General features: G+C 53.9%; 1 protein-coding gene across 2 annotated transcripts; it reads left to right on the top strand.

Moving 5' to 3' along the window:
- Nucleotides 1–41,822: 41,822 nt before the first annotated feature.
- Bod1 (biorientation of chromosomes in cell division 1) lies at nt 41,823–51,692 on the top strand. 2 transcript variants are annotated; one of them, XM_058571838.1, is made up of 5 exons: nt 41,823–42,232; nt 45,614–45,738; nt 46,383–46,478; nt 49,943–50,139; nt 50,941–51,692. In XM_058571838.1, the coding sequence occupies exons 1-4, from the start codon at nt 42,008–42,010 to the stop codon at nt 50,136–50,138; spliced, it is 642 nt and encodes a 213-aa protein (XP_058427821.1). In that variant the 5' UTR covers nt 41,823–42,007; the 3' UTR covers nt 50,139; nt 50,941–51,692. The 2 variants fall into 2 exon arrangements, with proteins under 2 accessions (XP_058427821.1, XP_046277334.1); XM_046421378.2 differs by lacking the exon at nt 46,383–46,478 and having other exon boundaries at nt 41,831–42,232.
- Nucleotides 51,693–70,177: the final 18,485 nt, after the last annotated feature.

Below are 70,177 nucleotides of genomic sequence, written 5' to 3'. Positions count from 1 at the left end.
GAAGGAACAAATTCTTTGATGATTTTAAAAGTTCACCAGGCAAAACGGCACCTTCCCTTAACATCTAAGAGTTGAAAGGTCTACAGTGCGGACCAAATTAGAGAATGCGGCCAATTGGGCAGAATAAAATCTATCAGCCTTCATTCGGGAGGCTTAAAACAAAGAATGAGATCTTTTTTTTTTTTTTGCTTAAACTTTCTATCTTATTCTTTTTTTATTGGTTGTTCAAAACATTACAAAGCTCTTGACGTATCATATTTCATACATTTGATTCGAGTGGGTTATGAACTCCCACAAAGAATGAGATCTTAAAAGTAACAAAAATTAAAAATAAACCTCAGGATAAAAAACTAAACATGGAGAGTGTGGTTTCTCAAGTGTAATCGGAGGTGTGAAGAGTGACAGCAGCTGTCAGTTAAATAAACACCAGCGATTTCACAGACGTAAGATGTACCGTACAGTCTCAGGGGACCTCAGACCTGTCTGGGTCATTTTAATTCTCTTCTAGGTTCTGGCTACTAGCTTTGTCCCACCCAGAGAGGACAATCAGTCCAGATCCAGGCCCAGAGTGAGGATCAGCCCTGCCAGTGGGGGTAGGAGCAGAGGGGTTGGGAGCAGAGGGGGTGGGGGTGGTCAAAGACACAGGTGTCCAGCCTGCTGCACACCAGCTCTGCCAGCTCCTGCTGGGTGCCCGGGAGACGATGGTGACCTTAGTGGAACCACACTCCAGCCCTTTTGGAGTTATGGCAAAGAGGACCTTACACATATAAACACATCAGTCAATGCAGTGAGCGGGGGCCTGTGCACAGGAGTGACCAGGAGGCAAGCCCTGGGTGCTGGGTCAAGATGCACTCGCAGCACGGAGACACGGGCTACCGCTCCTGAGAGTGCCTCCATAGCCAGCCCTCTACAGTCCTCCAACCCGCCCAGGACAGGGCCAAGCAGCTCCCTGTAGTGGCCGCCTTGGCTCTGGAGAGCCGCCTTGCTCACCCAGGTCACAGGCGCTGTGTGGAAGAGCCCAGGCTCAGGCCTGACCACCACGGCACACCCGCCACCTGGGCCAGATCCATGCACACCCACCTGTGCACGTGCCTACACGCCTCCCGTCACGCTCACTCCCACTCACACGCACTCTCACAAGTGCTCTTCCACACCTGTGAGCCATCATACAGCCCTCACACACACTCAGTTCCCAGGGCACTCATACACCCTATCTCGCACACGCATGTGCACACACACACACACACACACACACAAACATGCACGCACACACACCCCGTGCTCCTGCTGTCCTTCTGTTCCCACAGGCCAAGGCCACCCTCAACCTGCTGTGAGCTTCATCACCCTCGTCCTCCCCATCAAAATGCTGCTTCGGGTCCCATGTAACCAGGCCATGTGAAAAATGAGGCACAGCCAAGTGACCCAGGAAGGGGACTTGACCTGGCCTGGCTCATGGATGGCGTTTGGCTATAAAGCAGAGCAGTTTAGCTTCCCCACAGAGGAGGAGGCTTGGAGAAGCGCTTGGGAGATGGGGGTGCTGGCCATGGCCTCCAGAGCCCGCCTCCCTCCAGGATTCCCCTGGCAGCAGAGGCCCTGCCAGTCACCCAGCCGCGCAAGCCGCAGAGGCAGGCGGTGCCCTGGCACCTGCCCACTCACTGGTCCAAACTGCCACCAGCTCCTCCTAAATATAGCCCAGAGCCACCCACGTCCCCACCCACCTTTGCTGCCACTACCTTCCCTCAGCACCTGCCGCCTCCTCCTGGACCCCTGTCACAGCCTCCAACCGTCCCTGCACCCACCAGGCTGAGCCCATCTCCACCCCCACCCATCTGTTCCCGCAGAGCAGCCGACGTGGCCTGCAGTTCTGCAATCAGATCAGATCTCGGGGCTCCCTGCTTAGAGCGCTCCCCGGGCCCAGCTCCAGCCCGCTTCCCTGGCAACCCCCGCTCCCGCCCCCCACCTCAGGGCGCCCATTCCCTTCCTCCCCATGCTCAGCTGAGTTTGCACCTTAGGTCTGGGATTCTTGGATTTGACTCTGGGAGCTGCAGAGGACAGGCACTGCCGCCACCCTCCCAGGGTTCCCTGCACAGAGAGGGCCTCATCTGCGTCTGTGGAGTGTGGGAGATGGATCTAAGGCACTGGGGTGCAGCGAGGAGGGCTGCAGGCATGGAGGGGGGAAGGACGGGCTCTGGGCCCACCGGGGCTGCACTGAGTGGTGAGAAGGGGCTTCTAGGGCAGGCAGCGCCCTGTCCAGGGTGGACGGTGGGTGTCTTGCTTCTTCACTGGAGAACAGCACTGGCTCTGGCCCCAGCCCCTCTCTCCAGTGGGGGCTGGGGATGGAGGTGAGGTGTTGGGGAATTGCTGACATCTGCCCAAACCCAGCCTCATGCTTGGCTGCCAAAAGGGTGCCCAGGGCCTCGTGGGGCCCCAGAAGCTGGCAAGGTGCCCACACCTTCCTTGGGTTCTAGAAGGGGGAAGGCAGCAGGGGGAAGACGGTCCAGCAGGGCAGGGAGCACGGCCAACAGCACCGGCAGCTTTTCTACAGCCGCCAGAGGCAAACTGTCAGCTTCCGACACCCCAAACCAGGCACCGTCACACCCCAGGTTCACGTCTGGCTTCTCTTCAGAAACGAGAAGGTCCCGTCCGGGGCAGCAGTTAATTGCCTGGGTGGGTCTTGCGGGGTCTCTCTCATTGGCTATTTTCAGTTAACATGGTCGTGCACGTGGACGGGGTCCCGGGGTGCATTGATTCGTGTGCACCACGCGTGCTGATCAGGCCGGGCACCTGGCCTATCTATCACCTCAGACATTGTCATTTGTTTGCTTTGGAAACATTCAGAACCCTCTCTACTGGCTACTGTGAAATATGCAGTTCACTATGGTCAACTGTAGGCTGCCTACCATGCTATGGGACAGATGTCATTCCTCCTATCCAGATGGTCCTCTGCACCAGGTGACTATCCCCTGTCCATTCCCCCCACCCCACTGCCCAGCCTCTGGTCCCCACTATCCCACTTCTCACTTCTACGAGATCTGCTTTTTTAGCTTCCACATGTAAGTGACAATGTGTGGCACCTGTCTCTGTTGCCTTCTCTCTGTTAACATAGTGTTCTCCGGACCTGTCAGTGTTGCTGCAAATCTTTTATGGCCAAAAATAAAAAAATAAAAATATTCCATTGTGTATAGAGAGCACCCTTTCTTTATCTATTCATCAGGTAGGTGGACACTGTGAGAGTCAACTTTCCATTGCTGCTACCAAATGCCTGAGACACTCAACCTAGAAAGAGAAAAGGTTTACCTTGGCTCACAGTTCGGGTGGTCTCAGTCCATCATTGGTGGGCCCGTTGTTTTAGGCCTGCAGCAGTCCATCATGATAAGAAGAACTCAGTGGAGCAAAAACGTTCACCTCATGATCAGAAAGCAAAAGACCCAGGGGGAAAGGGACCACAGCCCCACAATCCCCTAAAACCAAATCAGGGAAAATCCCCAAGGCCTGAAGACCCCTCACTAGGCCTCACCTCTTGATCGTGGATGTGGAACCTGCAGACACCAAGGGGCCGACTGGACGCTGACCTTGTTCTGCTGGGAACGACCCTGGCCAGGGCATGTTCCCAAGCATCTGTTCGTTTCTATTTCTAATAGAAGAAAGTTCCCTGAGGGCAGCGCGGGCTTCTCCTTGTTCGGGTCCTCTGCTGCCTACCCCAGCGCTCAGCCCCCGGCTGCTCCAGACACAGCTAGAGCAAGGACACAGGCTCATTGCTCCCACAGACTGGTTGTGAGTGGATGGTCCACCTTGGAGGAACTATGCCTTGGGCGAGGTACCACTGGGGTCCCACTGAAGAAGGGGCCCCTGGGGGATGTGGGCACAGAATGTGTTGATGGAATCCGATCTTGCGGGGTGTGGGAGGAGGAGGTCGGAACAGGACATGGGAGTGCACAGAGATACCTGCCATTTGACCTGGGAGACGGAGGGGATTTCAGAGGAAGAGTTAGTGGAGGGAAGTCGAGGGACCTTCTGCCTCCCAGGTCTGCCCAAGCACCCTGGGGAGAAGAGCTGAACACAAACTGGCAAGGGCCCATGGGCACCCCCGAGCTGCCACTGCCATTGTTGAAGACAGCCCCAGACTGGGTGGCTGCTGTTCACGTCCACCCCTGGCCTCTCCTGCATGTGCCTCTTTGGGCCAAGGCAGACCCCGAGCTGTGCAGAGAAGGGCATTCTGGACCACGCGGGTCCAATCAGGCCACATCAACTCCGGGCAAACCCCCACCACATCTGGACTCCCCAGAGTGGTGTCCTCATCTAGGGGATGGCTCTGTGACTGCTTAGCCCGGGAGTCCATCTCCAGCGGGCTACTCAACGGGTCCTCATTAACACTGGTAGAACCACGTGACCTACAGAAAGTGTGGGCCCTCCCTGCCCACCATGGCAGCACCTTTAAGAATTTCCGTCCCCGACGCCCATGGCAGTGGCCTCTGAGGGAACCATGACTAAATCTAAGCCTGGAGTCACATGAAGCAATGCCAGGGAGCGGCCTTTGATACTGTGGTATTTTTCTGGGGGCGGGGCCGGTTTGGAGAGGGCCCCATTTCCCACAGGGCCTGTTGCGGGTCAGGCTGGTATGGGAATGGACAGGTGGCAAGAATTCTAACCATTCAGGTGCAGGGCATTCAGGCTGCCACTCCCATCGTGAGGGGAGCCTCTCTTCCTGGGGGGACCTGCAACTCCCAGCCCTCCCTAGAGGATAAAACCAAGTGTCTTGCTAGGAGAGCAAATCCACCCTTGACTTCAGAATCCTCTTTCTGGGAACGGCAGAGCTGGCCCTTTAAGGCTGGTAGGCTCCACCTGGGCTGGGGCTGGAGGACAGGGAAGGGAAGGGACTTCTCTGCTGCCCAGATTCATCTGCTTTGAAGGTTAATATTGAAAAAAACACACAACGACTTTCTCTGAGTGGCTCTGACTGTAACTGAGCTGGTGGCTTGGGACAGGTGGAAGGGACCCATCTCCTTGGGGACAGGGAAACAGGCTGGGAGAGGAGAGCAGCCCGCAGCCACCCAGTCGGTCGGCAGCAGAGCAAACAGCTCAAGATTTCATTTTTTCAATCAGGCAGCAAGTGTTTACGGAGGGGCCAGTGTTTACGTCCCAGGCACGTCCTACGTTCTGGGCTAATATCAGAATAACTATGAGGTCAACCGGGTGATAGCAAACTCACCACCCAAACACTGATTTGAAACTAGAGTTGGTGCTCCATGATCAGGGGTTCTGTATCCAGGCGTTCAACGGTGGGCAAATATACTACAAGAGAATTCCAGAAGGTTCCACAAAGCAGAACTGGACTCTGAGTACCACACTGGCCACGTGAGGGGGTGTGCCAGCTCCACGTTAGCATCCCGGTGATCTGCGTGTTCAGGAGCAGGCTGACCGCAGACACGGCCGTGCCATTTATGAGAGTTGAGCATCTGTGGACCTGGGAAGCTGGTGGGCTGGAGCCAGGCCCTTGGAGACGGGCGTGTTTTTGCCACTCTTCTGGCGCCCTGTTCTGAGCCTGGCTGGTGCTGGCAGACGCAGCACCCTCCAGGGTCCTCCATAAACTAGGCAGTAGCTGTTCTCAGCACTGCTGTGCAGGGTAGAGGCCCGGCCCAGGGAGGCTCAGGCACTCTCCAAGGGCACAGGTCAAGTCCACTGAACTTGGAGGCCCCGAGGGGCCTTCGCTATTCTGCCGCATCTCTGCCCTTGCCTTGACTGGGGTGACTAAGCTAGCGGCCAAGGTGGTCCAACACTTGGCCACCTCAGCTGTATCCCAGGGCCTCGGAGAGGGGCACCGTCAGAGAGTGCAGGGAACACAGGATCCCCACATCACTGGAGTCCCCTTGGGTCATGAGGGCATAGTGAGAGGCAGGACCCACTCTGTAGTCAGAAAGGTCTGTGTCCAAAGACTAGTCACTTGACCCCTCTGGGCCTCAGTGTTCCTTCTGTACAATGGGGACCCCAGGGAGGCATGCGCCCAGGGCTGTGTCTGGCCCACGCTGGCTCAGTCGCTGCACAGAAGCTTAGCGATGTCACCTGTAGGTGGGGAGCACTGGGCACGCCTCCTCCACGGGCACTCCTGCCCTGGCTCACTCGCATGTCCCTTAATCCTCCCCTTTTCCTTTCCTGAAGAACCCTGGAGGAAGGGCAGCCCTTGCCTCATGTCCCCTGGTCAGCAGCTGGGACCGAAGTGCTTAGTCCTACCCAAAGAGCAGATCCCAGGGGACGACGGGAACGTCTCCCTCAGGAGCCACTTTACAGCTCAGATGCCACTTCCGTGTGTTTGCCTACCAACCAAGGGCCTGAGTTTCAGGCCAGCAAGGTCCCTGGCAGGAGGCAGGGGAGTCACCTAAGCTAGTGGGTACCAAGGCTGGGTGCTCACCAGACTCCCCTGGGACCTGCGGACACCAGCGTGATACTAGCACGCACACTAGAACTTTCCAGCTAGGCCCAGGGGTATTCAGCAGAATCCAGGGTCTCCTCCCAGAAGCCCCCACTCCTTCCCACATTCCTCCCAGAGGACAGTCCATGTCTGTGCTGGTGAGTCATCCCAAGGTGGGCGCCCATTGCACGTGCCGCCTGTTGTCTATTCTCATGCTCAGGGTGTCCGCGTATTCCCAGGGGAAGGTTCCAGGACCCCTCCCACCGGGCGTGAACTCTGCGGATGCTCAAGTCCCTTGCGTGAAATGGCATGGTACCTGCACAGAAATCCTCTTGCATCCTTTAAATTACCTCTGCAAAACCTAACGTGACCTAAATGCTGTGTAAACAGCTGTTGCACTGCACTGTTTAGGGACCCATGATGAGAAAAGGATCTGTGTTCAGTACAGACACAGTGTTTTCCAAATATTTCTGATGTGAGGCTGGTTGAATTAGCAGATGGGGAACCTGTGGATCTGGAGGGTGACATCAGGATGGGAGACCCACCCCTCCACGCGGCACAGTGTTCCTTTGCGGTGCTGCGTCTTTGTGGATGGACGCGTGGAGATATCCGAACTTTGCACCCAGTCCAACGTGGCGGCCACCATACAGACAGTCCCCACTCACAGTCCTGGAGCGACACACAGGAAGGTGAATTGAGCCCAGCACCCACATGACTCCAAAAGGGACACACACTTAGAATCTTGTGGCTTGTCCTGGAGGAGTGTGCTGTCCTGTACTGCAAAGCCGAGTGGCCAGTGCAGGACTCAGTCCTGAGCCTGTCCGCCCTTCGGCTTCAGCATCCTTGTCTTGGACATGTGCCCGAAGGCTCTGAGTTGTACAAGTCAGAAACCTGGGTGGTCTCGAGACCCAGAATTCCCAAGTTCCCCCAGGACAAAGGGTCGCTGGCTTACAAGGGCCAGGCAGGGGGCTAGCCAGGGGAGGGGGCTCCTGTTGGAGAGGGAGGGGGCAGGCCAGGGGTGGAAATTCTCCTATGCTCAGGTACTCCCTGGAGCACATGCGGGGTCTGCAGGGGTGGAGCGTGGAGCACCAGGCAGGTGAGGCTCTGAGCTAGGCTGGGCCCCCTCCATTATCCAGGTCCAGCTGGGACCAAGATATGGTCAGCACACATTTTAGTATCCACTGAGCCTGTTTGTTGGATTAAGCAAACTAAGCCCACCCAGGAGGTTAGTAAAGCCAAACAAGAGCACAGAAATAGGTGTGATGATTTTAGACCCTGGGTGCCCTCCACACCCCCAGGCCCTGGCTGGTCCATTGCGGCTCGCAAGAGGAGGGTTTTGTGTGGCCATGACCATCCCTGCGTGCCTGCCTGGCCTTCTTCAAGAGGCCATGGCCATTAGGCAAGTGGAGCCTGGCTAATCCCCCTTCATGTGATTTTACCCTTCTTAATGCCTGAAGGACACACACAAGGCCCTGACAGTGGCTGCCTCTGGGGAGAAGAACCGGACACGTGGGAATCAGGTTAGGGAAAGAGGCCGTCATGATGTATGTGGGTAATATTAACTTTAAAAACTCTGTAACTGGAAAATATAAATAATAATGGATTCCTAGGTCTAGCACATTCTCCAGCTGAGTGATCTTGAAAATGTTGCTCACCCTCTCTGAGCCTCAACCAGGCCCTACAACCACACAAGAGGGTCCCAGTAAATGGTAGGTGAGTTGAGAGCTGCGAGGTGCTTGATGGAGCTCAAAGAAACCACTGCAGCAGGCATCACGAGGCAGAGAGCTGCAGATGTGGCTTTTAAAGAAGAGCAGGAGACCAGAAACCCAGGCTGGCCACAGGGCAAGGCAGGGAGCCTCAGGCATAGCTGGGTCTCCCTAGGTCCAGCCCGGGGCCTGGGCGGGGAAGGAGTCCTTCAGGGACTCCTTCTGTCCTTGCAAAGCCTGGGAGGGGACCACCTGTGGGCAGAGAGGGTGACACCGGAACACTGCACAGGGTGCACCTGTCCCCACAGATGGACTGGCTGGCCTCCCCTGGGAAGCGGCGGCATTTCACAAGATGACAAGGGCTGGGGAAGGACGAGCCAGATGGGAAGCAGAAGACGGTGCGTCACCTTAACGGGGGGGGGGGGGGGGGGGGCGACCACCCTGATACGTTCCTGGAGCTTGCAGGGGACATCGCTGCTTTCCTGTCAGAAGCAAGACAGTGGCTGTGTTTCCCCTCGAGGTCCCTCGGCTGGGGGTTCTCTTGAAACCAAAGCTGGGATTCCGGGACTCGTATCTGGCAAGCAAATGTCTTCACCCCCTTTGTCCCGACTAAGGTAAATCATGGACTTTGAACACTTAGCGCCTTAGAAATGTTAAGGGACCCGAGGACCTTGGGCCACACCACACACCCGGCGGTCAGTATGGCCTTCACAGCGGCCGCCGCCTCTCGGTGGTGAGCTCTCTCCTGCTTGTCGCTGTCCCCACGTCCCCCGCGGCACCACACATGGCCACACCTCTGTCTGGGGCCACTGCCCCGGGTCCTCCTTGGGCCCTCTGCCGCAGCCATCATGCTCAGGTCCTCAGGAAGGGTCACTTCACACGCAGTCCTGGCTCTGACGGACATTTCTGTGATTTTCCCTGTCACTGCTGTCTGTCGTCAGCTGCTGCAGGATTAGCTTCCCTGGAAGCTGGATGCTGGAGCTCCGCCATCGCGGGATGTGGGAGGGAACAGGTACTTACGGTGTCTGAGCCCTGTTTGCACAGGTCTCGTGAGGGTGACCTTTGTGACGACCACTATGGACATCATTGTCGTGCTCTGAGATTTCCTGGGCTCACTGCAGGGCGGTGGCTGGTTCTGGCTGCTCCGGGAGCTCGCAGAGGTGGTCAGTGGGGCCTGGGGGCCTGGCCGCTCCTCCTGGTACCTCTCCACAGGCCGCGCTGCTTCCCACCGCACACCAGGAGGGGAGGGCAGAGGCTACGGCTCTCCTGGGCCCAGCCTCAGAACTCACCCACTGTCACCCCATCAAGTCCCATCTGTCACAGCCAGTGTCAGCCCCAGGAGTCAAGAGGAGCAGGAATGGTAGAAAATGAACATGGTGTGGTTTGAATGGTTTGAGTGTGTGACACTCAAACCGTGTCCCGGTGTGACAGTGCTGAGGAGGTGGCCCCTGGCCAGGGTGATTACGCCTTGGTGGCTCCACGCTTATGAAGAGGCTCAGTGGGTCTAAGGAGTGAGTTCTCATGAGAGGCGGTTGTTACAAAGCTTGGTCACCTCTCACACTTGCCCTTCGGTACATAGTCAGCTCCCTTTCCACTTCCATGCTATGTTGGAAAACAGCCAGGATGCCAGTCCATGCTGTTTGGACCAGAATCCAGCCAAATAAACCTCTGTACTTTATCAAGAACCCAGACTTAGGTATTTTGTTATAGCAACACAAAATGGCCATCCATAGTGCCTCACACCCCGGGGCCCTCACCTGTGAGTGTGCGATCCATTCATCTCACATGCAGTGACTAAAAACGAGCTGTGTTTGGTCCTAAAACTAAGTACTAAGGAGTTGGAGAGGATCACAACCATCATGGAGCTCACAATCGGTGCCAACATGGCAGGAGAGCATGGGGGACTCCCTTGTGAGGAGGGCATGGGCTTGGGACTGGCCTCCAGCTGGGCCAGCAGGAATCCACCGGAGATGAGCAGGGAAATAGAAGCTCTTCTCCATGGGATGGCGAGGCTGGCAGCAAGCTGAGCCAACACAGAGGACAAGGCCCGACGTGGAGGGGAGTCCCCTGGTGCCCACGGGTCTCCTGAGTCCTCTGGTGCCAGGACTTTGCCTTTGCACTCTTGGGGCCAAGTGTCAAGTGAATTTACCTTTTGGCTAAATAACGGGTTTCCCTCACTTCTTACCAAAAAACGGTCCTAACACTGTTCCCTGGGGCTCGAGGTCTAGCGGAGGAGACCCACCAGCACGTGATCGGGTCTCAGTTGTGAGGCATGTGGGCAGACGTGTGAGGAGCACCAGGGAGGTAGGAGACGTAAGGTTCCAGAATGTTCCCCGCATGCAGATCACAGAGCTGTCATGGTAACGCGTGATGTGTGGACCAGGAGAAGAAACGGTGTAGTCAAACCACAGATCTGGCAGAGACCGGTCGACCCCATTGTAAATCCTACCTTCTTCCTGACCTCCCAAACGCCAGGGTTTCGAAATTGGCCGCCCTGCACCCCCAAGACAGCCGGAAGCTCCTCGGCAAGGACGCGGTCTTTTAATGGACCTCCAGAGGCTTACCGGCCTGAGCATCCTTGACATTTACTGGATTTTAGGAGCTAGTGGATCTGAGGGTGAAAGCTGATCAGATGTTCCAAACCCGTGGCTGCGGCAGTCTGGCTGGGCACAATTCAGGAGCCACTTATCAAGCAGAAACGAACTTTGTTTTTAGAACACACACGGCGCACCACACAAACTCTTCGGGAATTCCCTCAGAGCCCAACTGCCCCCACTGGCTTCCCACAAGCCTCTCAACCCCCCACCCCACTCCTGCTCTTCAGGCCCATTGGCTGGGTCACGTGGGCGGAGCCAAAAGAGTCCCCCAATGAGCAGCTCCGTGGTCTGAAAAGGCCGGGAAACAGCCCAATGAGCATCATCGCAGAGGAGCCAATCAGCTGGCAGCTGGAAGTTTGCTGGGGCCGCTGTGAGCCAATCAGCTGGAAGTTTGCTGGGGCCCCTTCTGGCTGTGGCTCTCAACAGGTGGCCCCTTGAGGGTGCTGTCTTCAAACAGAGCCATAATGAGGTGACCTTGGATGCTGGAGTCCCCAGAGAACAGTGGGAGGATGTCACAGCCACAGAGACATAGAAAGCACAGAGCTGGTGGGGGCCCGGCCTGTTCTCAGGGCCCCACCCAGAGGCTCTGCCCCAGATTCTGGGATCCCGACCCTCCACCCCAGCCTGTCGGGACGGTTGCAAGTATGAGTTTCTTTAAAAAAAAAATCTTTTCACTCCTTCAACAAACATTTGTGCAAACTGTGGTTATTAATGGAACTGAACAGATGCACATTTCTTGGCACAGGGAACACAGAGATTGGGACATGTCCCTTGTCCTCCCCTAGCTTAGGGCCCCACCGAATCCTGTGACGAGGCTGGCAGGGGGATGAGGGCAAGCCGACTCCGGGAACTAGGGGCCTCCCCACGTAGAGGCCGCTTCCATTAGTTCTGAAAGTCAAGAGCGAGCTGACAGAGGGACAGGGCGTGGGGCGGGGCTTCCTGTGCACCATGCCTATGCCCAGACACGGATGCTGTAACGGAGCTGGCGGTCAGCAAAGTAAGCCCAGCAGGGAGAAGAGGCTAAGGCTGAGGCGACACTCGCAAAAACACCCTCGCACACGGCGCAGCAGGGTGAGGTCACTGTGGAGGTTTTGGAAAGCACTTTGGCAACACTTGTTCAAATGTGAGCCGCACGTGACCTCTGACCAAAGGCTCCACCGGTGGGACTCGGGCAGATGGACGTTAAAACCAGACGCACCACACTTACCTGACATTTATTACAGCATCATTCGTTGCAGGGGGATTAAACAAAGGAACCGCCAGAATAACTTGATAAAGCACCGCTTTGGAAACATGCAGAATTCTGCAGAGCTTTAGAAAGACCGGGAGAGCTCTCCGGCCACTGGCCTGTCAGAATAAGGATGCTGTGAAATGCCCTTCTGGTCTTCATTCCTTTAGGAGCCATCCACATTTCCTAGTGTAGAACTAAAATCCTTGAATCGTCAAAGTTATAAATGTTTGCATGCTGATGAGATGGCTGGGGCCTGGCAGCCCAGGTGGCTTCCAGAGGGGACTGGTCACTGGAAAGGCCACAGCAGGATCTCCCCCCAGAGAGGTGAAAGGCTCATCACCAGAGGGCCATCATGTAATCAAGCTGGCTACATGACCAAGCTTCTGGGAGAATCCAGGAGGACAGCATTCAGAGACCTTCTGAGTGGCCGACACACGGAGGCCCCTGAGTCTGGGTGTCTGCAGAGGGCACGGGAGCTCCTCGCCCTTCCCGCATCTCTTGCTGGACAGTCTTTTCATCTGCTGTCCATCTTTGCAATATCCTTCATGGTAAACTAGTCTTGGTCAGTAAGCATTTCACCCAGGCCTCTGGGCCCCAGTAGCAACTTCATGGATCTGGGGAGGGGTTTCTAGGAGCCCCAATTTCTATCTGGTCATTAGTTGCAGAGGTCAAACAGCCTGGGGCTGACAGTTGGCATCTGAAGGAGGATGGAGCCTTCAACCTGTGGCACCTGACACCGTCTACTTATCTTCCAGGTTGACAGTGTCAGAACTGCTGGCTCGCTTGCTGGTGGGGAGAAATCCCCATAACTTTGGAGGTCACAGAAACCTTCTGGGTGACAGCTGCTGCGTGACAGTAGAGGAGAAACAGTGGTCTTCTCCCCCATTCTCACAGATCCTGTGCACCACGGAAGCCAGCTTCCAGCCTTCTAGCAATTAGTCCATTCAAGGTCACTTTGAAAGGACACGTTGCCTTAGTATTTTTAAATTTAACCTATGGATACACCGTTCTTTGCCTCTATTTGAATATGACGTCCAGGTCTTTCTCCAGGGCCTTCTCTGCTGAGTGGAATTCCATGCTACCTTTCTTGCACAATCCATATCTACAATGTCACCCACAGTTTGCAATTTGCCTTCTTTACATAGGAGTGAGAACGTAGAGGTGGCAAAGCTGCCTCTGTCTCCATCGCCAGCTACCAGGCAGACGAGCGAGGAGGCCCTGCACTTCCGAGCCCCACAGAGTCCAGCTACACACGGCCCTGCTAGAGAGCCCAGAGAGAGCCAGAAACCCAGAAATCAGGGGGACCGCACATTGCCACTGCTCCAAGCCTCAAGGTAGAGGGGTGTTCCCTCCACAGCAAGAGATAAACCGAATCACGGCAGATCTACACTCCTGTCTTGATTGAAAGTGTCTTTAGAAAGCTACACATAGCAGACCTTTCCTAAGCAGTTAACTTAGTTTTCATGGGAAGCAAGGTGTTCCTAATGCTATACTCACTTAATTGCATCTGGTCTGTAATATAGTTGATGGAATTACAGAATTTACAGTTGAACCTGCAGTAGTAGGAACAGGTAGAAGCACCAACACCACTGGACTCTGGTAAGCCCCGAGGTGACCTGGGAGGGAACAGAAGGGAGAAGCCTGTAGCCGGAGTGCACCCGCCCCCTGGGCCTCCTGAGCATTTGCTGGAGGAACTGAAGGCAGGGGTGAAGGCAGCGGCTCTCTGTGGCAGAGGTTGAGAAAGAGAGTTTATCTTGTAGCATTAGATAAGGAAACAACTACAGAGAAAGTTATATGGCGTGGCCCAGTTTGAGAAGAAGAAGAAGAAGAAGAAAAAATCTCCATACATATTGGTGTGAACATGGAGAAGGTTCTGGAAGGATACCTACCAGGCTGCTATCATTACCTCAGGGGACAACAGTGGGAAAAAGAGGGAGAGGGAAGACCGGAAGATGCTGTAGCCAAGTGGAAAACATACCTGGAGTTAAGTACAAATGAGTATAGACGCGCCATAAATACAAAGATGCATCTATGGTGGGGCTGCCGGGACGTAGCATTTGAATCTGAACGTTGGATAGACAAAGGGAAGATGATGGGATAGTGATCAGTTTTTCAGCTGGAATTTCCCTTATTGGTAGAGTCTTGACTGTAAAGCCAAGAGAAAAATAAAGCTAAAACCTCCGCTCGGCACCAGAGGGCCTGCTGATTTTTACGTCCATTGTGACAACCCACTGGAAACAAGTTGTCTCTGCTCTGTATTGGCACATCCGTGGGCTTGCGTGTGCCCTATAATAGTGTGCCCTACTTTCCAGCTGGCTTTATTTGCGGAGAGTTTTATATTCTGGGATTTGACGGTGAGGTGCTTGAGGGACGAGGTGTCTCATAACCAGGAATCTTCAAAGGGTCGGGTTGGTAAGAGCTGGTGGGAAACAGCAGCGGAAGGGGGAGAGCCTCCGTCTGCTGTCAAGTGACTAGAGCAGAGGGCTGGGGAGGCAGGTGACGTCCACCTTCCTCCTGGCCCCATGGTGTGTGGGTCGGGGACAGCCAAGGACAGCAGAGCCAGCCCCAGACCTGTCAAGAGTGAGGAGACAGATTCTTGAAATAAGTGAGCATCCAAAGGAAGGTTTCTGAACACCTGCTTTTGACTTACGTCTTCTGTGCCAGGAAAAGGTAAGTTGAAAACAGTTGGCAGAACAGCCCTGCTGGGTGGCTTCATTTTGAGTGACTCCTAGACCTAGGAGGGGTCCCTGTGGAGCGGGGTGGAGACCTCAAAACCTCAGGCATGTCATGTCCAGACCCAAGGCTCAAAGGAGGCTGGCAGGCCACCATAGTGCTCGCTACCCTGCCTCTGACAGTTGCTGCTGAGTGTGACCAGCCCAGAGCAGGTCACAGTCCCTACGCAACTTTGGGCACCACTCCACACACCGGGATGGTGCCTCGCTGCACACAGGCTGCCTTGTCCTGCTCCCAGGAAGAATGAGTGGAGACTCCCATTCCCAAAGGGCATTCAGGTCTAGAAGCAAAGGGTCACGGAGGGAGAAGACTGAGGTCTCTGGCCTACATCTGTTAGAACAGGCTGGATTAGGCCATTTCTCATCCATGCTAGTGTCCACGGTGAGTCAGCTGCACCCGACTCCATGTCTGCTCTGCTCAGGGACCCAGGCTGAGGGACGGGCCTTATCTGCCACCGGGTAGGTTTGTGGTAAAGACTGTGGGGAAACAAACACAGTTAGTAAGGCTTTTCTCAGAAGTAACACTCCAGTGCACGCATATTTCTTTTTTTTTTTTTTTAATTTATATAGACAACGGAATGCATTACAATTCTTATTACACATGTAGAGTGTGATTTTTATTTTTATCTCTGGTTGTATACACAGTATATGCATGCACATTTCCTTAGCCATAACCCGTCACATGGCCGACCTGAAATTCTCAGTTAGTTAGGAGTAGGAGGGAACATTCTGGAACAATAACACAGTCTCTCATGGCCTCGCGTTCCCGAGCCTGAGCACCCCTTTTGTGAAGAATGGCTGTCCCCACGTCATCTGCTAAGGAAAGTGTCCCCTGGCTCTGGACCCCATCAATGTTTTGAGGTGACTCTCGTGAGAATACCTTGAGGTGACTTTTCCCAGCCAAACGGGGCAGGAGAGGGGCTGTGACCTTCTGTATTCTAGATACTTGGCAAGGCTCCCCGACACGATCCTAGAACCTTCTGCCAATGACCATTCTCTCCTCCTGTGAGGGTGGGCATGACTGCCGCAGTCTGGCTGGGCACAATTCAGGAGCCACTTGTCAAAAGAAACGAACTTTATTTTTAGAACCACACACGCCAAACAAAACAGCTCCTCAGGAAAAACCCTCAGAGCCCAACTGCCACCATCGGCTTCCCACAAGCCTCTCTCTCACCCACAAGCCTCTCCACCTCCCACAATCCTCCTGCTCTTGAGGCCGATTGGCTGGGTCATGTGGGCGGAGCCAAAAAAGTCCCCCAATGAGCAGCTCTGTGGTCTGAAAGGGCAGGGAAACAGCCCAATGAGCATCACCGCAGAGGAGCCAATCAGCTAGATGTTGCTGGGGCGCTGTGAGCCAATCATCAGCTGGCAGTCTGAAAGTTTGCGGGGGGGCGGGGGGGGGGCCCTTCGGCTGTGGCTCTCAACACATGACCACGGCAGAGGGAGCCAGGCTGGGAACAGGGTCACGTGCTGGGACCGCAGCGAGGGAGATGATGATGATGACTGTTTGCAGTGTTATCAGCGTTGTGAAAATGGCCATTTTTGTCTAGGGTTACTTTACTCTCTGCCCTGTCTTATCACAGACAGCTGGAGCCTCCCTGGTTCACAAATCAGAACCCTGAAATGTGTCAGACTCTGAGACTTTTAGAGCACCCACAGGACGCCACAAGTGGAAATTTTTGTATCTTAAATTTTTTTTTTCTTAACAAAATTATTTAAAATATTGTATGAATTTACCTTTGGGCCGTGTGGACAAGGTGTCTATGACACATGAATGGATTTTATGTTTGGGCTTGGTTCCCATCCCAAGACATCTCATTGTGTATATAAGAATATTCCGAAATCCAGAAAAAAATCTTAAATCTGAACCATTTCTGGTCCATGCCTTTTGGATAAGGACTGCTGAGCCCCTGGAGTATGCTGACCTTCTTTAAATCCCACAGCAATCCTCTGAGAGGAGTTCTGTTATTTTGCTTGTTCTGGCTTGGAAAGGGGAAGGGCATTGCCCAGCTTCAAAAAAGGACCAGTGTCCAAAGTAGGACCCAGATGTCTCCAAGTCCACACTGGTCCCTCCCCGCAGAGCTCCAAAGCTTTCCCAGACCATAAGGGGAAGGGCCCTCCTGCAGGCCAGGGGAGGACAGGGAGGACAGGGAGTGCCTGGGGACAGGGACCGGACAGGCAGAGGTCATGTTCTCTGGCTTATTCCAGAGATGTCCCTCTGGGTGTTCCAAAGTGTGTTACTCGCGTTTCTTGACCCCTTGGCCACAGGATGTCCACTTATTGCTGCCACCCACTGTTTGTCTTCTAGAGCTCCTGCTTTTGGAAACAGTGCCCCCACTTTCCTCTGGGGACCAGCCCCTCCCCTTGGTCCCTAGGGGTCGTAGGTCATCTTGGGGTGGCCACCTTCATGCCGTACAGCGTCTCTCATGCTCATCTTAGTTACAGAAAGCCACACAGGTGGACCCCACGGCACTGGGATGGAGGGAATAGCATTCATTTGAAGGCCATGCTGTCCCACTTCACCCTATTTTGATGGTTCAGGTAAGTGTCCCCACAGGCAGGCCTTGAAGGCTCCATTCACAGCCTATGGTGCTCCCGGGAGGTGGTGGGGCCCAGGGGAAGGTGGATGGGCTATGCCCTTGAAGAGGTTATGGGGCCTGGTCCACCCTCCTAATATCTTTTGCGCTCTGTCCATGGAGGACAGCGTGCTCCACCCCAGGCTTGCCACCAGCACCTCCCAGGGCTGAGTGCAGAGGTCTGCCTGGTCATGGGCTGGAGCCTCTAAAAGCCTGAGCCAGAATAAAAACCTCTGTGTAAACTGATCATCTCAGGTACCCATCAGAGTCACAGAAATGCAACTAACACCTATGTACCCAAAGGTCAAAGGGCACCAGGAAGCTGGTGGAAGTTTGCCTAAAAGCCGCGGTGTCTCTGATCATTGGTTTGGGCTGCTGGTTTTGGGGGTCTCTCCACTTCCTGTGTCTGCGTGGTAGGCAGAGACCACCTTCCCCCCGCAAGGTAGAAGCAGTTCCCAGCCTCTCTGGTGGCGAGAGAGCTGACCCTGACGAGGCTCCCCAGCCAGCAGCATCCCTCTCAGGATTGAGGGCGCTGAAGGCCCAGAGGCAGGGCCTGCATGGGGTCCATCCTGGCAAGGACGGTGGCTGTGAACCAAGCCAGGTTTCCAGAGGCAGCACCAGTCCTGGATCCAGGATCCAGCCTGGTGCAGGCCGTGGTGTCTCTGCCCAGCAGAGGACAGCTGTGTGTTCACACATCGGCTCTGAGGTGTGGTTTGGGAAGTTGTTCCTCAGTGGCCTCCAAACTTGGGTCTCCGTTTCACTCAAATAAGCCAAAAGTTACCCAATAAGCCACCTCCAAGAGGTTCTTTTCTGCGTCAGCTGGCCAGGCTTGCATCCCATGCCCTCTCTGCCTGCCCTGTCCGCAGGTTCCGCACCTGCAGATTCAGCTGTGAATCAAGACTATTTAAGACTATTTGAAAAAAAAAAAAAAATCATACCTGTACTGAACATGGGCAGACTTTTTTCTTGTAACCATTTCCTAAATAATACAATCTAACTACTATTTACATAGCATTCACATTGTATCAGGTATTGCAAGTAATCTGGAGATGGTTTAAAATGCACAGGATTACGCAGTTTACACGTGAATACTAGGCCGTTGTACATAGCAACTTGAGCACCCAGGGAATTTGGTGTCTGCTGGGGGGGTCTCCTGCAGAGACCAGGGATGACTGTGCATGCGAATCTTAAGTGAGGACAGAGTGATGCAGAGCTGACCACCAGCGAGAGGAGCCAGGGTGGTGAGGCTCTCCGGAGCGCATGCCACCTGTCTCTGGCTGCAGCCTGACCACCCCCACACCCCCAAGACTGATAAAGAACTTGAGTTTCTGGCACAGTTCCAAGGGAAGGAGGGCGGGGACCAGGAGAGAGGTACTGGATGTTCTAATAAATTGGGCTTCTGGGGGCTTCCGTGTGCACGTTCACAGTGACTGCTCTTGGGCAGGAAGCTGGGGGACAGGTTCTCCCACTTACCTTTCAACACTGTGGGTAGTTGAAGGAAGGGGAGGATGTGAAAGTTGTGAACAATAGAGCGTCCCTGACATAAGAAAAAGATCAATGTGGTCTGGGGACCAGGGACTATTTCAGCAATGAACTGGACGTCTGGGTTAAACTGGACCCAGGCCCCCCCTGGAGAGGACAGAGTGCTCCTGCGGTTCCCAGAGTCCCAGGAGTCCCCAGGCTGCAGCCAGCAGATGCCACAAAGTTAGACTTCCAAGAAGCCTCTGGCCTTGAGAGCACAGGGCCAGGTGAGTTCCAGACATTCTGAGCGACCACATGGTCTGTATGCGCTGTAGTCCGGCTGGGAGAGCCCTGAGGAGCCCCTGGAATTTGGATTATTTGTCCGTAGGTTGTTTTGAGCTATTTCAGTGGAGAATTGGGGTCTTAATTCAGAGGAGCCAAGCATGTATGTGGAAAGTGCCAATAAGCAAGCGCGGCGTTATGTGCCAGGCGAGAGGCGGGCCTCCCACGCGGAAATCTTCTGCTCCAAGTTGACGACCGTTGCCAACTTTTGGGGCCCCCGCTAGAGGAAGGGGGTTGTTTTTCTGTTTTATGATGAAAGTGTTCTAAAATGGATCTCCCTATGCTTTTGCACAACTCTGTGAATAGACTGAAAGCCACTCACGAATGCGTTTTAAAAGGAGAATTGCGTGGTACTTCAGTCACTCTGCAACCTTCTGGTGGGAGGGGCACGGGGAGCGCCATGAGCACAGCTCTTCCGTGAAGTAGCTGTGGAACTTGGAGTGGGTCACTTAACCTGGTTGAGTCTCTGTTCCTCAGTCTCCAAAGTGACAAAACATGACAGATCATCGTGACATCCAGAAGCCCCTCTACAGGAGAGTGAGAGCCCACGTGTGACCGTTCTGACCCATGGAACTCGGTCAGTGCTTGTGCCTTATCAAGTCCCTGATGCGAGCCAAACACTGAGGACATGGAGACGTGTCAGACTTCATTCCTGCCTCCACGGAGGAAGCAGTTTAGGGAGGAAGACAGGCGGTGACATTGCACTGTCACCAGAGCTATGACTCAGGGAATGGAATGTAGCACGAGACCAGAACCCAAAGGGGAGGAGGGACACAGGCCCAGGGAAGACAACCCTGCTCCCCTGCTCCGTGAACAGCTCCCTGACCAACCCGTCCCCGAGTCCCGCCCCTGTGTGTCCACGCCCTCTTCTGTTCTCCCCTGGCGCTGCCTGTATTCCTGTTCATTGACTTAAGTACTGAACTCTGTTGCTCCAACCTAGATCGGCAGCTCCATGAGAGCTAGGACCGTGTCTGACCTGGTCACTGCCGTGTCCCTGGTGGCCAGAGCAGTGTTCTGTACCTGCTAGACACTCAGGGTTTGCTGAATGAAGAAAGTCATAGGGAAGAGGCTTGGAGGTAAGCAGGAATGAGCCACATGTGTAAACCAGGGAGGGGATCACAGGTAGAGCCCAGTGGCCACGCACCAAAGGTCAACGCTGCCAGCTGCACAGGAGAAGGGGCCAGAGGGGAAGGGGCGGGGCGGGGGGGGGGGGGAGATGGAGGAGCAGGTAGGCACAGCCCAGGCCGAGACTTGGTTCTCGCTCCAGATCTAAATACTACAGAGTTCCCTCTCTGTTGGCTCTGCTCTATGACAAACCCCTCCAGATCCTGGTAGGCATGCTGACTGCAGCTGGTGAGTTTCCATAGTAACTGTCACCATGACACCAGCGGCCTGGCTCCAGCTCCTGGCTCTGCTGTCCTCCAACCCTCCCTCCCCAGCATCCTTCATCCCACAAGGTAGAAAGAAGACAAGACGTGGCTGGGCACCATCAGGGGTGTGTCTGAGGCCCTGCAGGGAGGGCGGCGAGAGTACCAGGCAGCAGGATTAAACATCACGAGCCACACCAAGGTGGCTGCCAAGGGTGACACAGACAGACATCCACCGGTGGTTCCAATCTGCGTGGCTTTGCTCAGGTGGGGGCTGGGGTTTGCATGCACAGCAGGCGCGGGAACAGACAGGCACCCGCATGGGCTCCCAGTGGCATGGAGCGCTCGGCAGGAGGCCAGGCCCAGGGCCTCCACGGGCCTCATTCTCCCATTCTGTGGAGTGGGAAGGGTGAACAATGATGTCACAGAAAGAAGCACAGTGTCCTGCACGTGGTCAGTGCAAGATAAATATCTAGAGAATGAGGGCTGGGCTGTAGCTCAGAGGCAGCCCTGGCCTAGATAAATAAGCAAGGCCCTGGGTTCCTTCCCCAGCACTATGTGAAAAGAATTTAGAGACTGAATCAACAAAACACATTAAAAAGAAAAAAAAAAACAATGTCCTCGCTCAGTGGCAAGGCTGCAAGCTCCCTCGGCCCCCTGGCTACTCCACACCCCATGCAGACTCACTTCCTCTGTCAGGCCCAGGTCCCCCGTTGGAGGCCAGCTAGCAGGGATCACGAGGTCTTGAGTCACACACCTGAGCTCATCCCATCCACTGTGACTTGCTGGTCTGTGACCCTGGACAAGCCAACCCTCTCTGAGCCCCACCTGTACAACTGCCTGCCTCCATTGACATCTGTTGGTGGCCAGACTTGGAAACCCAGCCAGGCTGACTGAGCCCAGAGAGGGCCGGGTTGACAGTGGCAGATTGAGCAAATAAAAAACACAAGATGCTCAGGTAGATTCAAATTTTGGATAAAAGACCTGATAATTTTTTTGCTATAGATATGTCCTCATAATTGCAAGGGTACTTCTTGTACACACACACACACATAATAATAATAATAATAATAATAATAATAATAATAACAATTCACTGTTTACTAAGAATTTAAGCAGGCTGCCTCTCTTTCTCTGGCCACCCAGGTGGGAGGATACTTAAACTCCTAAAACAAGCTGGGTGCAGGGGCTCAAGCAACCCTCTCTCCCCTGGGTCCACCCATCCCGTCTCTGAGCCTGGGTCTGCACAGCTTCCTGCTGCTCATGTGGGGGCAGAAATAGCCATCAGCTGCTCCCTGTCCCTCAGGACTGCTCATCCCGCCTCCCTCCTGTTCTGTGTCACACCAAGCCCTGTCCCTGCCTCAGGGACCGCGCTGGTCTGCATGCAGCTGGTGGCTGCTCCAGGGCCTGCTCTGGACTCTGACACCCGCTCACGGGCCACTATCTCCCTGCTTCTGCTCAGCCACTCTCACGCCTCAGCTTACGCAGGCTGCTCCCGGGGCCGCCTCTGACCTGGGCACCACACCCGGCCCTCCAGCCTGAGCCCCCCCCCAACTCTGAACCTCAGCGTCCTACTCTGTGGGGTGAGGTGACTGGACCAGTGAAGGTCACAAACTCGAATGTGTCTAGAGTTTGGGCTGAGACCCAGAGACGGCAGCCCTGTCCTAGGGAACAGGTGTAACAAAGCCCCTTTGCTCTTAAGGAGAAAAGCAGACCAGGCTGGCCGAGCTCCAGGCTCCCCCAGAGAACCAGAAACAGGGTCTCCATGGGGAAATCTCTCCATCTGGAGCGGTCCCCAGCCGTGACCTCTGGACAAGGTCGCCCCACCCTGCCATTTAGAGTAGACATCCTCAGGGGTGTTGCTGGCACCCCCGCAGCAGAACGCCTGGGAGCTGCTGAATGCAGGGTCCCTGGCCCCACCAGAATCTCTAGGGCTGGGCACCCGGCACTCTGCATTTGAGCAGGATCCTCAGGTCATGTTTGTGTCCACTAAAAATGTGGGAACGAGCCATCCTGGACTTTCCGTGTTAGCGTCTTGCTCTCCATTTCCCCCCTCCCCTTGGCCTGTCCTCCCCCTGCGGGCCACCTCACCCCACTGTGCCAAGGTGGCAACAGGAGCTCGTGGGCAGGAGCACCAGCCACCTGCCCATCACTGAGCCAGTGTGTCTACCCAGCCTGGAGCAGAGAGGTTGCACCCGAGGCTCCGAGAAAGGAGCTGCCCAAGTCACAGGCCACTGGTGGAGGACTGAAATTCAAACCCCACCTAGTGTGACATCAGAAGCCACCAGGAGCCCTCCTCTGAGACAAACTCTCTCCCTAGATGGACTCGAGAAAAGTAATCACGGTGGTGAGAGGTGACCATGGGGCTCAGAGCTACTGCTTCTTCCCGAAACCAGCAGCTAACCAACCTGCACAGAGCTGACCAGCCTCAGTTGGGGTGCTGAGAAATCCACTTGAGGGGACAGTGGCAGATGGCCCTGGTAGGAGTCGATGGCTCCCAGGGACAGGTATGAGCGGCCAGAGACCTCTGCTCTGACACTTCCACCTCCATTAGGAGCCTGTGACCCTCAGACAGGCTGCCCAGGCTACCCAGGCTGCCCACCGCTAACAGCTCTGGTGCCTGCCACCCCTGGAGCTTAGCTCAAAGTATCACCATGGCAAAGTCACGATAGAAAGCCCACGTCCTCAGCCGCCAGGGCCTCAGAGTCCTCTGCTGTGGCTTCCATCTCCCCAGCTACATTCACTTCCTCTGGGCACATGCGTAATCTAGCCATGGTCTAGTGAGCCTATATTGAGCACTGACTGTATGCTATGTACAATGTTAGGCACAAACGCAGTGTGCACTGTCCTGATAGAACAGACCTACTGTCCCCAAGTGTTATGGGGATAGAGTTGTGCTATGGCTTCGATCTGGAATGTTCCCTAAAGGCCGTGTATTAAGGCTTGGGCCTACAGGAAGTGGTGGAACCTGTAGGCAGGGCCTAGTGGGAGGTGTTATGTCACCAGGAGTACACCCTCGGGCATGTTAGGGCCCCTGCCCTTCCCTCTCTCTCCCTCTGCTTCTGGCCACCATGAGGAGACCAGGCCTCCTTCACCCGATACTTTCACCCCAGACCCAAGCGACAGGGCCAACTGACCACAGGCTGAAACCCCTGAAACCGTGAGCCAACATAAACTTTTCCTCCTTTGAGGTCGATTACCTCAGGTATCTTGGCACAGTGACAGAAAGCTGACGGATGTGGGGAGAGAGGTGGCCTTCATCTAGGGAGAACTCTGGGCAAACTCTGTGAAGGAGGCGGCCCAACAGCTGGGATAAGAAAGGGGGGTCAGACCTGAGCCACATGGAAATGAGAGGTCAAGGGCTCTCTCTCCAGCATCGACTGGACAGGTCCTGAAGGAAGCAGGTCCCCGCCCCACCAAGTCTGCCTCCTGGGGCTTCTTGTCTGACCCTGAAGGCTGGGGCTTCCCAACCTCAGTCCTCCACCTACTGTGTGCCGTGTGTGCTTCCCCAACCTCAGAACCCCACTGTGTGCCGTGTTCACGTACAACCCGTGCTATTTATTTCACACTTTTCTTTAATTCTACTCACCATTTTTTTTAATGTATGTGCAGAAGAATCTCTTACATGGAAAATGGGCTGCGCGGGCACCACAGTGGGCACCACAGAAACCCCAGCACTGAACACCAGGATCACGAGGCCCAGGCCGCAGCCGACTCTCTCGGCTGAAAGAATGGCCCATGTTGGACATTAGAGACCCCGTCGCCATCCGATCCGTTCTCCCCTGGTAATCAGGACGGAGAGAAATATTCTATTTAATATTTAACTTACAGCATCTCTCTCACTTGGGGACCCCAAGTCCAAGCCGATCTCCTGGGACAGCCGCGCTCCCCGGTTCCCTGTGCACAACCAGTTTACAACTGCACCCTCTGGAGACCCTCGATGGTGGCTGTGTCTGAGGACTGCCCCAGTGACCAGGCTCTTGGCACAAGGCCAATATCATAACCACGAGGCCACCACCCACCAGCTCACACCCACCAGCTCACACCCGCCAGCTCACAGCTCACACTCAGAGCCGCTGCTCTGTACTATGGAATTCTAATCCTCACTGTGGTGCCTTTGACGTCCCCTTGTACGTGAGGAAACTGAGGCACCCGGCAGTCACAGACCCCTCAAGACGAGAGGGTGCCCCGTGGAGCCTCCCCAGCACGACCCTGCTTCACTCAGTCACTCAGCAGATGCGCGCTGAGCGCCTTCCACATTCTCTCTGGTTCCTTTTCAGTGGAGCCTGAGGTGTCTGCGGGTCCCAGCCTCCTGCGTGGTTGGCGTCACTCACTGCCCGCATCCTCAGACGGACTCCAGGGGCTTCTGGGGACTTTGTCATGGTGCACCATCTGAATCCCCCTGGGGGACCAGGTGCCCACGCCCCTGGCTTCCAGGGGTGCTGGCTGCTGGTGGCTGTCACCAAGTCCCTCCCGGGACACGCACTAGGCCGCAGGGAACTGTGTGGCCGTGGGTACTGGTCCTTCCCTCGGAGGTAGCTGACTCAGGGCCTGAGAGAGGTGTGGGAGCAAACTGGAGTCCTGGTGTCGATCAAGGCGATGGCATGGGGCTGCCCACGCTCCCGAGCTCCCAGGTCAGCTGAGCCTCTGTGCCAGCTGCCTCGCAGCCCGGCTTCCCTCTGCCCACCCCTGCCCCGCTCGCTCCCCCACAGTCCATCTTCCTGAACCTGCTCCCCAAACACCTTCTGCCTCAGGTCCCTCCCGGGAAGTTCAGCCTAGGACACCTCACAAAGGTGTCTGTGACACTCCGAGCCACACCCAGCTCTGGCTCCCAGAAGTCCCTTTCAACAGAGACCCCAGCAAAAGCAGCTCAGGTGCATAGGCCTCCCCGGGGGCCTTGGTGACACTGATGCCCCGGAGTCACGCCCTGAAAGGGGGGGGGGGGGGCTGAGGGTTCTCATCTGTTTGTTTTACCACATTAGCTGATGAGCTGCTTCCCAGGCCCCGTCCCCACTCTCCCGAGTGTGTGTGGCCTCGGCTCTAATGACAGGCAGCCACTCAGCCGACCAGGACGACATTCTCTTCCAGGCCACAGGGATCTGGGGGACCGAGAAAGGAAGGAGGGGGGAGATTAGATTGGCTCTGCTCCCTCACCTCTGTCTGCCTTTGAGCAAGAAGAGCAAGATCAGCATTTCCCTTGCCGCCCCCCGGCAGGTGGCCCTCCTGGGCCCGGCCGAAAAAGGCCAGAGGGGTGAGAGGGCCACCTTTGCTCCCTTCTGAAAGGGCCCATCTTTAAAAATAGCCCACATCTGCCCCAGACATGACCCCTAACATTTCTGAAATTTAATTGCAAATTACTGTCTCAGCAATTCCACAGGCTTCCCAGTGTGGCCTGGACCCAGCCACCAGGCAGAAAGCGCATGGGATCCCAGCCACAGTCTGCAGAGGTGACCTGGGGTGGGGGAGAGGGCTCACGGGCAACCCTCGGGCAATCCCGCTTAGCATAACCGCTACAGAGAATTCAGCTCCAAGGACAGCCAAGGTCACCAGGTCAGCCCCACGCAGACACCCAGGAGCAGGTGACCAGGCACCCAGACATGGTCCTTCCAGGAGCACGGGAGCAGGCGGCTGTGATCTGGACATCTGTCTACCCAAAGAAGTGCCAATGGACGACTGGTCCTGGGTGTGCAGTGGAAGTGGTGGGGCTCTGAAGAGGCGTGGCCAGGTGGGAGGTCTGTAGGTCGCTGGGTGTCCTCAAGGGCATAGAGGGTGCAGTCTCTCGGGCTTCCTCTTTTTGAGATTTGATCTCCTCAGGTGCTCTTGCCATCCCCCTTGGGACCTTGGGCTTTGGGATTTTTAGCTTCCAAAACTATGAGCTCAATAAATTTTTTTTCCTTATAAATGTATTTCATTAGCATAATCATAAGTGGGCATAATGATAAGTGGGCCCACCAGAACCAGGCCGCAGGGCCAGTCATCACCCCCCAAAGGCCTGGACACCACATCTACTTAGTGAGCACCTACTATGTGCCAGGCCATGAGCTGGGCCAGAGACAACCAAGTTCTTTGTTCTCAGGCCCCCTATACACTCTTAAACATTATTGAAGACCCCAAAGAGCTTCTTTTAATTTCATATAAGAAATTAAAAACCGGGCTGGGCACAAGGGCACACTCCTGTAATCCCAGAGGCTCAGGAGGCTGAGGCAGGAGGATCACAAATTGAACGCCAGCCTCAGCACTAAGCAACTCAGTGAGACCCTGTCTCTAAATTCAATAGAAAATAGGGCTGGGGATGTGGCTCAGTGGTCCAGTGCCCCTGAGTTCAGTCCCCAGGACCAAAAGGAAATTAAAACTGAAGATTACACAAATACGTATTCATTCATTCAAAACTCACAATTATAAATCCATTATATGTTAATACACAACACATTTTCACGAAAATAAACCACTTTACAGGATGGAGACCTCCTGTGAGCAGTGTGGCCTGCGGTGCGTGTTCCCAAGTCCTTTGAATGTGGAGCTCCATCAAAGCCAGGAGCTCCATCAAAGCCAGCTGCAGTCCCACGTCCGCCGCCTTCAGACGGGTTCGACACCTTATTTCGTTGCTGGCAGGATGAAGAAGAGCTGGTCTCACACACACAGGGAGCTGGAAAAGGTAGAAGCATTTTAACATCCTCTCGAGAATCATGGACATTCTTCTTGGGTAAACACTAAAACTTGACAAGTGACTTCTGGTCATTGCCATGTGGAGTCTGAACCTGTCACGTTGGAATCCGTCATCTGGGTTGCTCTGTGAGCCGCTCCTTCACCCAGACCTCTCCCGCCCCTAACAGTGTGAGATGACTCCCCGGTGGCGGTGGCATCCAGAGCCCTCAGGAAGCAGCCCGAAGTCCTGCAGGGCCTCCTCCGGCCCCCCGCCAGCCCCATCCTGCTGTCCATCAGCAGTGACCTCCCAGTCTGGCCAGGTTATTCCCTCTGCCTGGGGCTGTCCCAGCCTCCCTGGGTGCCTCTCCTGTGTCTGGGCGTGGCTGGCACCTTCCTGTCACCTCCTGGGTCCCCAGCCAGGCCTGCCCCGACCACCTGCTTATCACTACCTGACGGGGCTTTGAGCCTGATTGTTTGTTCACAGATTGGCTTGTCACTGCCTTGAAAGCACCACAAACTGACAGTGTCACCTTGGGCTTGCTGTCACGGCCCCAGCACGTGGAAGGCACCCGGCCGACCTTTGCATGAGTGAAGAAGGCGTGTGCTCAGTTCATAGCAGGTCCCCACAGCAGCCCAGTCCCCTCACTGCCCGGCCTGTCCAGCCATTGCTGGACACTGTCCCAAGACTCACGGGGACCTAGCGCTGACGTCGACCGGCACTTCGCGCACACCGCCTTGTTAAAGCCACCAGCGACCTCTGAGCGGCCACCGTGGCGACTCTTGCTTTCAAGACAAGGAGGCAGATGCAGAGGGGAAGCAGGGGGGGGCAGTGCCCCGGCCAAGCCCTCACGGAGCTGCGGCTGCAACTTCTCCCTGCTGGTCCCGAGACTGAGCGCCCAGGCCTCTCCTGCCACCTGCCTCATGATGTCAGCAAAAGCTGGAGCCAAGCCCTCTCCTGGGGCTTTGCCCTCAAGCACCTGCTGACCTCGCTTGGGGTGTGTCCCAGAGTCCAGGGCTGGACCCCAGGGCAAGGAGACCAAGACTTCTCCTGGGGCTCAGGGACACCTGTGTCACCGTGAGCCCCACCACAGTGGTCTTCTAGGAAGCTTCTTAATTAAGGATGACTAAAATCCCTCTGGGTTAGAGGATTCCTTAAAATTCCTGGGGAAGGGGCATTGTGTGACCTGAGTGCTGGTGTCCGCATCTGGGGGCTCAGGAGGGCCAGGGCAGAGGGCAGCTGGCCTCCCAGGGATGGCCCCAGTTTGGAGCCCTTCCTCCCTCCAGTGCCAGCTCTCAGCCATCCCCCTGCACCAGGGGCTGGTGTGGGCAGGCGCCCGGCAGCAATGGGAGCTGGTATTGGCCTGAAGCTCCCGGGAACTCTTCGGGGGGAAGCCCACAGTCCACTCTTCGTTCCCCTGTCTTCTTTCAGTGGTTCCTTCCTGGCTAATGTCCCCCTCCCTGGCTCCCATTGTCATTCCGGAGGCATCCCAGCCCACTGCAGGCCAAGCCCAGGCTCCCTCTCCCCATCTCCGTCGCAGGGCTGGCAGGGACCAGGCCATGGGGAGCAAGATGCGGTGACTAGCTTTTTAATTTCATGGCCGAGGGTTGTCAGGACAGTGCGGAGGAGACTGCCAACCATTCGGAAAGCAGCCCATGAATCTGGGGCAGAGCCGCGGGAACAAGGGAGCACTTCATCCGGGGTGGGGGTGGGCAGCCACGGGGGTGAAAAAGTTCTCCTCTTCCAAATGCCTCTGGTTCAGATCCGGGTTAATTTAAAAAGATCGATTTAGTAATTTTTCACCCTTCCTCAAGAAAGTGGTTCAGATGGCTGAGAAAGAAAAGGAGGAGGGGCGCCGGCTGGATCTTCCTCTAGAAGGGCCTGAGGACCCCTGGCCATGGGTTGTCATCAGATGGGAGTCATCAATCTGAGGGGCAATGATCCTGTTTCCAGTTCATTTTTACAAATTGGGATGACAGCACAACTCTACCTCCAGTTAGGAAATAGCCCACTGTCAGAATGAAAAGAACACCATCCCAAACCCAGCTTAGCCACAGACTGCTGTGTGACTATGGGTTAGTGGTTCACCCTCTCTGAACTCTGCAAATTGAGAGCATTGAATAAAACAGTCCCTAATATCCTTTCCCAGCTTGGTGCATTTACCAAGTCCACTGGGAATCTCTTCATAACCTCAAGGATGGGTTCTCTGGTCTTTTGAGCAGATCAGAGGGTTTGAACTGAGAGAACTAGTCTGTGACCTCCACCAAGGGTAAGCGATAGATGTTAGGTTCCAATTTTCCCCATCATGCCAACCAAGATTTTCCAGTTGGATATATCCATGCACTTCAGCTCTTATATTGCAGGTCCCCCTGCACAGTTTTATTTTCTATAATGTCAGTTGCCCACAGTTATCTGCAGTCCAAAAACATAAAGTGGAAATTTTTAGAAATAAACAATTCATAAGTTTTAAATTGTTCACTATTCCAAGTGGTGTGATGAAATCTTGTACTGCCCTGTTCTGTCCCATCTGAAATACAAATCATCGCCCTGTGCAGCGTATCCACACTGTATACACCACCCACCTGTTAATCACCCAGTAGCCCTCTCCATTATCAAAGCAACCGTCATGGTCTCCCAAGGCTCGTGGGTAAGTACCCTTATTTTATTTCATAATGGCCCTAAAGGGCAAGAGTGGTGATGTTGGTGATTAGGCTAGGCCAACAAGAAGCTGTGAAGTGTTGCCTTCTAGTGAAAAGGTGAAAGTTCTCAGCCTAATAAGGAAAGATAACTCTCTATGCTGAGGTTGCTAAGATCTACGTTAACAATGAAATACAGCAGGTGCAGCTTTCGAGGTTATCTGCAATTTCAGGCCTCCCCTGGGGGTCCTGGAAAGTGTGTCCCACAGAGGAGGGAGCTGTTATAGTAATTGTATGGGAGCTTGGGCTGGGCTTTCTTTTATGGCCTCCAGAAATCTCTTATTTTTATTTTCTATTGTTTTGACTGGGGATGGAACCCAGGCCAGGGCCTCGTGTGCCAGGTGAGCTCTCTCCCACTGAGCTACTGCCCCAGCCCTCAGGCACCCACCAGAAGGGAGGTCCTATTATTTTACGGATAAGGAAAGTGCGGTCTGCAGGTCCAGAGGCTGGCTGACCAGTCTGAGCCGAGCCCCTCTGCCCCTCTCTGCAGCCTGCCCCGTCCTGTCGGCAGCCCTGTGCTCCTTCCCCCCACACCAGCCTCCCTGCAGCCCTGGGGACCCCTGACCGGCTGTACCAGCCCCACATTCTCAGTCGTCAGCCAACATCAGTGGGCTGGGTGGTTGAGGCTGAGGGGAACTTACTGGAAGGCACTGGCTAGCTCACAGAAGGCTGGAGAAGCAGCGTTAGGAACAAGGCAAGGAGAGAGGAGGCCACCCATCCAGAGCTCTTCGTGCGGACCCGCCCAGCCATGTCAGAGCCACAGCTGGCCTGGGCACGGCAGCCACGCCCCAAGACGAGGCTAGGGAAGTGGGGAGCTGGCGTTTGTGCCATCTACAAGAAGGCTTTGCTGACCAACAAGCCTCAAAGGCCAAGGAATGTCCCCCAAAGGGCACTGAGATGCCAGGCAACCAAGTTGCTGGCGAACGCGCATGCACCATCAGGCCAGGCTGGACAACCCTGAGCCAGCCAAACGCCCTGGGTCTCAGTGGTTGAAAACCAATTAAGGGTTATTTCCTGTCCAGCAGGGGTCAGCTGAGAACCTGCTCAGGGTCATCCTTAACCCAGAAACTCAGGCTATGGGCACCCCCATGTTAGACGTCACCCACCATCACCACAGGGAGCTGGTGCAGCAATTGAAGTCTCTTGCCCAGATGTCACATGTCACTTGTCCAGAACTAGTCCCATGGCCCTGAGTGGGACTGAGGTGTGCACTCCTGCCCTGGGTGCAGCAGGCAGGTTGCTGGGACTCTCTGCCCGGCAAGGAATATCCGTGAAGCCTGTGGTCCCGACATGGACCTTGCCAACCCAAGCCCCCCAGCAAGGGCACTGAGCCACTGGGACATGCTCACACCTCTAGCAGCACCCAGGGGCTGGAGGAAACCCCTGCTTTGGGGTGTGGCACAGAAGACCCTCCTCTTAAATTGGAGGTGGTCGTAGCACATGTCCAAAGCCCAGCCTGACGGGCTCTGGTGGGCTAGGAGTGATGGCAGCCGGGAGCCCACCCAGCCTCTGGGAGCTTGCCAGGCAGCCTACTCATGCCCACGGGCTCCTTCACCGTGCACTGTCTCCCCAGAGAGATGGGCACTTTTCAGCAGCCCAGGCTTCCTCTGGAAAGAAACCCTCAGCATGCCATGGCCTGAAGGATGGGCAGCGGTGGCTAGGATATCTGGAGAGTCCATGGGCCTCTTGGCCCCCTCTGTCTCAGCTCCAGAGAGACGGCCAGCTGGAGCGAGTCCGGCTGCTGTGATTGAGTGTTTCTCCCCAAGTGCCTGTGTTGGAAATTCACATTCTTAGTTTGGAGGGGGGGCCTCCGGGAGGTCATTAGGGTTAGATGAGGTCATGAGGGTGGGGCCCCCATCCGGGCATCAGTGACTTTGCCAGAAGAGGAAGCTCCAGCACGTGCTCTGTCTCCCCGTGCTGCCTTCCACCATGTCATGAGTCAGCACCAGGCCCTCAGCAGATACGGGCCCTTGCTGTTGGACTTCCCAGCCTGTGGAGCTGTGAGCTATGTCAACTTCTAATCTCTGTAAATTTCATGGCCTCAGGTATTTTTTTTAATATCAACAGGCGGTGGACTCAGACACTGGGGAAGCTGCAGGGCACCAGGCACATGAGCTTGGGTCTTTCTGCCCTCTGGGGGCCTCACACTCCCAGGGTTTGTCTGCCCCATAGCCCTTCTGAAAGCTTTAGCACTGGCACTTTTAAATGGAACATGTGCAACAGTTGATCCCATCTCACCCAGTGACCAGGGACCAAATGCCAGAATTTCCATTAAACACCCAATCCAGAGAAGGGTCCCGTGGTAACTTCTGAGATAAGTGGATTCCAAAGCTACACTGCAGAACGCTCATTTCCTCCAATGCACTTTTGCCTCTTCATCACAGGAATGTGAACCTCAAGCTTTAACAGGAGACTGTGTCAAGAGCTCAAAGACTACATTTCCCAGCCTGCCTTGCAGCCCTCTGTGGCCAGGAGACTCGGGCAGCCATCTTGGATCAGGAGGCAGCAAGTTAAGGAGGAAAAAGAGCAGAGAGGGGGCTGGAGGGTCCCTGCACTGCCCCATCAGCCAGGAACCACCTTCCTCCAGACTTGCACACAGACAGACAAACGTCTGTCATGCATCGGCCACTACTAGTTTGCAGTTATTAACTGCAAAATGCAACCAACAATTCTAATAGAGGCAGGGAAATAATTGTTACCCATCCTGGGAGGATGGATTCCTGCCTTCATTGTGAAAGGGTGGCTTTTGTGTCTGGATGGGCCCTTTGATGGGTCTGGAGATGCAAAAAATGGGCCTGGAGCTGAGTTGGAGGAAGGAGCTCAGGGAGATGACTGGCTGGGCCTCCACCCCACTATGACAGCCTGGCATTCCACCCTGGCAAACCACCAGGGTGGGTGTGGACAGCAGAGAGTTGGACGGGGCAGGCACACTCCAGAGGGGAAGCAGCTGACAGGGGGGCCCTCTGGAAGAGATTCCAGGAACAAGGAAGTTGAAAGTGCGATTGGCAGCTTGCTTGTTTCTAAGCGTCAGTTCCTGAACTGACACCTGCCCAACTTCAGTCAGTACCCAGACATCAGGGTGCCGAGTTTTTTCACCTGAAAATCCACCCATCACAAGGAACAGCAGGGCAGGCTTTCCAAAGCACACGTGACCACTGACCACAGGGAATTTGCAGAAAGTGAGGAGAGTCAGGCTGGGCCTTCTGCAGGGCCTAGGATGGCCACAGGGAGGAGGTGAGCCATCTTAGCTAGATCTCAAGGGGCAGAGCATCCTAGCCAACACCTGCCCCATGAATGGGTTTGTTTGGTGATCCTGGGAATTGAACCAGGGCCTTGTGCATACAAGGCAAGCACTCTACCAGCTGAGCTACATCCCCAGCCCTGCCCCATGAGATGATTCCTGCCATCCCCTCACTGATTTTCCTGCCTCCATGTCACCCAGTCCAATCACACTTCACAACTGTCCCAGAGAAATCCTTGTGAGTTTCTCATCAGCTGCAACTCCTGCGCTATTTAAAATCCATTGATTCCACTCCCAGGTCAAACTCGACCTCTGAAATGGTAGCATTAGTAGTCCCCGCCCTGTCCAATTCTCTCCTCTCCACCCTGGTGGTTTGCCAGGGTGGAATGCCTTAACTTAATCAAGTTCACTACCTGGGGTCCCCACCACCCCAAATGCAGGCCCTGTGACCCCACACAGCTCACGTGACTTGCCATGACCTTCAGAATGCATCCAAGTTCTGCAAGCCTCAGAGCTTCTGCTCAAACTGCACCCTCTGACTGGGCCAGTTCCTCCTCTGCTTCCCACACACACACAGTCTTAGGCTCCTCAAAAATTAATTCTCGCAACTTTAAGAGTAAATATCTATAGATAGGGTGGACTGCAGCTCTCAGAATCTCTGGGAGGATCAGAAGTCCAGGTTTGGAGACTACAAAGACAGGTGCCATATCCAAAGTCATGCCACTGGACACCCAGGGGAAATGTCACTGCCCCGGTGCGGAGGCAGACATGGCATTAGTGCCTCCACAGCTGCCCACCAGGTCTCACTTGCCCCTGAAGGCTGACAGCTGTCCCGACACAGGCTTGCTTCCTCACATGCCCCCTGCCCCATCAGAGTGTCAGAGTGGCCCAGATGGCCAGAGTCAGGAGCACAGGTTCAGGAAACTGGGAAATCTGATTTCTGGGCTCTATGGCAGAAGTGTCCACCTCCTACTGATTGTGGTGTCCACCTCCTACTATGACGCTAAGTGCAGAAAGCATGTCCAAAGGCACTTCTAAAAAGGTACCTGCTGCATGCATTAGCACTCCACTCAAGAGCCACTTTCTTTGTGATGGTCCAAGGCCATCTGAGGCTGCACCCTCTTGGCCTCTGTGCTACCTCCATCCCGGGCGGCCCGTCATGGGCATCTCTGTCTAAGCTGTGCTCTCCTCCAGGTTGAAGTGCAAGGTGGAGGCCATATCCAGGTCTCCCATGCACTCGACATCCCTCTGAACCCAGGACAGAGACACAGGGGGGTTAGATCCGCTCCAAGGACGAGGACTGCAAGAAGGTGACATGTGCACATGTTGGGGGGTCGAGGTTGTCACTGAAAGAATTCCCCACACAAAGACACTTCACCGGGAGAATTCCAATTTTGTTGCAAAAAGCTGTGTGCTTATATAGAACTAAGGGGGAGATGGTAGGGCTTAGATAAATGGCAGGCAACCCGTTTATTGGCAAGTTCTTCCAGATATCAGCTCCGGAGCCCAGGAATTAGTTCTCATTGGAGCTAAGTTTCCCTGCCAGCGAGATTTGAAATTGGCGCTGGTGGGAGAGTTCACACGGGCAGGAAATTTTCGCGCCACTGCAGAAAAGAAGAAGGTAGGAAGAAGAGGTCCTTAGGCGCCATGTTGGGGTTTTTTCTCTGGGGTATGGCTGCCGTTTATACTTTTCCCAACAGTCACCAGTGGGCAACAGAAGTGACTTAGGAGCATCTACCAGGTGCTGACTTTCCACCAGGTGCCGTAAGTACAATGTTTTGTCCATGTAAAGAAATTCCAGGAAGTTCTGTTTTTATCTTCTCCGATTTTCAAGTGGGGAAAGTGAGACCTATTAGAGCTGATAAATAACTTGCCCAAGGCTTTATCCAGCACTGCTGGGGATCAAGCCCAGGCAGCCCGCCTCTGGAGCCAGGATCCAAACCAAAAGTCTGTATCACAGGTTTGGTCAGAGAGGGCAGCGGAAGGAGCCAGGCAGGCCCCAAACCTACCTCCTGTGTGAGCCCAGGACACCGTCCTGAGTCCTCCTGCCTCTGCTGTCGAGGGTGAGGAGCTCCCATCACTCCTCACACTCCCTGTCCTCGTCCCAGCCCAGGGAGTGTCCAGCAGAGCAGGCACCAGGTGGGGCGGAGGTGAGTGCAACAGGCCACCATGGAGCTGGACAAGCAGCCAGACCAGCTAAAGACCAGGTCAAACCACAGCAGTGTCCTGAGAAAGCTTCCCAAGTCCAGAGCCATGAATCCCTGGGCAGTGCCCCGGCCTGCTCGGCCTCTTTCCTGCCCAGCAACCCACAGCCAAGCTCTTGCTCTCTTACCTGTAACAGTGGGCACAGACTGGGACTCAGCAGTTGCCAGGCGCCTGTGACTCTCCCAGGTCACCCTCACCATGCACGAGGACACAGAGGCCTGAGGAGAGAGCCAGCCCACTGATTCACAGCTGTGTGGAGCGGGGCCCAGAGTCCACACAGGCCCCAAAGGCCGACTCCTCCCACCATAGTCCAGAAGAGGATTCCAGGCTTTGGGCATCGGGCAGGCGGGTGACCTCCCCTCTCTGAACGTTACTCTTCTCTTCTGTGTGATGGTCCTGACGGGTGGTGTGGCAGGTAAGGAGCTGCCACAGGTGGGGCACTCAATAGGCAAGGACCCCTGCTACTCTGCTCTTCTCCTCTGAACCCCAGGGAGTCCATCTCTGTTCTCATAGAGCTGCAGGCCCTGCTGGGCCTGCTCTGTCCTGACGCATCTTCCTTTCCCGCACAGGGCTTGGCTAGAGAGATGGCACCTGAGTCCCCCTGGACACTCAGTGCCTCTCCTGGCCCCATGAGGAAGTGGGAGGTGGGTGGAGAGGGGCAAGGTGGGACCGAAGGAGGGCCACTCACCTGGACCTCGTCGTCCACAGCCCCGAAATCAAAGCATTCTCTCCAAACAGAGAGTTGCAGAGAAACACTGGCAGGAACCAAGACGCCGTCTGCCCACTGCGTCATCACCCGCAGGCGGCAGCGCCTGCGCGAGGTACAAGCGCCCTGGGGTTGGCCCAGGAGCAGCAGCTGTGCTCTGGGCGGGGAGTGGGGCTGCAGACGTCTCTGGCCACCTTCACCACTCCTCCTTTGTCACAGACAAGAGGTCCAAGGGCAGCGAGCAGCCCCCCCCCCCCCCCCCCCCCCCCCGCCAGATGACGCCCTCGTGTAGGAAGGACTGGCCAGCTGGAAAGAGCCCAGGAGGGAGGAGGAGTGGGGTGAGGAGACTGAGAGGAGCCACGGAACCTGCAGCTTCTCGTGATCCGGCTTCCCGGCCTGGCGATGGCATCTGGGGCCCCACCCAGAGGAGCATCGTCAAGCCCCCCTGGAACACTTGTTTAAAACGGAGATGGCCGTGACCCGGCTCTGACGATTGGCCCTGGGAGTTGGGAGAGGACGGCGTGTCGGTCGGCTTTATGTTGTTTGGATAAAATAACGTGGGATAATCAGGAAGAAGGAGGAAAGGTTCACCTGGGCTCAGCTCCGAGGGCTCCAGGTCGCTTGGCCCTGTCGCTCTGGGCCTTTGAAGAGGAGGAGGCTGGGAAGGAAAGAGGGAAGGAAAGAACCAGCCTCCTTCCAGGGCAGCCCCCAGGGACCCAGCTTCCTCCCGGAAGGGCCACCACCGCCAAAGGCTCCTCCACCTCCTAGCAGCACCGAGCTTCCTCTCGTGGGTCTTGGGGACACTCCAGATCCACCCTGGAGCAACTGGGCATCTGCATTGTCAGTGAGGCCCTCGGGGACTCTGGACACCAGCAAAGATGAACAAGGATGGAGCCGAGCCGTCTGAGACCCACGAGAAACCAGGTGGATTTATGGTCATTCCTACAAATGACGCCAGAAGAGGGCTCTCAGGAGAAGGGATTTTTAAATTTAAAATTTTCATGTGAAAATTATACATATCATGGGGGCAGTATGTTCTGTTTTGATCCATGTATACATTGAGGAATATTTAAACCAGGGTGAACACATCCATCTCCTCAAGCATTTGCCATTTTTTTAATCGCAAAGACATTCAAAATCCTTTCTTCTAGCTTTCTGAAATATATAATGTGTTATTGTTATCTATAGGGGCCCTCTTATCTAAATGTAACCCAAGAGAAAGATCTGATAATTCATGCTTTCAATCATTCACTCTGGCTTTTAGGTTTGGTCATCCCATAAATGACAGATTTAGTGGAGATAAGCAGTCAGGGCTTATCAGTCAGGATAGGCTAGCTTATGCTGCAGTAACAAAGAACTCCAAAATCTCAGTAACTTCCAATGTTACATCATGAGAATGACCAATGGCATATTTATAATTCCTAATACATGCCCCTGCTGGGACTTCTGATGCATGTCTCTTCATTTTGAGGCCCCAGACAATATATCAACCATTATCTCAAATTTTCCTAGTTGCCATGGTAGATGGAAAAGAGAGCTCTGGAGAGAGGGGTATTTCACATTGGTATGAAAATACCCCAGCCTACATGTGACACAAGTCACTCTGCTCTCGATTCATTAGCCAGACACGGTCTGTGGCCCCAGCTAACCTAGGGTGCTGGCTCGGGGCTGTGGACCTCCAGGCAGGAGGAAAGAGGCTGCTGCAGCAGAACTAGGGGTGCTTATATCAGCAAGGCGGAGCTTCCCAGACACCCCCAGCAGTACCCCTCCCCAGAACTGGGGCCGACAGTCGTTCCCTGCAGCCGCGGAGGAAGGTACTTTAACAGGACAGCCTGCGGGCCCCAGCAAAACTGAGTGCTGGATGCTGGGTAGGCAACTAGAAGTAACTGGGGCCTCGGGAGATGTGGGGCAGTGTGAAGGCAAGACAGGGGACAGGCCACAGCTTCCCAGCAAGCCGAGCTTGATATGCACATGCCACCACAGGTCCACCCACTAGGGACTGTGTGACGGCTCCTTGCACCAGCAGGAGATTAAACATATCCAAGTAATATTATTAGTCTTAACTCTAGATTCATGTTAAAAGACTCCTGTCCAATAACAGACTACAACTGAATACGTTAGGAGGGTGTATCAAGGACATCTTTTTAGTTATTAGTTACTGAAGGGCTACAGTGTGCCAGGTTTTGCATATATATTATCTCCAATTTTCTTGACAATCCTGCAAAGAGGCATTATTAGCCCCACGTTAGAGATAAGTAAGCCAAGGCCCAGAACACTGTGGGCTGCTCCTTACCCAGCTGATAAGCCGAGCACTAGACCCCATTCAAACAGATTCCCAACTTCTCCCTCCTTGCTCTGGGTTACATCAGGTTGCCTCTTCCCCTAGACATCCTTTAGTAATAATCTGAAATGACAATGTGTTTAAAACGCCGCAGCCTGAAGTCTTATCTGACACAGAGATTTGGTGGCAGAGGTGATGGCAGTGCTGATGGGTGCGAAGGACTTCCGCTTGATAAGGCTCTCTCCTTACTATGTACGTGGACCCAACCTGTCATTAGAGATGAAGGAAAACGTCAGAAAGGAACAAACACAAGAGAGAAGCCAAGATGAGAAGGTGCAGAGGGGCCAATTCGCTACAGACAGGCATCTCAAGCTCTCCGGGATGCTGTGGGTCAAGAGATGAACAGCTGTCCAGTCTAAGAACTGGCCCAGTGATTGGCATGATCCTTGGATAAATACATGGAGGCAAAAACAAAAAGAGCCACACCATGAACAAAAAAGTCCAATAACTAGTCTGCACCAGGTGGGTGTGGTATCTAGACTTAGGTATCTAGACTTGGGATCAGACTTAGGGCTCTGGGATGCACTTGATAAGGACCAGGATTGTACAGGAGAAGGTGGGAAGGTTACCAAGGCAACTCACAGACTGACTTCTCACCTTTGGGCTTGCTCCCAGCCTCAGCCTCCTCGTCCGGTTTAACCACATATCACAAACAGATCACTGACCCCTCTGAACATTGACTGTATTCTGACATTAGGTCCTAGGCAATGTCAAAGTCTTAAAAGGCCTCACCTTAGAGATGCGCACAGTGCGCCATCCCTCCCTCAGTGAGCTTCGAGGCTGGCGGGGGAGATGGAGGCTAATCCATTATTCCTCATCCAATGTGATTCACAACAGCAACATGCAAAGATCCAGGAATCATACCAGCAGGGTTGCCCAGACTCACCTCCTCTCACCACCATCCCGGGACTCCGGGGTTCTGAGGGGTGATGCAACTTATCCAGACACACAGCACCACACAGAGACAGAGCCCAACAAATCAGCACCGCTGAGGCGAAAATCCTGTGAGTTGCTCTGCTCGGCAAACCTCAGAGCTCCTTTCCTGTCTGGTTTCTGCCAGGTCTGGGTTTATGAAGGTCCCAACCTTTTCACAAATTATTTTACAGAAAACACTCCAACACCTAAAATGTGTAATTTGCTGGGCTCCCGCAGCTTGTTACAGGCAAGTTTTAACTTTAAGAATCAACATCTTGGTACCTTACGGGTGTCAGAAGATGAGATGACTCCCTAGGCTAAAGTTAGAAGGACATTCTGTACCAGGCCACGTTCTGGGCTATTAACAAAGCAATGGCTCCCCCTGCTGACCACTGCTGTGTGTTACATGCCTCCTGACTGGAGAGCACAATTTGAACATAACCGAGCCTCCTCCCTTAGTCTTAATCACCTTCCTCCTCATTCCCACCCCACCCCCATTTATTTCAGTTCTACAGGCAAGGTCATGGGTGTCATATCTTCTCCTGGTTCAGAGTTCCAGCAGACTCAAGGGCCCCAGGCAGTGAGATTGCCACTATGTGAACTATATGCTGCCCGTCACCAGAATCACTTACCCATTAAGTTGCGACAGATTAATCCATCATCTCCTGCTGTATGTAACACTCCTTTCTTTCTGAAGATGGACTATAAGTGACCCCATCCACACACTCTGACACTGCTCCACGGTGACAGGAAACAGGAATTTGTGTGTTCCCTTGGGGCTAGGGATTATGCTGAGGGCTGGAGACACAGCCGGGAACAAGTTGTGGTTCCTGTTCTAAAGCATACACTCCAAAGAGGAAACAGGCCAACTCTCCTAAAAATTATTCACTTTTAATTACAATAATTACTACAATAATGAGAGTGTAAAAGTCTATATCAGGAACAAGATCAGATTGGGTCTGGGAGTAAGAAAAGTTTTCCTGATGATAGAGAATAAATGTGGAGTGCCAAAATGCAGATGAGGCTGGTCAGACGGATCAGGGGCTCGGAGCATGAACCCAGAGTCAAGGCGCCCAAACGGGGCTTCTCCTGGGCTACAGGAGAGTAATCAGTGCTGTTAGGTAATCCCAAGTATGGTGGACTATTAAGAGATAATGTTTGTCATTAATTTAACCATTGAGGATGTTTGAGCTGGTGTTAAAGGAGAAGAATAATCTAACACCAGGGTATTCGTTGTGAGGGTAATTTGAATGATTGAGTGGTAAATGTTGGTATGGGGAGCACCCTGGAACTCTGTCTGTTCTGCATCTTCCCAGTGTTACCGCTGTTGACCGGTGACGAGTCCTTGCTTCCCCAATGTTGAAGAATAACACCAGAGAAGCACTCGGAGGCAAGGTCAGAGTGGAAAATTAGAAGTTTATTAAAGGACAGTAGAAAAGACTTCTCCCGGAGGAAGAAGGGGACCCAAGAGGTGGAATCCCTTGAAGGGCAAATGTGTTCCCCTTTTTATAGTTTTTGGTGATGGAATGTAGGTGGGAAGGGTTGGGACACAGGTGGGCCAAAGAAGTAATCTGGGCACTTCCGAGTCAAGTTTGCTGTTCATTAACATTTCTTTGGGATGGGCTATCTCCAAATCTGTTGGGGGCTGTTTCCTGGGTTTCATTAACATTTCTTTGGGATGGGTGGTGGCTTTCAAATCTGTTGGGGCGGTTTCCTGGGCTTCATTAACATTCCTCAGCTTTTCCGGAAATTTATTCTCAACATGGCCTCCATTTTAGATTTCACTTGATATTAGACCCGATTTACCTAACTGCACTGACTACCTAATTTTAAATCTGGCTTCATTATCAATCACTGAAACTACTGGGAGGGTCACCTGGCATTTCGATATTTTCCCTGTCTCATGCTGATTGATTGAGTCAGGGACACGTGGCACCCCAGATCCCTCCAGTTAAACAACTGAGCAGGGTGGGTATGTGCCTAGGAGCAGTTCTGTGGGTTTTTCCAAGGACAAGAGGTCATGCCCTCTCCCTCTGGACAGGCCTTGAGGTAGAAGCTGGTTTCTCAAAAATAGAGTCACATCAGTTTCTCACTAAAAGTATACAGCTTCATGCCTGCACATTCCAGATACTCAATATTAGTGTCTTACCAGCAATATTTAAAGTATTTAATATTTTGAAGAATTAAGAGAGACTTAAGGGGACTTTTATTCTACTTTTCACATTTTTCTGTTATTCTTCGATTTTATAAAATGGGTATGCATTACTATTAAAATCAGAAGGGGACACAATTTTTTGAATCGTAACATGTCACTAATCCACTATTTCCCACATTATATTGTTCAAGGATGACGCTGGAGTTAAGGTCAAAAGCACAGATTCCTAGGCACCTATCCAGAAATACTGAATCACAATCATAAGCCCAGGAGAGGATTCTTATGACCAGCAGGTGTGGCGCAGCGGGCAGGCGGAGCCTACAACTCCCGTGCTGCCCCGTGAGCGCGAGCGGGGCCGAAGCCTGCCGGGAGTTGTAGTTTCCACCGGCCAGGCCTCTGCCTATAAAAAAAGCCGGAGAAGGCTGCGGGAAAACCAGCTGTCCCACAATGCAATGGTCACCGGTGACGCCATCAGCAGCGCGCCGGGGGCCAAGCCGGTGGTTTCTGCCCCCGCCGCCGCCTCCCGACCTGCCGCCGCCTCCGCCACCACCGCCACCGCCGCCATCTCCGCCGCCGTCCCCACCTCCATCGCCACCGCCGCTGCCTCCGTGGGGTTCTCCGCCTCCCGTGCACAACGCAGGCCCCCAGACCCAGAGCAGGAGCCGCACTCGGGCGCAGGGCGCGGGCATGGCGGACGGCGGCGGCGCGGGCGTGGGGGGCGGCGGCGGCGCGGGCCCGGCCTCGGCAGGGGCGGCGGCGGCGGCCGGGGCGGGCGGGAGCGGCGGCCCCAGCAACCCCGCCTCGCTGCCGCCGGGAGACCCGCAGCTTATCGCGCTCATCGTGGAGCAGCTCAAGAGCCGCGGCCTGTTTGACAGCTTCCGCCGGGACTGCCTGGCGGACGTGGACACCAAGGTGGGAGCGCGCGTGCGACCCGCCTGAGCCCACGCCGGGCCTTGCGGGGCTGCCCCTGCGCCCTTAGCCGCGCTCGGCTCGCCGGCCGCCGGGGTGGAGGTCGAACGCCGCGGCCGCAGCGCACGGCCACCCGCGTGCCGGTACCTGCTGTTCCTCCGCTCAGCGTCGTGCGGACTTGGGAGCTGTTAGATTAGATACATTGTAGCAGCAGCACCCGAGCTTTGTAGACCGTCACCGGTCAAAAGGGGTTTGGTGCCTCTTTTAGCTGGTAAGGTCATCTGCCAATCACCAAAAGCCCAGTAAAAGGAAGTGACACTTAATTAGGTGCCAAGTTGTTTGGGTTTAAGGAAGTAACGTGTGTTGAAGTGTCAGACAGGTAATGGTTGCTGGGATGATTATTTTCTCTTCAAAATTATTCTAGCAAGATTAAGCAGGTACGGCTAGAAGGCTGTTACCGACTGGGCTGCTCAGAGTAGTGATTTTTTGAGTTTGTCTTAGAGATCTCTTGCCTACCTCATAGCAAGATTGTGAGGTTAAAATCGGGCCCCACAGGTAAGGGAAGATCTAGTCTAGACACTGAGCATTTATGCTTGTAATGTGCTGAGTTATGTGAAACGAGAATTGGTTACTACCCCAGCACCTACCTTTCTGCCAGCATAGAAAAAAACACACATGAACCAGCTAGTTTATGTATGGCAAAGGTGTGTACTGTTACACTCTTGCAGGATAAAGAACCCAAGTGCAAGTGCTGTCTTTGAAACAAAGTATATAATTTTCTTTATTAGAAAAACATTTATAGAGCTTTCCGCCTTTCCCAAGACTGTGTGTTCTCAACATCCTATCACAAGTTCTCTGTTCATGTCTTAAAAGTACACGCACGCATGTAGGGCCTCAGTGGTAGAGGGCTTGCCTAGCATATGTGAGGCACTGGGTTCAATCCTCAGCACCACTTTAAAAAAATACACAAATAAAATAAAGGCATTCTGTCCATCTACAAAAAAAAAAAAAAAAAAGGACACATGTTGAGGTGGTGTACACATTTGTAATCCCAGGCAATCAGGAGGCTGAGGCAGGAGGATTGTAAGTTCAAGGCCAGCTTCAGCAAATACAGTGAAGTCCTAAGTAACTTGATAAGACCCTGTCTCAAAAAATAAAGTCTGGGGATGTAGCTCAGTGGTAAAATGCCCCTGGGTTCACTGTCTAGTACCAAAACAACAACAACAAAACCTGGGATTTTAAATAAACAACAAAGAATTGAGAAGGGTGTTGGGAAGGCCATTGGAGCCTTCTCCACTTTTATCTCCTTAGCTGCAGTTGTGGGAGTTACCAGGTTGTTTTCACTCTTAATCATAACGTTTTTTTCGGGCGGATTTGATCTGAGATTTGGTGCTTTAGTCCCATGATTTGCAAAGTGTGATTCTTGGATTAGCAACAGCAACTTCACCTGGGAACTTGTTAGGAAGGCAGATTCTTAGGCCACCAGACTGCTGGCATATTTAGAGGAAAGTGAACAAATGATGTCTATAGTATGCTTTTTAGAGCTTCCAAAATATGATTAAATAGACGGGCAGACAGGTGGTATCCTCTCTCTAGAGAGAGAGGTAGTACGTAGAATGTTGGCAGGTGTTTTGAATTCTTGAACTGAAGGGATCAGTCTGTATTATCAGGGTTTGTTAAGGTTAAGGACGATGGTCCTTGGTCCTTGTACTGTCTTTTCAGTGAACAGCTTTTATCTCAAATCAGGCAAGTTATTTTGAGTGGTAGAGGGTATAACACAGGGATTCATGGTTACAAGTTGACAAATCTAATTGTGACTCCCCCCAGCAGGGGCTATCTGTTGTCTCAAGGGATCCAAGGAGGATTAAATGAACTGCCAGGAGGAGGTTCTTCCCTGGCACCATGTCTTTCTCCCTATTTTGTCTGTCTGACTCTCCCTGCAGAGTAAGATCATCCCTTTGGTTATTAGGATCCCTTGATGACACACAGCTGCTTCTCTGGGGGGAGAGGACTGCGGTTCTGAGGATGGCAGAGGGTGCCTGCGTTGTCTTAGTGTGGCCAGGACACTTGGCCCCTGCTCCCCTTGTGAAGAGAAGATGGCTCCTGGAAAAAGGAGCTGCTTGCTCCTCCCCACAGTCCCCTGCCCTCTTGGCCTTTGGAAGAGTCCACTCATGGAGTTGAAGCCCAGTGGTTCCTTGGGCAGTCTCATTTCCTTGGCTGTTAGCAAAATTGCCAGTCACGCTGCATAACAAACAGTGTCTGGATTCTACCAAGTGTTTGTTCTCAGCTGTTAGGGCTGAGGGTCAAGCAGAGTTCGCCTGATCCAGTTAGACGTCAGCTGGGTGGCATGGCTGTGGGTTGTCTGGGCTTGGGTCCAGGCTATAGGTTGGGGTTGGGCTGCTGCATGTGTGCGCTCTTGAGGCCCCTGGCTCTAGGGCAGGCTATGTGCCTTCCAATGGGCCATCAGAGCAGAGCCAGGTCAGACAGCAAAATCATAGTTAAGGCCTCGTGCCAACACTCCCCTGGCCAGAGCTCCATATTGCCAAGGTGAGCATCGCTGGGGCGAGGAAGTATTCCCTGCCTGCCGGTGAGGGTGTGAGGAGTGGGGTCCGGCAGCCGTCCACGCCACCAGCCTGCTCTGGAGACAGCAGCTGACAGCCCCACAAGCTCTCAGGCTCAGAATGCACATTCCTTGTGCTCAGTGTGCAGTTGGGTAGTTTTGTTCTCCTGACCATAGCTGTGTCTGGAACATGTGACCAGTAGGTGTGCCTCCAGCTCTTTGATGGCCCACACGTGGCCTCCCCACAGGCTTCCACAGGCTTCGACTTTGGTCAGCTGAGGTGGCCGTGGCCTTTTGCTTTTATGCAGGGGACTTTCCAGTTTGGTGCTGGAACACGCTCTTGGTGGTGGGGCAGGAACAGTTGTACAGATGAAATGACGGGTTGAGGGGAGGGGCAATGCTTGAATCCGACAGCTGTTGGTGGAGGGGCCTTGCCTGGACCCCCAGCACCCTGGATTTGGAAGCGCCTGGTTCCAGCCTTGACTTCGACACATTCTAGCCATTGACAGGTGTACTGTTGCTAAGCCTAAAAGCCTCATCTCAGGTGAGGCAGCAGTCTGCTCATGGGCCCTCTGCTGCATTTTTTTGAAAAAGTAAATGGGATCATGTAAGCACAGCACCTGGCATTGTGCCCCACCCACCATGAGGTGAACACTCGTGACAGCCATTAATTTTCAACTGTCCTGTGACGTGGCCATCGCCATAGTCAAATGGAGGGTATTTAGACTTGAAAATACACATTTTTATGAAAAAGCAGTGTTGTAAATGGCTGAGTTCCAGAGCTCGCATGTAACATCTAACACTGTCTCTTTCTCATGGTTTAGCCAGCTTACCAAAACCTGAGGCAAAAAGTGGATAATTTTGTGTCGACACATCTGGACAAGCAGGAGTGGAATCCTACGATGAACAAGAACCAGTTACGAAATGGGCTGAGGCAGAGTGTGGTTCAGTAAGTAAGCAGGGTTGGGGCCCTTGCTGTGGCAGGAGTCACAGGGGCGAGGCCTGGGCAGGCAGCCTGGGGCCCTGCAGAGACGAGCAGTGGCACTATGCAAGTGCAGCCATCTGTGCCTTCGGGAAAGCCATGGTGAAGTGGCAGAGCCCAGCTGGTGTTCCAGGGCCCACCCAGCCTGGGTAGGTTGCACCAGTGCCATTGTCCTGGTTTTGCAGTCTTCCAGATTGTGAGGCCTTCCCCACTTTTGAAGTGTAAGGTGTGTAGTCTGAATGTGATTTTTACACCAAGATACCAGTGTTTGGGTCATGGGCGAGAGGAGCTTGATCTTTGTGCTCACAAAGGCAAGTGGCGTCTGTGAGTTCTGGGAGTCTACCCAGGCTACTGCGCAAGGGTGGTAGCCGCCCCAGGAAGACAGTCTTGGAAAGTGTTGCCTCCCAGTAGTGAATCAGGCCTCCACTAGGGCTCTTCAGAGCTCAGCCAGGCAGCTCGTCAATGTCAGTGCTGGGGGTGAGTCAGGTGACCTCCGATCAGCTTTTTCCAAATGACTCATCCTTTAACACCAGTGCTTATTTTCAGGACTTCTGGATCCACTAAACTCTTCTGTATCTAAAAGCCTGTGGAACCTGTCTCTTTTAAAATAGAAATACAGAGAGTTGTGATGAGCAAGGAAAAGCCGGTATTGAAGGGATGCCTGGCACAGTTTTTCCTGGAGCATCCACGAGCCAGCAGTTACAGAGGCAAGAGAAGAGCACATTGGGGGTGCCAGGTGTTGGAGTGCCAGGGGAGGGGTGGCATGCACAGGGGCCCTCGTGATGGCACAGTTCAGCACTTTATAGTGGTGCTTAATGTATCAGTTCGTGGGATAAAGTTGTACTGCTGTGGCTTGTTCCCAAAGGTTCCTGGAAGCTGTACCTGGAAACCTGGTCCCCAACGTGGGGTTGAGGTGGTAGAATCTAAAAGGGGGTGCTAGTAGAAAGTGGCGAGGTCGTGGGGCTCTGCTCTCATGAATGTGTCAGTGCTGCCTCATATGCCTCATGGGACTGGATCGGTTCCCTGGAAATCAGTTGTTATAAAGTGATCCAGCTTCCTTCTCACCAGGGAATCTGTCTCTACACATGCCCACTTCATCCTTGAGCAGGACCATTACTATTTGGACTTTCCACTCCTCAGAGTCATTAGCCAAGTAAACCTCTTTGTTATGCATCGACAACATCTGCTGTTCTCTTAGAATAACACAAAACAGGTGACAATGGTGCCTGGAGGTGTGCGGAAGTGAGCGGCACTCACACAAATGAGTGCAGGTGTAACTCGGGTCTAAACTCTGGTTGCACCAGTGCCATTGTCCTGGTTTTGCAGTCGTGCTGTCGGTTGACGAGGCGCAAACTTCAGGGTGCCTGTGGGGGCCTCCCTGTACATCTCTTTACAACTTCCTACGAATCTACAGTGGTTTCAAAATTTAGATACTTAAAAGTAGAAAAGATTTTTAATAACAAGCTGGCATTTTCAGTACAGCTTATGGCTACTAAAATATGAATCTTTTTAACAAGGCTAAGGTTGGCGGGAGCTCCTGGTGTTGGGGAAACAGCACAGCCTCGCCCTCATTCCAGAGCCTCCGCTCAGTCAGTACCTTGCCTTTCTCAGGGAGCAGACTGTGGCCCGAGGCCTTCGAGGCCTTCCAGCAGGACGGAGACAGAGGCTGCCCCTTGTCTAGCAGCGATTATTACATATCTGTCACTGGCACTCAGATGTGTTGCCACTGTGAACGCTGGTTTTAGAGTCGATGTGACAGCAGCTACCCTTGTTTACCCGACCTCCTCTGGGGTTGGCCAGCGTGAGGAGAGAGCCAGACAAGCACAGAATGATTCAGGGCTGTGGGAAGGCTGCCAGACCCACGAAGGCTGTCAGAAGGCTGTCAGTCGCTGTTAATTTCCATGTTGAGCCCTGGGGCCGTCCCCGAGTTAGTCTGTGGTAGGCACCTGGTTTTGCAGAAGCTTAATAGGGAGTTCCCGGAAAACTTCATACACCAGGTGAGCAGGTCCACCGGCCTGATCATCCCTGTCCCCTTGCAGGACTTCACCCATCCTGACTTCTCTGGTCATCATTTCCTTGTTTTTCTACATAATTTTATCATCTGAGTAAGTTTTCATTCATTTCTTTTTTTTTTTTTTTTCTCATTTGATTTCAAATGTATTTAATATGAAAGCAAGAATTTGACTTTAACACTGGAACATTTCTCATGATTCTTGCTGATATTTTGAGTTTGAAGCAAACTCTAGTTAATATTTGAAAGGAAGACTTGATTTTTGTCTCTGGCGTGCCGTTACCAGATAGAACTTATAGGCCCTGTTGCCTGGGCTGCTCGGCCTCGAAGCTCAGGCCTGGGCACTATAGGCCTTCTCTATGCAGCCCCAGGGCTTCACAGGAAGTCTGGCTCCTCAGGAGCAGGGGAGGGTAACAGAGCTTTTAATTGCAGGATATGTTTTCATTCCATCTTCTATTTTTGTCTAACAAGGTCTCACATTTCCTCCAAACACTTTTAAAATCTCCAGGAAAATAAGCTACCCTCTCTTGGAACTGTGTTTTTCATGATCAGGTGTCTTGCTCAGTTGGGGATCCTTTAACAAGGTAGCACACTCTGTGACTTATAAACAACCAAAATTTATTTCTCACGGTTCTGGAGACTGAAAGTCTGAGAGATGCCAGCATGGCTGGGTTCTGCTGAGGAATGTCCTCTGGCTTCAGGCTGCCAGCATATCAGTATGTCCTCTCATGGCGCAGAGAGGGCTGGCTGGCCTTCTGGGGTCCCTTTCCTGAGAGCACGGATCCCATTCATGAGGGCTCCCCTTCATGATCTGATCACCGTCCAAAGGCCCCAACTCTGAATACTGTGACATTGGGGCTGAGGTCTCAACATGCCAATTTTGGGGCACAGACATTTGGTCCATAATAGGCTGTCATAAGCCAGGCGCCATCTTGAGTTGTTTACAGACCTTAACAGGCTTCTGTCAGTAAGCATTGTCACCGTGGAGTCTGGGAAGCCCTTCATGAGCAGTCCTCCTCGCTTGGGGCCTGGCTTCCGGCTCTTGTCACACCTTGATTTGTCTCGCTCTGTGTCCGGCCATCTGTTTGCCCAATAACTGTGGAATTGTGTCCACCCAAGGGAAAGCTCAAATGCCCAAGACCCATCTAAAGGAGATGAGTAAGCCCTGCCACCTGCCTTTACAGGGGTGAGTGCTTCATCCTCTGGGAAGGGGCCTAGGTTGAGGGCCTTGGGGACTGCTTGCACTCCTCAGAAGCAGCTTGCTTCCGTCACCGCAGTCTTCCTCACTTCCCTGCTCCAGCCTCGGCCTCTGAGGACAGTGTGGTGGGCTCTGCCTAAGTGTCGAAGTACTCCTGAAGGGGGGCCCACAGGAGCGGAAGGCCGCTTGCCTCCCATTGCTTGTTGCTGCCTGGACCTAGCAGCCTGGCAGAAGGCTGTGGGCAGTTGCTGGTGTCATAGACACTGTGGTCCCAACTGGTTAGTGTGGCTTAGCTTTGAGGTCGCGTGCAGCATTGCTGCAGGGGCTGCCTCTGCTTTGGCTGTTAAGAGAGCAAGTTTGGAGGAAGTGCAGTCAACTCCGAGGCCAGCTGGCTCTGACAGTTCAGTTAAGGTTTCTTTCTTTCTTTCTTCTGTTTTGTGATTCTGAGGATTGAACCCATGGCCTCACGTATGCCACGTAAGTGCTCCACCTCTGAGCCCCATCCCAGCTCTTTGAGACAGGGTCTGACTAGATTGCCCAGGCTGACCTTGAACTTGGGTCCTCCCACCTCAGCCACCTAGGTGGGTTAAAATTGTGTGCCATCGTGCCTGGCTACGATTCAGGATTTCAACCTGCATAAGTCCAGTTCTCTCCTCCCTGTTGTCACTTGCTCTTTGGGCAGTCTGGTTGGTTCTGCTTGGTTCCTCTGTGCAGGGTGAAGTAGTTGTGGGTGAAACTGTGAACCAGGAATGTTAGGGAGCTGCTGGTAGTGAATTGCCCCTCAAAAGTGGATGTCTGTGCCCCAAAATTGGCATAGGGTGGATGGCTCGCCCTGTGAGAGAAATCTCCGGAAAGACTCAGGTCGACCTTTACTAGGCTCTCAGGTGACACTTGGGGCTTGCTGGGCCTAAAGGTGACTCAAAGGAACTAAATAACAGAGTGCTCTGTTTTGTCTCCATAAGGTCAGGAATGCTGGAAGCAGGAGTAGACAGGATTATTTCTCAGGTGGTGGATCCAAAACTCAACCACATCTTCAGGCCACAGATTGAACGAGCGATTCATGAATTCCTGGCGGCCCAGAAAAAAGAAGCTGTGCCAGCACCTCCTCCTGACCCAGAGAGCCAGGACCTGCCTGCCCCGTCCCAGGACACTTCCTAAGGTCCGTATGCCATGAAGCCCAGGAGCAGGCACCCCCAGCTTGTAGGTATAGAAAAGGGACAGGCTGTGATGGGATCAGACTCCAGGTGTACTCAGAAGAGGGCTCTTGCGGGTGGGCCTCACCTCCTGCAAGGGGTCATCTTTCAATGCAGACTGGTTGGTAGCACCTTCCTGTGTCGACAGGTATGTGATTTTCTGTGCTACCAGAGCTAAGCGTTTAAGCTACAAATGGACACTTCTTTAGAAATGGGCTGGGATGGTTGGTGTGCGCAGGGAGAGTCGGGCAAGGGTCTGCTGAGGTTGCTTAGACCAGCCTCCTGGACACTAGTTCCCCGAGTCCACAGTACCTCCACCATAGTTACGTGTATTAAGTCCTGTCCCTCTCATATTAAGTCTGGAATTACACTTCATTTCAAAAATCCGCTGGAGATGCACAAATGGATGTTTTTGCAGGTTTGGAGAGACATTAGTAAATATGAACAGTGGACTTTTAGGGTATATCTTCTCATTCTGCCATTGGTGTTCTCTTGCCAAGATTCTTGAAGGTGTCTGTTGTTATTAATAGGTCAGGTAAGTGGGCACACTGACTGGGGCCATTAGATCACGGTGACCAAATGATGCCTGAGTGAAGGGCCGGCCAGCAGGACATCCCCCGGGTGGCACTGTCTCTGTACTTCACCAAGTGTAAAGCATTCATTTTAAGTCTTTCAAGTTCAATTGTAAATTCCTTTAGAAACACAAAATTAAGTGAATATATTCTCTTATCAAAGGGTAGAATTTTGATATTATCTTTTCCTTCTAGAATATTCCTGGCACCTTTTGAAAACTCCATTTAATTAATGGTGAAGAAATGGATCCCTGTTCCGAGAGAGCATGACTTCATCCGGCTGGGGGCTTCTGAACTCAAGATTTCTACCCTGACTGTGGGGCAGTGTCCAGATAGGACAGGAGCAAGCTTGGCAGTGGGAACTCTGTCTGTGGGTGCCCCTTCCTTGGGCTGCCACTGGCCTGTTTGTCCAGGGGTGTGGCACCCAGTACACACTACAGAGTATGAACACTACAGCCGCTGGGATGGTTCCCAGACAGCTTTATACTTGAACAAGGAGACTGCACATGGACTTTAGGGTTTGTGCTCTGGGATGACTAGAGGCTACCACGGAAGACCCTAACCAGTCCCAGAGGTAATTCAGAGAATAGGGACTGTAAAGCTTAGTGGGGCTTAGGCATCTGACAGCGCTCGTCCAATACCTTTCTCAAAGTTCCAGACTATGTGTACAAGCCCTTAGCATCAGATAGCCTTAAAGTTGGTTGTGACCTTCTTGTCTGTGACTCTTCTAGCCAGTTTCCTCCCCGTGTCAGAGGTAACAGAAGGTGGAAACTTAGAGTGAACAAGAAGGCCGAGACATCAGGCATAAGAAAAATGTTTGCAGGTTTCCTGTGCAGGGCTGCTTCCTGTCCTCCAAGGCTGGTGAGCCTTGGATGCGTTTGTTTTTTAGAAAAGTAAATTATCAGTAAATGGCGTTAAGTTTTGTAATAAAATCATTTGATACTCTGGTCTGTAGCCTCAACTGAGTGATGGACGCCAGTCTGTGGAGGGCCGCCTCTGTGCGTGACTGAGGCTTTAAGGCAGCAGAGGCTCAGTGGCTGTACCTTGGAGCAGCTCTGGCAGTGAGGTTGGGACGTCCAGTAGGTCAGGGCAGGTAGTGTCCTCCCTGGACCATTGCTGACCCTGGTCATTAGCTGAGGGCAGTACATTATGGCAGGGATTCTTGGGCTCAGGTGTGCAGAAGTGTCACTTGGGTATCTTGGGAACATGCTTGTTATGTTTCAGAAATTCTGGACAGGAACCCAAGTCTGTGCTTCTCGCAGCCTCCCAGGTGACACTGATGCTTCAGGGTTTGGGACACACTGTAGCAAATCTTAGCTGGAATCAAAGATTTCTTCAAAGAGTCCTTGGTTCTTGGTTGAGTCTGTTGCTAGATGTTGCTAACCTTGTGCAGGCACACACTGCGATCAGACCAGCCCCTGAGCATGCCAAGGGCACGCTCGGCCACGGAGCCGCACCCCAGCCCTCACTGATAAGTTTTAGCCAATTCAGTTGGTTCTATGTTAAAATGAATATTCCACTTTCACCTTTACCATAAGTGCCCCTAACTCAGGACTGTCCTGCCAGGAGTGCAGCCAGGTATCTCACGGCAACTTCCCCCCTTTTTAAGCAAGCACCCCCATGGCAGGGCAGGTGGTAACTTTTGAAGTACAGTCTGTTTCCCGCTCCCAGTGTGTGCCATTCCGTTTCCCACGCAAGCAGGTCACTGGCCTTTTCAGTCACAGGATTCAACAGTCAAAGTTGAATCAACAGCCCTGATGCCCAGAGAAGGGGTCCTCGGTCCCCTCTGTTGTCCTGATCGGTAAACGTGGAATAGCCAGTTTGTGGGTCCATGAGGCTTCCCCATGAGGGAGATGTCTGCACAGCAGCTCTGAGATGGGCCTCCGGCATCCTGCCTGTCCCACGCTGAGCTCAGCAAGCCAGGGAGCACAGAGAAGCTTCTGTTGGCCCGCCTCTGCTGCTCAGCTGGCATTTTGTATGTCTCGGGCATTCTTGGTGTGTCTTAGGTCTCTTGCTCTGCGTTTTCCTTTACCAAGGAAGGCTAGGCCAGGGGGTGAGAAGTGCCCTCGTTTTCACAGAACGTTGAAGGATATTGCCAGCTACCTATTTGTTGTTGTTTAATCACTGTGTCATATGCACCAGGAGTCGCCTAGGCTGTTTATTCCCTTTGGAAAAAAAATGTGGCAGAATGTTATCAGATTAAGGAAGTAACCATAGACAACCTGCCACATCTGTTGGGACGGAAGACTGAAGTCAGGCGTCCTGGGCTCTTAGCTGAGCCAAATCAAAAGCAGAAAAGGTGCCCATTTTTCCTGGACATACATACTCAAGTCGGCAGTGTCAAGGCTGGTCAAGACAGCCCCAGAAAGGGAAGGGACAAGAAAGCCAGCCTCTGCCTCCTGCAACTGGTCGCCAGCCAGGTCTGTGGGCCCTCATGCTTCGGGTGTTGGGTTAGTCGTGCAGAACCTGAGCCATCATGTGGTCAGAGATAAATAGAATGATGCCTCCTCGAGGCAGGCTAGGCTGCCAAAAATATTTTGCCCCTTAAATGTCCTTGCTGTCCCAATCCCTAAACAAGAAATGAGCGGTCATCACCGACTCAAGCCAGTTAGGCTTCTCTCCCTGTGGGTGGAAACCCACTGGCTTCTGCGGAGCCCCGGGCAGCACAGAGAAAGCTTAAAAGATAACAGAGTGTAGCATCCGGGCCCAGGCCACCTCTTCCTCAGGTGGGGTGGGAGCTCATCAGGGAGGGCGGAGTCAGCTGCGTGGGGAGCTGAGTTCTTGTCAGCATCTACACTGCTCCTGGAGGCCACTGTCCTGGGCGTGCTCCCCGTACCATCCCACCCCTGTGCCCGCCCCTCAGCCTGGAGCCTCATGTTTGGGACCACAGGGTGGCTTTCTCATTCCGCTCCTTGCCCATGAGGCAGAGCAGAGGCTCCCACGCGTCCTCAGTCACAGCACTGGGCTGAGGAAATGCTGACAGCTGGGACCGCGATGGCTCTGGACCTCAGCGCCAACAGCAGTGTCACCACAGCACTTGTGCTCCTCCCAGACCTGCCAGGCGCAGAGACTGGGGCCAGCAGGCCCTCCAGGCCATCCTCAGGCACGCTAGACGTCAGGGTCATTTTAGGAGTGTTTTCTGAAAGCTGGTGGTGGTGACTGGTAAGGAGGGTTAATTAGGAGACGCACTCAGCGTCCCCCCTGAAGCCGAGACTGCCTGCTGGTTTTCTGGTTTGCTTTGGTTCTCCCATGTCCCTTACCAGGACTGCAGTTGGACTTTCCTTAGTCGTGCCTGTTCATCACTCAACCTTGCAAGCTCTCAAAAGCCATGAGCAGTCTTTGAGATAATTTGCCCGCGCAGCTCCGGGCCTCGCTGGAACTCCGCAGAAGGCCTTCATTGGGTTGGAGCTGCCCAGGGCCTGGCCGACACCAGGCCTGACGCACTCTGAGGCTGGTGCTTGAGATGTGGTCTGAAAGACGTGTGGATGAGCCCTGGCAGGGGACCAGGCTGCCCTGAGGATGCCCCACAGGCAAGGAAGGCAGGCTGGAGAGCTGGCCCCGCCAGGCTTTCATTGGCACTGTTATGTGCACTGTGACCATCAGCTCATCCAAGCAGGAGCCAGGAGGTCAGCTTTTATGATCTTGTCACCGGGGCCAGGCAGGGCTCCAAGGCCACATGGCAGTAATCACCGCCTTGCCAGTCCTGCAGACTCCAGGCTCCAGCCATCCCTTGGCCATCCTCCCTGAAACACTGCACTCCCGAGCCTTTAAAAGAAAGACGTAGACGAGCGAGGTGCCCACGGCGTAGCACACATTTTCTTAGGTGTAAACTCATTTCCTTCTCATGACCCCATTAAGGAACCAGGCACAGCAGCCCACTCGCACAGCTCTTGTCCAGGAGTCAGGGTGGGTGGAGGCCAGTCAGGATGCAGCTGATGCAGCCCACAGTCTTGGGAACCTCTGATTCCCAAGTGGCAGTGTCTGGGGCCAGAGCCAGAGGAGGCCATGGTCTGTGTGCCACTGGATGTTTTATAAAGGAGAGCAGTGGATGAGGGTGATAGATTGTGGTCAGGGAAGCCCACTGTTGCTCTGGGAGGTGGCTTTCCTGTGTCAAGGTGGTTGTCTAGGAGAGCAGGAGGAGTCTGTGGGCCTCTCCTGGCCCAAGGACTGAGCATCGTGGCACCCTCGGCTCTCCTGCCAACTCACAGCGTGTTGGTCCAATCCTGGGCTACTGCTTGGGCTCGGGGACTGCATTAGCCATGATGATAATTGTGAAGGCTCAAAGAAGCACCCAAATCTCAACATCTGGCACCCAACATCAGAGTCCCCACTTGTCATGCAGGGCAGCTCTCCAGGTCGGTTTCCTCACACAGCTCAGGAGCCTTCTGCTTGCTACAATCTTAACCCAAGACCATTTCCCCAAGAGCACAGCTAGGGAAGGGGACACTTGACTGGCAAGTGATACACGTCACTTGCCCTCAGCCCATTGTCCAGAACTGAGCATGTGGCCTCACCTGACTGAAGCAGAACAGTGAAGAACAGTCCACTCGTGCCTGTGGACTGAGGAGGAGAACCAGGCATGGAGGGTGCTGGAAGTCCCCCTTGTCCTTCAGCCCCCAGTACAGCAAATGTTCCCCACGAACACGCTCCTCTACTGCGTGGAGGAGAATCCAGAGACCCCATCTAGCCGCCACCTCCGACTCGGCTCAGCGAGGCCACCCTAGGGCTGAGTGGCTTCCCCTCCGCGGCCCTGATGCGGGAGGTGTCTTGTCTGCTCCCTGCGCCACAGAGGAGTGTCAGAGAAGGAAAGAATGGTACACTGTGATGTCACAACACCTGTGATGTTCCAGAGGCTCCCCGGACAGCCAGCCGAAGGCCACTTAGCCAAGGCTCTGCAGGTGGCCCTTGTTCTAGAGGGTTCCACTTTTGGGGAGGAATTGACCTGTTGCATTGTTTTCTGTGGCCTCTAGCTTCAGGCTCTGCCAGGTTCCACCCTCTCCCTGTCTCCATCTTCCCCTTGGGCCAGGTCCAAGTGAGACACAGGACACCTGTTGTCCCCACAGGCATGCAGCTCCCAGTCCTCGGCGGAGGAGGCCCTCGCACAGACTCTGGGAAGGCTTGTGGGTTGCTATTCGTTTTGTTCTGATCAGACTGAGTTTCCGGAACATATCAGGGCTTTTGTCTGACGATCCAATCGCAGCATGAGCCAGAAACCACCCAGGGACCCTGTTCGGGACTCAGTTTTCAGATCCGTTGCGCATCTCTATGGCCTCAGTCTCATTCTTCTCAAGTCACATGCTCGCTTTTCCCGCATCCGCCGTGTTAGCTGGACAGTTTGTCGAGCCCGTGTCCTTTGGTGCATGAAGTGATAAGCAGGTGAGATTCGATTCCCACTGCGGCAGGAGTGGCTCTCCTCTGCTGTCCCTGGAGGACGTTCCCAGGGTGAGAGGACAGCAGTTCTGCCGCAGAGCTGTGAGGGCGGAGGTCCCCGGGTTATCACAGCAGTTTCTATGGTTTCTATTGCTCTTCGGGGCCCAAAGTCTGAAGAACCTGGACGCTGCACCTTCAGTGTCTGCTCGGGAACTGGGGAGCTCCCTTCTGCACACTTGTCTTTCTCACAGACGTCACTGAAGGCGACCAGCAGCAACAAGGACAAGCTCTTGACCTTGCCGTCTGTTTCTGCCACACAGCTCCTTTTGCTTATGTTGGTTCATTTGTGTCCTTGCAGCATCTACTGGCAGCCACCTGGTGACACTGGACTGCTTTGCCCATTAGTGGTCCTCAGCTTAGTGGTTACCTTTAGCTGATCCATCGGGTTCCCACTGACTGCTTTATTTAAATTACACTCTTTTTGAATGATTTTAGGTTTCACATGCAGTTTCTAAAAAATAGTGCTGAGAGAGCCCATCTGAACGCTGGCAATTACATGACGTTTTCCGTGGTAACAGTCTGTGAAAGGAGCGTGGAGTCTCACACCCGCGATGGTATCATTTGAGAATTTCCCGCCGTCTCTGTGAGCTTGCTGGGGCTATAGTTGAGCTTACTTTGGTTTTAAGGTGGTTTGGATTTCTTTTGTGTTCAATGGTGTGTCCACTCCACATATGCCTGCAGGGCACTTGCGAGGTGCCAGTGGTGCTCTGCCCTGGGCCTGCGGCAGAGGCCAAGGTAGACTGGCCCTCCCTTTGCCATGGGCACCTCTCACTGACTTCCCTGAGGGAGAGGGCATTGGCGCTTCAGATGTCAGGATGCCACAGAATAGACCAGCAGGTGGGCAGGGAGAAGCTGGTCGAGCTTGCCAGCGAAGGCAGGAGCACAAGGGAGGGCAGGAGCTGTCTGGACAGAACGCAGGGGTCTAACGCCGGGGGCAGAGGGGCTGGGGACTAGAGGGAAGGAGGGGACCATTTTGGGCCTCTCGTTACCACTCGAGTATTCAGCTCATGATTCCATTAACTGATTTATTGACATAGCTAGTGCTTATAATTGGGAGCATATCCAGAGGGAATAAACGGGTCTCACAGGATAAGTTTTCCCTGAAGTCCCTCCATCCCTCAGGCACCTACCTCAGAAGCAATCACCATTCCTATTCTGGTGCCTTTCTGTCCAGGGACAGCCTGAGTAGATAGCAGGTGAGATTTGAGTCCCCCCTGCAGGGATGGCTCTCCTCTGCTGTACCCCGAGGACGTTCCCAGGGTGAGAAGACAGCGGTTCTACTGCCCAGCTTTGAGGGGCGGAGGCCCCTGGAGGCTGAGAGTGGGAGCAACCTGTGGAGTTAGGAGTCTGGGATGCAGACAGAGAAGGGGGCTACCTGTTTGGAGAGGTACCCGTGTGCTTTCCCATATTCTGGGGTCGCACTGAGGACAGAGCCGTTGTCCTCACTGACAAATACGCACTTGCCTGAGGTCATTAGTGATAAGTGTCCAGGCTGAGAGTCCCAGCCAGGGATCACTCCAAAGCCTAGCTTTCCCTCCAGTTTAAAAAAAGGTAAAACACGTGTAACAGGATTTACCATCCTAACCAACCCTGAGCCCCCGGTTGGGGGCATTCAGTGCGGTCATGCGCTGCGCCTGGCGCCACCATCCACCTGCAGAACTTTCCTCTCCCACACTGACTTGCCTTCCTTCCCTCCCCAGCTCCAGCCCCCGCCCCCACTGCTCTGCCATCATGAGTTTGGCCCTTCTGGGTGCTGCAGGTAAGTGTTTGTCCTTTAGCTACTGGTTTATGTCACTCCAAGTGTCCTCAAGGGTGGATGTCATTACCCTGGGTACGTGTTTGATTGCAGGAATGGTGGGACCTTACTCTGTGTACAATTAGAGAAATGGAAAATTGTGCTCCATTTGTATACAATGAACCGAAGGGCACTCTGCTGTCATATGTGTCTATGTATAACTTAATAGAACAAATACATTAATTAATTTTACAATAAAAATAAAGTGTCCTCAAGGGCCACCATGCTGTGGCCTGAGCCAGTTTTCTCCCTTTTTTAAGGCTGAATAACATCTGCATGCGTCCACCGCATTTTGCGAAATCTGACTTTGAACCACATCCCCAAGTTAAGATGCCTGACTTGGTAGATTCCTAATGACTTTAAAAATGTTTTCCCTGTGAAACTTATTAGTAAAAATAACTCATTGACCATTTGAGAGCAGCTGACCCAGCGCCTCATCACCCCCAAGAGCTTCACGTAGGATTCCTGCCAACAAGGAATTATGCCCTGGGTAAAAGCACCTGGCCAGTGCCCTAGGGCACCCTTCCACCTCGCCCCAGACTGTGCTTCCGTTTGTCCAGCTGCCCCATTAGATGTTCTGTGGAGAGCATGTCCAGCTCAGGATCCTCAAGTGCGTTGGGCTCACCACACCTCTTTTGTCCCCTTTAATCTGGAGTGGTTCCAGGAACTTTTTTAGGCCACAAGCCAGATCTTCTTGTCTGATAAGGGCTTGTGATTCCACACCTTGCTGGGGGCAGTACCCAAGTGACAAGTGACACCGCGTCTTCTTGTCTTCTCGTTGTGTCTGACGGCAGGTGATCTCAGTGTGTCCCTGTGTCGACTCTGGTTCAGGGATGTCTGCAGGCAGTCCTCTTGGACCTTTGTGATTGGACAGAACTGCTGGGGTGGGTAGGGCTTTGTGAATCCCATGTTCATACCCAGCAGTGTCACTTGGTTGAGTCGAGCATCACGGAGAAGGTGGCCAGAGAGTATCTCTGTGATTCTGTCCTGCCGTGATGGCTGATTCCAGTATCCGGTGTCATTTTTTCTTTGGGGACTCAAATTGTCCCAGATTTTGCCAGTGGAAGCCTCTGTCCATCTGGCTTTGTGTCATTTTATTTCTCCACTTCCCTCCAAGCCCCTCCTCATAGGGGGGACAAGAAGACACAGGAGGCTCATCTCCCGCTTTCCCTGCCCCAGGCCTGGGATCCCCCATTTCTCCAAGGAGCCCTGATTCCCAGAACTGGTACCTAGGAACCACTGCTGGGTGCTGAGGCGCTGCCCCCGGGCATCTCAAGGGCATCCTAGCTGTCTTCCTTCCTTGTCAGCAGGGACTGGCAGTTTCCTGCCACCCTTGTCCCTTCCCCACCTGCTCTGGCTGTACCCTGCACTGGTCCTCTGCTCCCCTCCCCCCACCTTCAGGGACACACGACCCAACCTAGTGCTCAGTAGTTACAGCCACACCACATGGTGACATTTCAATCAGCAATGGGCCACGTATGTGACAGTCCTAGGATGACAGAGGAACTGGAAACTCCTGTTGCTTGGTGACATTGTGGCCCTCGCAGGTGGCACGGTGCACTCCTGTGCAGGCAGTGGTGATGGTGCAGACCAGCCGAGCTGCCTGTTGTGTCCAAGTGTGGTGACCCTGTTGCTGACCTGTGTGCTGCTGTTCTACATTCTTAGTTTAATGTCCCCTCCTTGGTTTTCGAGTCTTACCAACAGCAGCCATGTCCACCTTGTGCTCCCCGCGTCCCTGTTGAATCCCCTGCTCCTGTACTGACTGACTCTCCTGCCATCGGAGCCCTGGGAGCCGCAAGAGGACACCTGTGCCCAGAGCCAGCCTCTGGGAGGTGTTCAGAGAGGCGTGCGGTGGTTTTGGTGGTGTGGACATCATCAAGTGCTCTTGGGCACACAGACATGACGGCTTCTCTGGGCACTGTGTCCTCATGGGACCACAGTCCGTATGTGGTCTGCCATTGACCAAGCTGTGGCAGAGTGTGCCATCCCATTGTCACAGCACTGGAGTTGCCCGGGGTGGTGGCTGCAAAGACCTGATCCAGCTGGAGCCATGACTCAACTGTGACAGCCACGTGGGGCAGGGCCAGCTGACTTACAGGGCCACAGAGGAAGCAGCAAGGCCACTTCGGGACATTGGGCACAGCAGGACACAAGCCCTGGAGCAGGCCACTGTTGGCTTTGCTTTCCTCCCTGCACGTCCACCCGGCCTGCACTGGTCCAGGTCCTCCTGGGGCACTCTGGTGCTGCCCAGGGCTCCCCCCCACACCCAGTAGGAGCCTGTGAGCGTGCCCACCAGACGCAGCCATTTGCGCAAGCTGTGGCAAGAGCAGAAACCATTCCTAGGTCAGGGGTCGGCCCTGAGCTAAGACGTCACTGTTTTCATGCCAAGCCCCGCGCCCCCTGGGCACTACTGGCTGGGGTCGCCATAAAGGAGTGTTGTGCTGCGTCACTTCGCCCTTCCTCGGGAAGGCTGTGCTGGGGGACATCATGGTTTGTGTGTACGATGGGCCCTTTTGGCCTGGAGACCATCTCTGTGCCTTGGCCCAGCTTCCCGACCCCCCACAAGTCCCCAGGGAAGATGTTGCCCAGTTGACACTGGTAAAGTTGTCCTGCGTTTTCTGCTGAGCCTTTGACCCCAAACTATAACAGCTCCAGGGAGACAGGCCGGAAAACAGGCACTGCGCTGGCCCACACCAGTCTGGGGTGACGTGACTCGGATCAAAGCCAGCTTTAGGAAGGCCCACTCCGCCACCTCCCTGAGCGAGAGGCCACGTCCTTGACTCGCCACTCCAGTGAGACCACAATCTCACCCCAGGGCGGAGAAATGGGGGAATTGGGGAGGTCCAGAGTGGACCCATGCTGATCCAGGAACCTTAGGTTGAGGAAGCCCCAGCTATGACAGCAGAGGGACCACAGGGCGTGGGTGGCCAGGACTACTCAGCAGGCCATGTTCTCTGCACGTGCCTCCTGAGCAGCAGAGAAGGCGGGGGAGGCTGGGCCTCCCTGAGGAGCAGAGCAAGCTCTGGGCCACTGGAGCCTGGAGGTGGTCAGCAAAAGGGCATGGCCGAGGACATGGGCCCGTGAAGGGGTGCTCCCTGGGGCCCAGCTGCGGCCTGGGGGAGGTCACGTCCCGCCGGACTCACCCTGTCTAGAGAAGGGGTGCTCCCCGGGCAGGGTCCCTAGGGAATGTCGGGAGGTAGAGAGGTGGGCGCAGGACGAGGCCCACCACAGACCCATCGAGGGTGGTTGGAGGGACCAGGAAGGTGAGGCCCACAGGGCCACAGGGCTGCCTGTAGGACGGCTTTTAGGAGCCCCTCACGGGCAATGAATGGACAGGGACCCACCCACTGTGAGCAGTGACGTCACATCCGTGGCAGGGTCACCTCCCTCGCCCTGCCCTCCCCTGCTGAAGCTTTCCTTGCTCCGTGGGCTCCAGGCCTGGCACTCCCACCTGGCCAGGCTCTAGGAATATGAGGGGGGTAGAGTTCCTGACAAGGACGGAGATGACCCAACTGGGGTCTTGAGGGGACAAGAATAGAGATGAACTGCCGGGCTCCTGAGGGGACATTTATTACTTTTAAAGGAATATTTCTGGAGATGAGTGAGTGCAGGGGACTCTAAGAACCTGTGTGCCCAGAAAACAAAAGACTAACTGGAACAGACGGGGAGAGGGAGGCGAGGGAGGGGGCCTGCCCCAGGAGGAGGAAGAGGCGAGACAGGAAGTGGGAGCCAGGGCCTGCCCAGAGGGAGAGCACAGCCACGAGCAGAGGCCAGGCCTGGAACCTCCTGGAAGAGACTGCCGTCGTCCCTGAGAAGCCCAGCATGACCACATCGGCCCCTCCTCGGTCTTGGTGGGCTCCGCTGTGGCCGAGCTCTCCAGAGGGCTGAGTCAAAACTCAGAGCTGCCACCTGCCGGGCGCTGTCCCAGGCCCTTCACCTGGATTGACTCCTCTCCTCCCTCAGGTGTGGACAGTGAGGCACATGGGAGAGAGGACAGAAGCTGCCCACGCCTCATGCATAGTGGGTGGCAGCCCGGGAGGCCCTAACTAAAGGACCCCTGCCCTGGGCCACACCCTGCAGAGGGGCCTGCCCTGTGCCCATCTGAATCCCATGCCTTCCTCCCAAATGGTTGTCAGGTAGGACCAGGATGACCCTGATCAAAACATACTGGAAGGAGTGTACGCAGGGGACCTTAGCTCAGGGACAAAGGACCCAGAGGGCCATGTCTCCCAGCCTGTGTGCTGGCATGTGGGCAGAGCCAGGCTGCAGCGCAGAGGAAGGTGGCCACGGGCTCTCCACAAGCAGACCTCAGAGAGTCCCCAGTAAGCGAGCTGCACCCTCAGGGACGGTCGCCGAGGTGCCTGGGAAGTTTGTTTCCTGGGGTCCAGACAGACGTGGGCAGTGCAGCATTTACTAGGTGGCCCGCCCCTCCGCAGTCAAACAGCCTCTGTATTCCATGGCTGGATCTTGTTTTTCCAAATTGCCTCCTACTTACAAGCCCCACCTAGAAGAACTTTTCCTCCATCACAGGGTGGAAAAATTCCTAGTGGCTTTGCGCCAGGGCTGGGACCTGGTCACACGTTCTAAGAGCCCTGTCACCCAACCAGGAGCTGCTGGGCATGTGCTGAAGGGTGTCCTTGAACACCTCCCTGGGGAGTCTGGGCACACCGCTCATGGCTGGCCACTCTTTGAGGGGAGAATACAGAGGAGCGATGTTCCTGGGACAGATTAATGGCTCTGGTTTTGTAACTCTTTGGCTTTGTTTTTGTTGTTTTTTTTTAACAATCTTCTTAGAGCAAAACCATGAGAACTTTTCCACCATAGAATTTATTATTTCAATATTCTGGGCCATGTCATTCAAAATTGGTGATGTCAGTTTGGGCCGTTTGGGGCAGTGACCTCAGGGGGTCCTACCCTGTATTCTAGATGTTAGTCTCTCATAAGATACAATGATTGGCCCAGCAGCTTGAGTGGCTGAGGCAGGAGGATTGCGGGTTTGAGATTAGCTTCAGCAACTTAGTGAGGCCCTAAGCAATTTAGGGAGACCATGTCTCAAAATAAAAAAATAAAAAAGGTTAGGGCTGTGGCTCAGTGGTAACAATGATATAAATCACCCTGGTTCAATCCCCAGTACTGGGGAGAAAAATGCACACAGACACACGTGTATTTTGTGTGTATATTTACGTATAAATAAAATATATGTATTCATGCTCTGTAAAATTTTTCTCCCATTCTGTGGACTGTCCTTACACTTCCTGATAGTCTTCCTTTGATGCCCAATATTTTTATCTTAATGACGTTCAGCTCATCTACTTTTTGTTTGTTGCTTGTACTGTTGATAGTACATCTGAAGTACCCATTGCCTGATCCAAAGTCACAGAGACTTCGCCTGTGTCGTCTTCTAAGGGCTTTATGCCGTTCACTCTTTCATCCAGGTTTGCGCATTCTGAAGGTCTTAATGTACGGTGTGAGGGAGGCTCCAGCACGCGGCTACCCAGCTGTCCTAGCACCCTTCGTTGAAGAAGTCATTCTCCCACTTTTAATTGTCTCAGCCCGTCAAACCCTGTAAAGCAAGAGGGTTTGTTCTGGAGGCTTGGATCTGCTCCACTGTCTTTATGAGGTCATCGCCTTGTCTTGATGGCTCTAGGTTTGCAGGTGAGTTTTTTAAACCAGAAATAGGATTCCTCCAGCTCGTTTTTTTTTCAGGATTGTCTTGGCTATTGAGATCCCCTGAATGTCGTGTGATTGAGGATCAGCTTGTCAGCTTCTCCAATGGAGCCACCTGGTGTTTGGAAGGAATTGTGTAGGATCTGGAGAGGGCCAGGGAAACCGCCATTGGTTTTAGTTTGCAAGGATAGAAAGGACCTCAGGCAGCATGGCAGGAAGATGTCCATTCCATAAGACACAAGCTGGCTGCGTCCGCCTTCCTAAGGACGCTGGGAGCTGAGGGGTGTGGACCATCCTCCGGCTCCTTCAAGTCCTTCCCTGGCTCAGGACTATCTTTAGAGGAGCTGCAGAGTTTAGTATTGATCTCACATCTCCTTTGCTCCCTCTTCCCCGCATCCTCCCTGCATCCTGCTCATCCCTCAGATGTGGCCCAAACCCAGGGCTTCAGGAACATCTGCTGAGACACAAGCTGCCTTCCTCCAACACTGGGGAACCTCTGACCCCTCCAACTCTTGGGCTTCGTCCAGCGACCTCGGATCTCTAGCCAAGATATTTGCACCAAATCCCCGCAAGGCTGCCTGGCGGTCACATCCCTCTCTAAGACCCTGGAGATTCACATCTACAGAAGGAATATTTTTTAAATATCGGCCACAGCTGACGCTGGCTTGTCTACAAGTGCAAATCACTCATCTAGAAAGAGCACAGGAGCCTCATGGAGATACCGCACACAAGAGAGCTGCATGTGGAACATGCTGAATTGCTCTAATGAAGAAAGGAGCAGCAATCTGGAATTTAGCAGCAGTTAGTTGCATGCCGGCTGGGGAAGGAAGAGGGTTTGTTTCTGGGGTTTATTTTTTTGTTTTCTTCATTGTTTGCCTTTTGGAGGGGGTGGGATGGTCCCTGAGAGAGAGAGGGACCAGAAGGAAAAAGGAAGTCGAGGGAGTTTGGGGAGGAAGTGGCGCAGGGAGAGACTCCTCATGGCAGGAGGTCCCTTCCCACTGGGCCAGGACTTGGGGCAGAATGATTCACCTTGGGGAAGACACCCCTGGCCACTGCAGATCTTCAGGAAACATCTGCAAAGCCAGACAGCTGTGCGCTGCTGGTCTTTGAAAGGCCATCATTCAGTTGACATGGACAGAAGGAAAGAGATAGTCCCTGGGAGGCAGGACTGAGATGAGGCTCAGTGTGAACAGGAGGTTGGGGCTGCGGGGGCAGTAAAGTATAAGCCCCCGGGGACTCTATAGTGGCTGGGGGCTTGGGAAGGAGGACTCCAACCTGGGGAACTCGAGAGCATGCAAACTGAAGGCATCTGGGACCACACAGGTGTGCGCAGGCAGCTGCCCTCATCCCAGGCCAGCGACAGGGGCTCTGTGGGGGCCTGCCAGCCGTCAGCATCTAAGGCTCTGAGACAAGCAGAACTTCCTAGAGCAAGGACCCTGTGGCTTCCCTGCAGGGAAGCAGGGGCCATTTGTAGTCTGCAGAAGACCATCGCTGCCCATGTTCACTCCCAGTCCTGCCCTGTCCTTTCCCATCAGCTACCCCCGCTCCTGGGCCAACAGGAACTGCTCCCCACAGGACCAGTAAAATACAGGACACTCAGCTGAAGGTGACTTTCAGAGACACTGTGATTTTTTTAAATCTAGCATAAGTGTGTTCCATATGATCTTAGCAGAGTCCATGCAGTGTACTCAAACCAAAGTTTACTTTTGGTTTTTCAAAGATTCTAATGTAACCGGATGCCCTGTGTTTTCAGCTTAGTCTGGCAATCCTAGATAGGGACAACAAACAAGAAGGCAGATGTCTCCCCTACACAGGACAGAGCTCTGACAGCCCCAGGGCTGTGGGCTCCAGCCCTGTGACCATTAGCCGACTCCTGCCCAGCTGAAGAGCCCTGCACCCAGCACTGCAAATCCTCACCAGCAGAGGGCGCCCCCTGGGAGGGTCCACAGGGCACCTGGCAAACCCAAATAAGCATCCGGCCCAACTAACTCCAGGGCTCCAGGGAACCCTCTCCATATTAAGCTAAATCACCTTGAGGACACCTGGCACTGAAGGAGGGGATGGGGTGAGCCCAAGAGAGGGTGGCAAAACAGCCTGACAGGTGTTTCTTATATAGTGATTTATTTTTATTTTTAAAATTGTACCAATGAGGTAATCGGACCATTCAGAATTAAATGTGACATTGTCCCTCTGATGTCCCCACTGCACTTGCCTTCCCTGCAGTAACAGGATCATAATGTACTGTGATCATCCCAGAATTTCTATGTGCACATGTGTGCGTGTGTGTAAATAATTTGGGTTTGTTGACAAAATTCTTCCCACAAATGCCATCCCAGTATATAGATATATAAAGATAGTTGCTTTTTAAAATTCAATAACACTGGAGGACCACTCTGTGATGTTAATTTCATCTCATCTATGATATTCCGTCTCATTCTATGCTATTAACCTAATCTCATCTTCACAATGAGCCTGTGAATCTCCATTATGCAGACGGAGAAATTGCAGCACAGAGATGTTAACTGAATTGTCCAAGATATACAGCGAGTAAAATGAGGAAGCTGAGATGTGAGCGCAGGCCATCGGCTTTGGAGCACAGGTCTACCGTGCCTTGTTTTGTCCCTGCATCACAGTCTGGACTAGAGGTGGGGCGCAATGGGGTTTGACCTCCCTTTGTGGTGCACATTTGTTCTGTATCTTGTTTCCACGACTACAGAGGGTGTGGCAGTGAGGACCTATGAGGCAGAGGAGGCGGTTGGAAGTGCCATGACCTGGGGAAATGGGAGACAGACTCCTATGGGAGACACTGTGTCTGGGCAAAGAGGAGTTCACACAGGGCGCTGAGGAATCTTGTGGTTCAAGTGCCCCCCAAAGTCCACACGCTGGAACCTTAACCTGGCACAAGTGTTGCAGGCAAGCGGTCAGGAGGGCTTGCAGGTCTGGCTGCTCTTCCTCCAGTGCCCCTGTCTTCTGCCTGCCTTCCTGGCGATGCAGCAGAGGCCCCGCAGACGCCCTTGACCTTGGACTCCCAGCTCCAGAACTTCGAGAAGCAAGTCTCTGTTCCTATGAGGAAAGGGGTGTTCTCGGTGCTCGTGTACAGCGACAGAGTGGACCAAGACAAAGCAGGAATGGGAAGGTCTGCAGAGGAGATGACGGCGTTCGGCCCATGCTGGCTTTTCCACTTTGAAGGACATCCCTGTCCTGAAAGCCACAGGAGGGCAGTGTGTCAGTGGGCTCTAGTTTCTAAAACAATGGCACGGGTTCGGAGGTCAGAGGGTAAGAATGACAGAGCTCGCACTCAGGTAGATGCTCTCTCCCAGCCCTGCGCTGAGCTTGAAAGCATCTGTTCTGAAGAGACCTCAGTGGGCACGTTTGGTCCCTCTGGCACGGGTCTTATCGGGCGAGAACGAGTGGTACCACTGTCGCGTTGCCTGGTGATTACAGCCGGCTAAACCTGTGAACTGCAAACCAGAAGACGTTAGGGCTTATTATTTGTCATTCTGCTTATTCATGTAATTGTTGTGCTGCTTATTATTGGCATTGCTGATATTTTGAGCAGCTCTCCGCCTGCAGGGTGGTGACCGCCTGGCTGGCGCCCCAGGTCACTTCCCCAGCCCAGCGGCCTGGATCCCGCCCCTGGGCTGCGCCTGCGGGAGCCCGTCCCGGGAGCTCTGGACGGTGCCCGCTCTCTCCAGCAGGGGGCGCGCGCGGCCCCTCGTGCGCTCCGCGAGGCTCCCAGAGCCACCTCTGCAGGCTCTGCACCCCGACCCCCACCCGCCAGGGTGCAGGACCCCGCTGCGCAGTGAGGAGTCACTGGGACCTGGAATCCGACTCAGCGTCTGCATTTTTTTTCCCAAATAGTCAGCTGTTGTCTCAAGGATGATGTGGAAATGCACAAAACTCACTAATTAATTCCTGACTGGATCCAGGGAAGCAGAGTTAAACCGACCAGTGCGGACCCCCACCTCATGACCCTAAGGAGAGCTGGCCACCAGCAGACCCCAGGCTGGGCCAGATCTGGCTCCCAGATGGCCCTGTGCAGCCTGCTGGGTCCAAAAAGCTGAATTGGGAGAGTTTAAAATTGAGAGCTCTTTAAGATTGGGAGGGTCACATAAAATCCAGATTTTTGGTTTTTTTTATAAAATAGGTGAAATATAACCACATGCTCCCATGGCAACACCCCTTTTGAGCCCCAGGACAGTATATACTCCAGTCCCCACCTGGCCCTGTGGCCTCAGGGGGGCTCCTCACTGAGTTATGACACCTACCTGGCCCTGTGGACATCTGGCTTTGCCACTCGAAACCTTCAGGAAGACCTGAATTCACCAGAGGCCCTGACAATGAGCAGTTCCCATTAATCACATTTTCTGGTCAATTGCCATTTTAAAAAGTTTAAGGGGGAATTAAAACAAAAAAAAACCTTGCAGTTGCAAGGTGTTTTGGGAACAAACTGTTTAAGAATTATATAACTTGTCACCATGCCTCTGTGTCATCATTACAGCCACCGTGGAAGAGGAGGTGGACGCTGGCACTCGGGCCTGCTGCGGGGCCTCTCACAGCCGCCCATCTTCTGTGCCTCAGTCCTTTGTCTGTGAAGCGGGATGGTAGTGTCTTCGTGGAGGGCTTAGGCCAGCGGAGACGCACACGCTCAGCCCTCAGCAGAGCTCCGGCACACGGTACACACCCAGTGAGGGCCAACTGTGGTCACTAGTGATGACACATAGTAAGGCTGCATCTGCGCACGAGGCCCACGGTGCCCAAACTCAGGGGCGCAAGAGCAGAAGGCCTGCAGGCCTCAGATTCCCGGGCACCAGCCAGAGGTTCTGATTCAGAAGGTCCCAGTGCAGCCTGAGCACATGGGTTTTTAGCAAGTGCTCGGCTACAGCCGCCCCAGGACCAGGCTTTGAAAGGGCCGCTCCACGTCTAAAAGCAAAGGTCCCAACAGCACCGTGCTGCACACTCGCTCTGCCAGGCCCTCGGCACCAAGAACTAACGCGTAAAACAGTCCTAGCAAAGAAAGCTCATGCGAGCTGTGATCACCGCTGGAAAACGGAGAATAAACAGGAGAACTAACGCTGTGGAGAAGGACAGAGGGAGGAAGGAGTCAGGAGCCCCTGGAGGAGCCGTGGCGTCCCCCTCGTTGACCCTCTGCACAGCCCTGGAGAAGGTTGCCCGAGGAAACCTCTCTCAGGCCGAGGCTCCCGGGTCGCGTGTGAGGGAGGGAGGGAGGGAGGGAGGCCTGGGCCGGAGCGGTCCTCCTCCCCGGGGCCCAGCATCTCCCACACCATGTCCCTGAGAGCTGCAGCTGGTCTGCTTCGGCTGGCCCTTGATCTGTTGGTGGCCCAGTCCTGAGCACTCAACACAAGGTCACACTCCCTGCATCCAAGAGCAGAGTCTGCAACATATGACCCAGGTCACCGCCCAGGTGCAGGAGCCCCAGGGTAGGGAAGGACAGGACAGCAGGACAGCAGAGTCTGCCGGATGAACGTCCCAAAGGAGTGCCCTTGGGCAAGGGGTGCGTGGGGTCACAGCTGACCCAGACTCCCTGTCCATGACCTAACCCAGTCCGGCACCTCCAAGACCACTGAAGTTGCCCAAGTCACCCACAGATGGGCGTGCACCCAGGTTTTGGTGGGCGCTCCTCCTAGATGGCCTAGGCCATCTTCAGATGTCATGGGGAGCACGTGCCTCGGGCTGATGCGGCCAGCGTGTGCCAAGGATGGTCACTCCCGGGCAGTGAGGACCAGCTTAGGTATGGCATCAGGCAAGGCCTTCTGTGTGTGACAGAGAAGGGAAGGGCTGCCACTGGCTGGGGCTGACCTTCCCTTGGGGCTGCGTTCCATTCAGAGCTTCAAGATGTCCGAGACTCCGACTTTGATCTGGGCCTTCCTGAGAGCCAGGAAGGTGTCCTGTCAGGGAAGCCCTGAGCTGGGGCGTCACTTAGCAGCCCATGAGCTCACATTGGACCTCAAGCCTGAGACCTGTATCCACAGTCCCTTCTGCTGCCCAGCTCCAGTGTGAGCAGGGACCCTGCTGACCACTGGCCCAGAGAATACTGCAGGCACATGCAGCAGGCACTCAAAAGAGAGTTGGAACAGGGAAGTTTCTGAGCTGGGATGGACTGCCAGCTGTGAGAAGCAGGGCTTCTCGGGGGTGGCAGAGATGCCCGCAGGTGGTGGCCGCACTACTCCGGGTACACTGAAGTCAGTGGACTGTACACTTTGAACATGTGAATTATCAGGTGTATGAACAAGAACTCCAAAAAACTATTAAAAGTAGCAATGAGCCCGTGGGCTTCAGAGCATGCCACCTTGCCCCGACAACCGCCAGGTAACCCCAAGTACTAAGCATGTCACCAGGAATCTCGTCCCCACAGTGGCTCTGAGATGTGGGGATTACCCTCCCATGTTTTCAGAGGGGACCAGAGGTCCACAGAGGTGGCCGACTTGCTCAGGCTCATCTGGCAAACACAGTGGGGCTGGCTGGATTGCAACCCAAATGCCTGGGGCACTGTGCCATCTTATGTGGCATTAGGACAGC

The sequence above is a fragment of the Marmota monax genome, unplaced genomic scaffold (genome assembly GCF_021218885.2).
Source record: "Marmota monax isolate L192 unplaced genomic scaffold, Marmota_monax_Labrador192_F-V1.1 WCK01_AAM20220418_F8-fsc00084, whole genome shotgun sequence".
NCBI classification, from domain to species: domain Eukaryota; kingdom Metazoa; phylum Chordata; class Mammalia; order Rodentia; family Sciuridae; genus Marmota; species Marmota monax.
Note: the sequence above shows the minus strand (reverse complement) of the source record. Positions and strands in the feature narration are given on the sequence as shown.

Excerpts from the sequence above, each read along its gene's own strand:
- Bod1 (XM_058571838.1), top strand. The coding sequence starts at position 42,008 with ATGGCGGACGGCGGCGGCGCGGGCGTGGGGGGCGGCGGCGGCGCGGGC. Across the intron at positions 45,739-46,382 it reads CTGAGGCAGAGTGTGGTTCA|AAATACAGAGAGTTGTGATG; the intron begins GTAAGTAAGCAG and ends CTTTTAAAATAG. Across the intron at positions 46,479-49,942 it reads ACGAGCCAGCAGTTACAGAG|GTCAGGAATGCTGGAAGCAG; the intron begins GCAAGAGAAGAG and ends TGTCTCCATAAG.